The following is a 58,083-nucleotide window of genomic DNA, read 5'->3' on the forward strand; positions in this document are numbered from 1 at the left end:
TCTGAGGCAGAGAATTCCGCAGACTCACCACTCTCTGTGAGAAAAAGTCAATGGATATTTTTAAGGCAGAGATAGATAGATTCTTGATTGGTACGGGTGTCAGGGGTTGTGGGGAGAAGGCAGGAGAATGGGGTCGAGAGGGGAAAGATAGGGCAGCCACGATTGAATGGCGGAGCAGACTTGATGGGCCGAAGGGTCTAATTCTGCTCCTATCAGTTTTGAACTTTTGAACCTATGAATAATGGGGACTGCAGTTAAGCAGTTCTCGATTGCTTGTAACTTTATGGAAGGTCGTGGATGAATCCTAGATGTCTCTTTATGTGCAACAGTGCGGTTGCCAGTGGTGGATCTGCGGTTGTCCCGGCCTGACCTTCAGAAGTCCGCACTCTCCAGAAACGAGTAATTTGAGAGGATCTGGGAGCGCGTTCCCTCTCCGTATCCAAGTGAGGGGCAGCCAAGAGTAACACTCCGCTCAGCCAACAACACACGCTCCACGCTGGTCCTTCCCATTTGTAAAACCGTTCCTCCCCACACAAAGTCCATTCACCCGTCAAACCGCCAGGACTAATCCCTCAGGTAGACACAAACTGGTGGAGTAACTCCACGGGTCAGGGGGCAGCATCTCTGGAGACAAGGAATAGGTGACGTTTTTGGGTCGTGACCCTTCTTGGGAGACTTGGGAGTCAGGGGAGAGGGAAACTAGAGGTGTGAAAAAGGGGACAGAAGAAACCAGAGCCGGCAGCGTTGACCTGAGGAAAGGTGGAGCCCACAATGCTCCATTGTTGGCTGCGGAAGAGGTGATAACGAACAGGGATGCGAACAGTGAAACTAGCAGGATGTGTAGGATGAGGGAGGAACAGAGAGAGAGAGGCACGGTGGCGCAGCGGCAGAGTTGCTGCCTTACAGCGCCAGAGACCCGGGTTCGATCCCGACTACGGATTCTGTCAGTGTGGGGTTTGCACGTTCTCCCCGTGACCTGCGTGGGTTTTCACCAGGTGCTCCGGTTTCCCCCCACATTCCAAAGACGTACAGATTTATAGGCCAATTGGCTGGGTAACATTGTCCCTAGTGTGAGTAGGATGGTGTTAGTGTGCGGGGATCGCTGGTCGGCGCGGACTCGGTGGGCCGATGGGCCTGTTTTCCGCGCTGTATCTCTAACCTCGAAAGAGGGAAAGCAAGGGTTGCTTGAAATTGGAGAAACCAATATTCATCCCGCTGGGATGTAAGCGGCCCAGGCAAAATATGAGATGCTGCTCCTCCAATATTGGTCGGGCAGTGGAGGAGGCCCAGGGCAGAAAGGTCAGTTTGGGAATGGGAGGGGGAGTTAAAGTATTTAGCAACTCAGAGATCGTGCAGGTCAAGGCGGGCTGAGCGGAGGTGTTCAGCGATACGATCGCCAGTCTGCGCTTGGTCTCACCAATGTACAGGAGTCCACATCGAGAACAGCGGAGACTGTAGATGAGGTTGGAGGAGGCGCAAGAATGACCCATTCTATTTGTTACAATTCTGAAGAAGACATTGCATTCGGAATATATTCTGTAAGCTTGGCAGACAATATCGTGCGCTTTAAACTTTACTTTCGACTTTCGAGATACAGCTTGAAAACAGGCCCTTCGGCCCACCGAGTCCGTACCGACCAGCGATCACCGCTACACTAGCACAATCCTACACACACAAGGGGCAGTTTACAATTTTACCAAAACCAATTAACCCACAACCCTGCATGTCTTTGCAGTGTGGGAGGAAACCGGAGCACCCGGAGGAAACCCACACAGTCACAGAGAGAACGTACAAACTCCTACACACCAGAGATAATTATTGCAGAATTCAATTAACCTACAAACTCGCACAACTTTGGAATAGAAACATAGAAAATAGGTGCTGGAGGAGGTCATTCGGCCCTTCGAGCCAGCACCGCCATTCATTGTGATCATGGCTGATCGTCCCCAATCAATAACCCGTACCTGCCTTCTCCCCATATCCCTTGATTCCACTAGCCCCCCAGAGCTCTATCTAACTCTCTCTTATTTTGGGAGGAAACCAGAGCACCCGGAGGAAACCCACGCAGTCCCAGGGAGAATGTACAAACTACGTACAGACAGCACCCGTAGTCAGGATTGAACCCTGGTCTCTGGTGCTATGAGGCTGCAACTCTACCGCTGCGCCACCGTGCCACCCAGGAGATTATGACATGCTGGTAATAATGGATTTGGTGTCGATACAAGAACTGCAGATGCTGGTTGATGAAAACGGACACAAGGTGCTGGAGTAACTCAACGGGTCGGGCAGCATCTGCGGAGCAAGAACATGGATTACCAGTGAGTTTGTAAACCAGCATCGACATTTCCCTGTTTCTCCTGTTTATCCATTTCTCCACCTCGTGTGAAATAGTTTAGTTTAGTTTAGAGATACAGCGCGGAAACAGGCCCTTGGGCCCACCCAGTCCGCGCCGACCAGCGATCCCCGCACTATCCCACACACACTAGACTGAGACAATTTACAATTTTTTTAACCTACAAACCTGTACGTCTTTGGAGTGTGGGAGGAAACCGGAGCACAAAGAGAAAATCCAAGCAGGTCACAATCGACAATAGGTGCAGGAGTAGGCCATTCGGCCCTTCGAGCCAGCACCGCCATTCACCGTGATCATGGCTGATCATCCCCAATCAGTACCCCGTTCCTGCCTTCTCCCCATATCCCCTGACTCCGCTATCTTTAAGAGCTCTATCTAACTCTCTCTTGAAAGTATCCAGAGAACCTGCCTCCACCGCCCTCTGTGAGGCAGAGAATTCCACAGACTCACAAATCTCTGTGTGAAAAAGTGTTTCCTCATCTCCGTTCTAAATGGCTTACCCCTTATTCTTAAACTGTGTGGCCCCTTGGTTCTGGACTCCCCCAACATCGGGAACATGTTTCCTGCCTCTAGCGTGTCCAAACCCTTAACAAATCTTACATGTTTCAATGAGATTCTCTCTCATCCTCAAGATTCAAGATTCAAGATTCAAGATTCAATTTATTTGTCATTTGGACCCCTTGAGGTCCAAACGAAATGACGTTTCTGCAGCCATACCTTACAAACAAATAGACCCAAGACACAACAACACAACATAATTTACATAAACATCCATCACATCGCTGTGATGGAAGGCCAAAAAAACTTATCTCCTTCTAAATTACAAACGAGAAAGTACAAACTCCCTACAGGCAGCAGTCACAGTCGTGGCAGGTCGCCGAAAAAACAGCGACTGGACCCCCCCCATCCACCCTACGACAATGTCTAGGACAAGCTATGACAAGTTACCACCTAGTCGAGGTCAAGCTACGGCAAGCTATTGACAACCGATGACCCATTAGGAGGTCCACCTATGACCACACCTACGACCACACAGGCAACAACCTTCCACAACCTACGTCCACCCGTGACAAGCCACGACAAGCAACGACCCTGTTGGCGACAACTAAAGACAATGCTGTCGCCGGTTGACGTAGGTAGTCGCCAATGGAATTCACCAAAGCCAGCACCCGGCGACAACCAACGTCACCTGGCAACAACCTGCGTCATCCTGGTGACCATCTACGACAGCCTCCACGTCAGGAGAAGGCAAGTTGCGTCAAGCCCACAGTGGCCGAAAAGTTTTGAACATTTCAAAATCCAGCGGGGACCAGAAAAACGTTACGACTGTTTAGGCGACTTGAGGAGATAAACTCACGACCACACATGTGTCACCCCGCGACCATGTGGCCTAATCGCCTGTATTGGCCGAAAAAATCGCCTCAGTGGGACAGGGGCTTTGGGAGAGGGTTAACGAAGCTCTGGGCAGCAGTTGTATTCTCGGCGTCATTGCCTTTTAAATCACCAGGAGCATTCACAGTCATAAATCTGCCATATGCGCGCTTCTAAATCAGGAGCTTCTGTCAACCGAAGACACCGGGGATTCATTAAATGGGATGAAATCACAAAGGAGCCTTTGGTTTACAAAGCAGGGGATCCACCCAGAGACATGGCAGTTTAGCGTTGCTGCAGACGCTGGGTACAAACATGTAATAAACCTGCCATTAAACCATTTTAATTAGCATTTTGCAAACCAAATCCAAACTTGCAAATGACAATTTCGTTTGAGCAATTAATAAATCATCCTCTTCCAGAGGTGGCCAAGTTTGGACAGGCAAAGCCTTTACTTTTTGTTTTGGAGATGCAGCGTGGAAACAGGCCCTTCGGCCCTCCGAATCCATGCCGACCAACGATCCCCCTGTATGTACACCAGTTCTATCCTAAACCCACTCGGGACAATTTACAGGAGGCAATTATAACCTACAAACCCGCACCTCTCTGGAGTCTTATGTGGAGAAGGGAGGAGAATGGGGTTAGGAGGGAGAGATGGATCGGCCATGAGTGAATGGTGGAGTAGACTTGATGGGCCGAATGGCCTAATCCTACTCCTATCACAATACAATACAATAACACTCTAATAGCCAAGTATGTTTTGCAACACATACGAAGAATTTCATTTGCCAAGTCAGTCATATTAATAAAAAGCAACAAGACACACAAAATACATTTTAACATAAACATCCACCACAGTGACTCCTCCACATTCCTCACTGTGATGGAAGGGGGAAAAAAGTTCAATCTTTTCCCTTCTTTGCTCTCCTGGGGTTGGGGTCTCGAGCCCTCCGTTGACGGGACGATCTTGACTCCCGTAGCCGGCAGTCAAGCCCTCTGCGTTGGGGTGGTCAAGCTCCTGCATCGGGGGGGAATCTCAGCCCACCCCCCCACGCCGAGCGATCGGACCCCAGGTCGGGGCTGGTCGAACCTCTGCCTCGTTGGAGCTTCCCGACCCGGTCTCTCCCGAGACTGCCAGCCCTTGACTGCCAGTGACCTTATGACTTTATGAGTGTAGGAGAAAACCAGAACACCCGGAGAAAACCCACGAGGTCACAGGGAGAATGTACAAACTCCGTACAGGCAGCACCTGTGGTCAGGATGGAACCCGGGGCTCTGGCGCTGAACGGCACAACACCGTGCCGTAACTTTCTCAACAGATTCTCACCAGGAGGTAGTCCCCCTTTGCGAAAAATGCCTCTTATCAACATGTAGGAAAGAACCACAGGTGCCGGTTTACACTGAAGATAGACCCAAAACGCTGGAGTAATCAGCGAGTCAGGCAGCAGCTCTGGAGAAAAGGAATAGGTGACGTTTTGGGTCTGAAGAAAAGTCTCGACCTGAAACATCGCCTACTCCTTTTCTCCAGAGACGCTGCCTGTGTTACACCAGCACTCCGTAGACACACTACCTTCTAAAGCCAATCTATGAAAGGCTTGGATGGAGTGGGAGGGGAGAGAATGTTTCCACTAGTGGGAGAGTCTGGGACCAGAGGCCATAGCCTCGGAATAATGGACGTACCTTCAGGAAGGAGGCGAGGAGGAATTTCCTCAGTCTGTGAGTGGTGAATCTGTGGAATTCATTGCCACAGATGTCTGTGGAGGCCAAGTCGATGGATATTTTTAAAGCGGAGATTGATAGATTCTTGATTAGTACGGGTGTCAGGGGTTATGGGGAGAAGGCAGGAGAATGGGGTTAGGAGGGAGAGATAGATCAGGCATGATTGAATGGCGGAGTAGACTTGATGGGCCGAATGGCCTAATTCTGCTCCTAGAACTGTCCTGCAGTTCACATCTCTCAGAGGAGAGACGTTTGCTGATGTTGGTCTGAGAGACACATCTGTCAGCGCCCTTTTCCTGCCCCACTTCCCGACTCTGTTGCAGTTCCGACGGGGAAGCAGCTGCAACGTCCGCCTTCACGGACCATCCCCTTCTCAGCCGGGCCGGACGTGGTCGAGTCACACAGGGCTGGCATGGGATCTGGCCCTTCGGCCCATCGAGTCAGTGCCGACCATCCACCGCCCAAGTGTGGAGGTAGGTGTCACGGTGGGGCCAGGTACACCAACGCCATCTTACACCCAGTAGGGGCGATTGTTTGTGACGTTTATACAATTCCACCGTGTGTAACCTTGTGAGGGATCGGGAAAATATTAAAAAATACAGAATAAATATCGGGGGCGCAAAGTCCAGGGCGTATGGTTACGGGGAGAAGGCAGGAGAATGGGGTTGAGAGGGCAGCAGGGTGGTGCAGCGGTAGAATTGCTGCCTCACAGCGCCAGAGACCCGGCTTCGATCCTGACTACGGGTGCTTGTTTGTACATTCTCCCCGTGACCTGCGTGGGTTTTCTCCGGGCGCTCTGGTTTCCTCCCACACCCCAAAGACGTGCAGGTTTGTAGGTTAATTGGCTTCAGTAAAAAAGTTGCCTCGTGTGTATCTGTAAATATATTCTTCTCCGTGGATTGTCACCGTGTCGTGGTGGAGAAGCTTGTGTGGACCTGAGATCCTGAGAGCGATGCCGTCTGGAGCTGTCGATGATCCTGGTAGGGCCACCCATGGCGGTAAGGTCGAGGTGGGGGAGGTCCCTGACAAAGAGCAATCCAACCAAGACCCCAACGGTGGAACAGGTGGAGGACGATGGCTGACGTTAGTGGAGCTAATGTCACAACGGCTGGGAAGGCGGATGAAGGCTGCGGCAGAAAAGGGTCTCCGGTCGTCTTGGACTCCATGCCACTGGATCCTGACCCAGATCTGTCTAGGACCGTGGGGTGGCTGTCTGTGCACCAGTCTCCCCACGTTAAACAAAGTCACGCACAGGCCCCCTCCATGAGAGGCAGTCATACTCGTTTCGAGTGACCACCAATGATGATGGTGTCTCTATAGTAGACATACAACTATCACAGAGGGGGGAGGCAATGAGGGAGGACTGAAGGAGGGTCTCGACCCGAAGCGTCACCTATCCACGTTCTCCAGAGATGCTGCCTGACCCGCAGAGTTACCCCAGCACTTTGCGTCATTTTGTACACTACCCATTCGCACTCATAGAAACATAGAAAATAGGTGCAGGAGTAGGCCATTCGGCCCTTCGAGCCTGCACCGCCATTCAATATGATCATGGCTGATCATCCAACTCAGTATTCCGTACCTGCCTTCTCTCCATACCCCCTGATCCCTTTAGCCACAAGGGCCACATCTAATTCCCTCTTAAATATAGCCAATGAATTGGCCTCAACTACCTTCTGTGGCAGAGAATTCCACAGATTCACCACTCTCTGAGTGAAAAATGTTTTTCTCATCTCAGTCCTAAAAGATTTCCCCTTTATCCTTAAACTGTGACCCCTTGTTCTAACATCCGCCCCATTATTTATAAGTTGCAAAGCAACAATAGTTAATGAGGCACAAAGCTGCTGCCTCACCTCGCCAGAGGCACGGGTTCGATCCTGACCTCGGGTGCTGACTGCGTGGAGTTTGCATGATGTAACCAAGCGGGTATCCTCCGGGTGCCCTGGTTTCCTCTCGCTTCACAGTTTGTAGGCCGATTATTCTCTGCAAATTGACGCTGGCGTGCAGAGAGTGGATACGAACGTGGAACGAGTGTGAACGGGCGATCGATGGTTGCTGTGGACTCACTTGGTTTCATGTTGTGTCTAAAAAATAACGTATCATTAACTCACAAAACCGAGGAACTGAAGTGGGTCAAATGCCCCTTTCAGTCTGTGCAGGAAGGAACTGCAGATGCTGGTTGAAACCGAAGATAGACACAAAATGCTGGAGTAACTCAGCGGGACAGGCAGCATCTCTGGAGGGAAGGAGTGGGCGACGTTTCGGGTCAAGACTGAAGAAGGGTCTCGACCCGAGACGTCACCCATTCCTTCTCTCGTGAGATGCTGCCTGCCCCGCTGAGTTACTCCAGCATTTGCATAGAGTCATAGAGTGATACGGTGTGGAAACAGGCCCTTCGGCCCAACTTGCCCGTACCGGCCAACATGTTCCAGCTACACTCGTCCCACCTGCCTGTGCTTGGTCCATATCCCTCCAAACCTGTCCTATCCATGTACCTGTCTAGCTGTTTCTTAGATAATGGGATAGTCACTGCCTCAACTACCTCCTCTGACAGCTCGTTCCATACACACACCACCCTCTGTGTGAAAAGGTTACCCCTCAGATTCCTATTAAATCTCTTTCCCGTCACCCTGAACCTTGAGGGTAAAGGCGCTCCCATGAGGGCGGCCTGGCTCGAGGGTAACGGCGCTCCCCGGGACTGACTTCCCATCGCCTGGTGGTGTATCGCCTCAGCGCAGAGGGAGAAGAGGAGGGAAGAGACTGCAGCCCTAATGGTAGGTCGGCAAAAATGGTAACCATTTGGTCTGAAGAAGGGTCTCGACCCGAAACGTCGCCTATTTCCTTCGCTCCATAAATGCTGCCTCGCCCGCTGAGTTTCTCCAGCATTTTTGCCGACCTACCAAGATTTAGCCTCCATCACAGTGAGGAGGTGCTTGGTGGACTCACTGTGGTGGATGTTAATTTGTGTTTACTATCTGTTCTGTTGTTTATTATTGTATGTATGGCTGCAGGCAACGACCTTTCGTTCAGACCGTAAGGTCTGAATGACAAATAAAGGATCTAATTCTAATGTCCTCTGGCCCTCGATTCCCCTACTCTGGGCAAGAGACTCTGTGCATCATTTTGTGTCAGTCCCTTTCAGTCTGCCCCACCATTCAACAGGGGATCTTGGTCGGAGAGGGCAGGTTGTAACCTTGGCTCTGATAATGGTAACCATTTGGTCTGAAGAAGGGTCTCGACCCGAAACATCGCCTATTTCCTTCGCTCCATGAATGCTGCCTCGCCCGCTGAGATTCTCCAGCATTTTTGCCGACCTACCATTTTTACATAAGGTACACAAAAATGCTGGAGAAACTCAGTGGGTGCAGCAGCATCTATGGAGCGAAGGAAACGGGTAACGTTTTCCAGCCTCTGCAGTTCATTCTTCAATACCATTTTTACATGGAGCCTTTCTGCCCTCAGGTGGTCTAATGCTGTACTGCAGGCAAATATTTACGCTGCTCCCTCCCCTTTCCTGGTAACAAATTCATTCTTAGTTATAGAGCCATACGAGGGAAGTAATTGTCCCCCAGGTTCAATAGACAATTTGAAGCTCAGGAACTTGAGATCTGGCAACATCCCCTTCCTCAGTTCTTCGTTTAGAGATACAGCACGGAAACAGGCCCTTCGGCCCACCAGGTCCACGCAGACTATCGATCACCCATTCACACTTAGACAATAGACAATACACAATAGGTGCAGGAGTAGGCCATCGGCCCTTCCAGCCAGCACCGCCATTCAATGTGATCATGGCCGATCATCCACAATCAGTACCCCGTTCCTGCCTTCTCCCCATATCCATTGACTCCGCTATCTTTAAGAGCTCTATCTAACTCATTGAAAACATACAGAGAATTGGCCTCCACTGCCTTCCGAGGCAGAGAATTCCACAGACTCACAACTCTGTGTGAAAAAGTGTTTTATCTCCGTTCTAAATGGCTTACCCCTTATTCTTAAACTGTGATCCCTGGTTCTGGACTCCCCCAACATCGGGAACATGTTTCCTGCCTCTAGCGTGTCCAAACCCTTAGTAATCTTACATGTTTCAATAAGATCTCCTCTCATCCTTCTAAACTCCAGAGTGTACAAGCCCAGCCGCTCCATTCTGTCAACATATGACAGTCCCGCCATCCCGGGAATTAACCTCGGGATGACAGGACTCCCTCAATAGCAAAATGCCCTTGAATGTCTCAAATTTGGAGACCAAAACTGCACACAATACTCCAGGTGTGGTCTCACTTGTTCTGTGTTATCCCACTTTCTCACCCACTTCCTCTCCACACTAGGAGGCCAATTTACAGAGGGCCAATTAACCTACACACCCGCACGTCTTTGGGATGTGGAAGGAAACCGGAGCACCTGGAGGAAACCCACACTTTAGGAGGGCAACTCATCCGAGGACGTACACACCACTGAGTATAAATGGGGATCCTGTGGATAGGGTGAGCCGTTTTAAATATCTGGGAGTCCACATCTCTGAGGATATGACATGCACATCACACGCCTCAGCACTCGTGAGTAAGGCAAGGCAGCGCCTTTACCACCTCAGGCAATTGAGGAAATTCAGAGTGTCTCCGAGGATCCTCCAGTGCTTCTACGCAGCGGCTGTGGAAAGCATCTTGTCCGGGAACATTACCATCTGGTTTGGGAACTACTCTGCCCAGGACAAGAAGGCTCTGCAGAGAGTAGTGCGTTCGGCCGAACGCACTATGGGAACTTCACTCACCCCCCTGCAGAAACTATACATCAGGAGGTGTAACACCAGAGCCAATAAAATCATGGGAGACCCCTTCCACCCCAGCAACAGACTGTTCCAGCTGCTACGGTCAGGCAAACGCCTCCGTTGCCATGCTGTGAGAACGGAGAGGTTGAGAAGGAGTTTCTTCCCATAGGCCATTCGGACTGTAAATCTCACCAGGGACTAACTTTACTGAACGTTTTTCCTTTCAATATTTAATATGTAAAAGAATATGTGTGTTATGATTGTGTTTATAGTTTGTTTGGTTGTTTGTTTGTTTGTCTTTTTGCACAAAGTCCGCGAGCATTGCCACTTTCATTTCACTGCACATCTCGTATGTGTATGTGACAAATAAACTTGACTTGACAATCACAGGGAGAACATGCATTCTGCTCCGATCAATAGTGTGGGGCAAATACAAAAAATTACCCAGCCAAGAAGGTATAGGAGTCTGAAAACCATGACCACCAGGTTTAAGAACAGCTTGCGTCTCAAACCTGGTCAGAGGTTATGGTGGAGAAGGCAGGAGAATGGGGTTAGGAGGGAGAGATAGGTCAGCCGTGATTGAATGGCGGAGTAGACTTGATGGGCCGAATGGCCTAATTCTACTCCTATCACTTATGATCATGTGATCTTCTTCCCAACAACCATCGTGCTCTTGAACACTATACAGCTCCTCCAGAACGCTGGGTTTTCATGACAATTAGAATCCCAGAGAGTGCGGCTCCATGCAGTAAACCCGTAAGACTCCTCACAACCTGTTCCAGCCGTAAATGAAGAGAAACATCACCTTAGGGCCCTGTCCCACTTACGCAACTTTCTCGGTGACTGTCGGCACCCGTCATGGGTCGTTGCAGGTTTGCAAAAATTTTCAACATGTTGAAAACCCAGCGGCGACCAGAAAGATGTTACGACTCTTTGGGCGACTGAGGAGACGACTCACGACCGTACAGGCGACATGTCGCGGGGTGAAGCCTGTACGGTCGTCAGTAGTCGCCCAAAGAGTCGTACCTTGTTCTGGTCGCCGCTGGATTTTCAACACGTTGAACATTTTCGGCGACCTGTAACGACCTATGACGGGTGCCGGCAGTCGCCGAAAAAGTCGCGTAAGTAGGACGGGCCCGTTAGGAAGGCAGCAAGTTCTTAAAGGACTGGACCGGCTAGATGCAGGGAAAATGTTCCCAATGTTGGGGGAGCACAGAACCAGGGGTCACAGTTTAAGAATAAGGGGTCGGCCATTTAGGACTGAGATGAGGAAAAACCTTTTCACCCAGAGAGTTGTGAATCTGTGGAATCCTCTGCCACAGAAGGCAGTGGAGGCCAATTCACTGGATGTTTTCAAGAGAGAGTTAAGGGCCTGTTCCACTGTACAAGATAATTCAAAAGTTCTCCCGAGTTCTCTCCTGATTCGAGCTCGTGTAATGTACTCCTACTACATCTCTGAGGATATGACATGGTCATCACACGCCTCAGCACTGGTGAGTAAGGCAAGGCAGCGCCTTTACCACCTCAGGCAATTGAGGAAATTCAGAGTGTCTCCGAGGATCCTCCAGTGCTTCTACGCAGCGGCGGTGGAAAGCATCTTGTCCGGGAACATTACCATCTGGTTCGGGAATTGCTCTGCCAAGGACAAGAAGGGTCTGCAGAGAGTAGTGCGTTCGGCCGAACGCACTATGGGAACTTCACTCACCCCCCTGCAGGAACTATACAACAGGAGGTGCAACTCCAGAGCAAACAAAATCATGAGAGACCTCTTCCACCCCTGCAACGGACTGTTCTAGCCGCTACGGTCAGGCAAACGCCTCCGTTGCCATGCAGTGAGAACGGAGAGGTTGAGAAGGAGTTTCTTCCCAGAGGCAATTCGGACTGTAAACGCCTTTCTCACAAGGGACTAACTCTACAGAACGTTTTTCCTTCTATTATTTATTATGTAAAAGAATATGTGTGTTATGATTGTGTTTATAATTTGTTTGGTTGTTTTGTTGTTTGTCTTTTGCACAAATGTCCGCGAGCATTGCCACTTTCATTTCACTGCACATCTCGTATGTGTATGTGACAAATAAACTTGACTTGACTTGACTTGACTTGACTCCTAGTGGCTACTCCTGCACCCATTGTCAATTGTCTATTAGACCAGAGATAGGCACAAAATGCTCGAGTACGTAACTCAGCGGGACATTCTAAAGAAGGGTCTTGACCCGAAACGTCACCCATTCCTCCTCTCCAACAGACAGTAGACAATAGACAATAGGTGCAGGAGTAGGCCATTCGGCCCTTCGAGCCAGCACCGCCATTCAATGTGATCATGGTTGATCATCCCCAAGCAGTACCCTGTTCCTGCCTTCTCCCCCATATCCCCTGACTCCGCTATCTTGAAGAGCCCTCCAGAGATGATGCCCGTCCCGCTGAGTTACTCCAGCATTTTGTGTCGACTGTATCTCCAGCATCCCTTGTTCCCTCCACAACATGGGGCACCCACAGAGATGGTGGGTGGCGGAGCGCCCACACGCCCCCAATGCCTTCGCCTTTCCTCTGTGGTGGAGGCGGCGTGTGGAGGAGGCGTGAAGTTGGAACGAGTCAACGGAGCCGTGGTCGTCTGTGTTCGCTCCTTCCCCCCCGTCACATCTTCCCCACCAGCTCCTCTCGTTCACATGGAAACGCCGTTCCGCAGACAAACAGGCGACCCATTCCCGATCCAGTGGCAACGCTGATCCCACCAGCTCCAGAGGTTCCTCCCCGCAGCGGTGATCGACACAGATTAATGACAGGGAGTGCACCGCCTGGCACTGAGCAACTTCCACTGATAATCGTGGCTGCAGAGTACAGTCCAACCACACTCATATCCAGGGGGAGAAGATTAAAGTGTGATGTGTGCATGTTTGGTCTGCGGTTCATCTTTCATATTTTGCTTCGACCCATACGTCATTAATTAACTTGGAACTAAATATTAACCCTCTGCTGCTGTAAACAGCTTGCTTGTAACTTTATACACTCCTCTTCTTATCGAGTCCACACATATGATTAGAAGATGTTCAGCCAGAGCTGAGGACACCTCTCGGCATCTGGACACCTGGAGTATTGTGTGCAGTTTTGGTCCCCTAATTTGAGGAAGGACATTCTTGCTATTGAGGGAGTGCAGCGTAGGTTCACAAGGTGAGAAAAAGTGTTTCCTTGTCTCCGTTCTAAATGGCTTACCCCTTATTCTTAAACTGTGGCCCCTGGTTCTGGACTCCCCCAACATCGGGAACATGTTTCCTGCCTCTAGCGCGTCCAGACCCTTAATAATCTTATATGTTTCAATAAGATTCCCTCTCATCCTTCTAAACTCCAGAGTATACAAGCCCAGCCCTTCCATTCTCTCAGCATATGACAGTCCCGCCATCCCGGGAATTAACCTTGTAAACCTACGCTGCACTCTCTCAATAGCAAGAATGTCCTTCCGCAAATTAGAGGACCAAAACTGCACTCAATACTCCAGGTGTGGTCTCACTAGGGCCCTGCACAATTGCAGAAGGACCTCTTTGCTCCTATACTCAACTTGATAGAAACAGGGCTGCAATGTGCTGCTCTTTCCTTGACCCCACTTCATACAGCGATGCAAGTACTCTTCACGAAGTATGGCGTTGAATATCCATAGGATGTGTACATTATAGACAGTTTAGTTTAGAGATCCAGTGCGGAAATAGACCCTTCGGCCCACCGAGTCCGCACCTACCCTACAGCGATCCCCGCACATTTACATTACCCTACACTGCGGGCCGAAGGGCCTGTTTCCGTGCTGTTTTTCTTATCCAAACTAAAACTAATCTGAACTGAACCCTAAATTAAACTAAACTAAAGTCTTTGAACAGCAGGACACAAAATGTTGGAGTAACACTTTTCCACGCTGTTAACAAAAACATCTCACCGTACTTCGGTACCCCTGACATTGACCTCGACTGAGCTGGACCTGTGTGCACCATGGTACACAAAAATGCTGGAGAAACTCAGCGGGTGCAGCAGCATCTATGGAGCGAAGGAAATAGGCAACGTTTCGGGCCGAAACCCTTCTTCAGAAACCCTGTGTGCATCATGCCCCATTGACACACGCACACCTCCTGTTATATTTATGTGTCAACCACAAAGTGGTGTTGGCTTACCTCTTGATTCTGACTGTAATGAGGAGCCCTGCAGTGATGCCTGGTTTCTATGGACACCTGTTCAGCAGAGGGGAAACCGGATAGCCGCGGACTGAACTATCCGCTAGCTCGAGACAGTCATAGTGCCTCCGACAGGCGGCTTCACCAGACAGCGGAGACTATCCGTGCGACTTCCTCTTTGGATCAAGTCATGCGTTGATCCCGACTTGGAATCACCGCCCCTGTACGAAATGTCATCCGTGGAAGTAAGTTAGCAAGGAATAACAAGAACTATGAAAAGTCATCTTTTTGGTCGGTTGTTATGGGGAAAGTTTTGTGTGTTGGCTGTACGTCTCCATCGAACAGACTTTTTAGTTTAAGAAGGAACTGCAGATGCTGGATAATCGAAGGAAGACAAAAATGCTGGAGAAACTCAGCGGGAGAGGCAGCATCTATGGAGCGAAGGAATAGGCAACGTTTCGGGCCCGAAACCCCATCAGTCTGAAGAACGGTTTCGGCCCGAAATGTTGCCTGTTTCCTTCGCTCATAGATGCTGTCTCACCCGCTGAGTTTCTCCAGACTTTTTAGTTTAGTTTATTTAACTTTTCTTTTTTTGGTCACTTGTTCCGAGGCGCAATGAAAAGCCTTCGTTGTGTACCAAGCCGACTCTTCTTGTGATGTTCAGCATCTCGTTGTGTGATTCCCACTTCCGATCTGAAAGGTTAGAGAGAATGGAGCAGCTGGGCTTGTACACTCTGGAGTTTAGAAGGATGAGAGGGTATCTTATTGAAACATGTAAGATTATTAAGGGCTTGGACACGCTAGAGGCAGGAAACATGTTCCCGATGTTGGGAGAGTTCAGAACCAGGGGCTACAGTTTAAGAATAAGGGGTAAGCCATTTAGAACGGAGACGAGGAAACACTTTTTCACACAGAGAGTTGTGAGTCTGTGGAATTCTCTGCCTCAGAGGGCGGTGGAGGCCGGTTCTCTGGATACATTCAAGAGAGAGCTAGATTGGGCTCGTAAAGATAGCGGAGTCAGGGGATATGCGGAGAAGGCAGGAACGGAGTACTGATTGGGGATGATCAGCCATGATCACATTGAATGGCGGTGCTGGCTCGAGGGGCCGAATGGCCTACTCCCGCGCCTATCGTCTATTGTTAACTCTGTTTGGCTATAAGAAGAGGCCGGGGGAGGGCCGGCATGGTGGCGCAGCGGTAGAGTCACGGCTTCAAAGACCCGGGTTCAATCCTGACAACGGGTGCTGTCTGTACGGAATCTGAACGTTGGGTTTTCTCCGGGTGCTCCGGTTTCCTCCCACACTCCAAAGACGTGCAGGTTTGTTGGTTATTTGGCTTGGGAAGAGATGGTAAATTGTCCCTGTTGTGTAGGAAAGTGCTAGTGTTCAGGGATCGCTGGTCAGCGCGGACCCAGTGGGCCGAAGGGCCTGTTTCTACGCCCTATCTCTACACTAAAGTAAACTGCAGATGCTGGCTTATGAAATGGCACAGTGCTGGAGTTATCTCAGCGGGTCAGGCAGCATCACTGGAGGACAAGGATGTCGGGACCCCATCCATGTTCTCCAGGGATTCTGCCTGCCCTGCTGTGTTACTCCAGCACTTTGTGTCTTTTTTTGCACACACTTTGATTCTTTTCTCTGGAGTGCAGGAGTTTGAGGGAGAGACCATCTCATAGATTGGACTTAAAAGAATGAAGAAAAACATATCCATGGAGTTGAGAGGGGAGAGATTTAATATGAACCTGAGGATTTCCACTCATTCGGTGGTGGGTATAGGGAACAAGCTGTTACAGGAGGTTGTTTGGTTTAGTGTAGTTTACAGACACAGTGTGGAAACTGGCCCTTCGGCCCATCGAGTCCATGCTGGCCAGCGACTACCCACGCGCTAATTCTATCCAACGCTCCAGCGAAAATGTAGAGAAGCCAATGAACCAACAAACATGCACGTCTTTAGAGTGTGGGAGGAAACCGGAGCACCCGGAGAAAACCCACGCGGTTCGCAGGGAGAACGTGCAAACTCCGTGCAGGTAGGTAGCACCTTTGGTCAGGATCGAATCGGAGTCTCTGGTACTGTACCAGGGTGCAACCCTGACAACGGGTGCTGTCTGTACAGTGTTTGCAGGTTCTCCCTGTGACCGCGTGGGTTTTCTCCGGATGCTCCGGTTTCCTCCCTCACTCTAAAGACGTGCATGTTTGTTGGTTCATTGGCTTCACGTCAATTGTAAATTGCCTCTGGTGTGCTGGGGGATAATACTAATGTACGGGGTCCTGTATGGGCTCGGTGATCCTGTTTCCGTGCTGTATCTCTCCGAAGGTCTAAGGTACAAAATGCTGGAGTAACTCAGCGGAACAGGCGGCACCTCTGGATAGAAGGAATGGGTGACGTTTTGGGTCGAGACCCTTCTTCAGATTGGAGAAGGGTCTCGACCCGAAACGTGACCCATTCCTTTAATCTGAAGAATCTGAATTGTCTTGAGTATTCAGTTGTCACCGACAGGGTCGTAGCTGGTCAATAGAGAATACACAATAGGTGCAGGAGTAGGCCATTCGCCCCTTCGAGCCAGCCAGCACCGCCATTCAATGTGATCATGGCTGATCATTCCCAATCAATACCCCGTTCCTGCCTTCTCCCCATATCCCCTGACTCCGCTATCTAGCTCTCTCTTGAAAGCATCCAGAGAATCTGCCTCCACCGCCCTCTGAGGCAGGGAATTCCACAAACTCACCACTCTCTGGTGAGAAAAAGTGTTTCCTCATCTCCGTTCTAAATGGCTTACCCCTTATTCTTAAACTGTGTGGCCCCTGGTTCTGGACTCCCCCAACATCGGGAACATGTTTCCTGCCTCTAGCGTGTCCAAGCCCTTAATAATCTTATATGTTTCAATGAGATCGCCTCTCATCCTTCTAAAATCCAGAGTGTACAAGCCCAGCCGCTCCATTCTCTCAGCATATGACAGTCCCGCCATCCCGGGAATTAACCTTGTAAACCAACGCTGCACTCCCTCAACAGCAAGAATGTCCTTCCTCAAATTAGGGGACCAAAACTGCACACAATACCCCAGGTGTGGTCCCACTAGGGCTCTGTACAACTGCAGAAGGACCTCTTTGCTCCTATATTTGATTCCTCTTGTTGTAAAGCGGGTGGGCGTAGGTTGACTTCGGCTGACATAGGTTGTCGTAGACATTGTCGTAGTGGGGGGGGGAAGGGTGTCCAGTCGCCACAGTTTCGGCGGCCTGCTACGACTGCGACAGTCGCCGAAACAATCGCCCAAGTGGGACGGGCCGTAACTACCCTCTGATTGAAAGGTTTAACCTTGCATCTTTGGGTCATTGGTCAAAGTCTCTGATGCTCATCCCCAGACAACCACCACCGCTCCCACACAGTAGAGTTGTGACAACGCCAATGATCAAAAAGGCGCAGCAGCGCCTCTACTTCCTGAGGAGGCTCAAGAAAGCTCACCTGTCCCCCCAGATCCTGACCAACTTTTACCGCTGTACCATCGAAAGCATCCTGACCACCTGCTTCACGGTATGGCACAGCAGTTGCACCGTAGCGGACAGGAAGGCACTACAACGGGTGGTGAAAACCGCTCAGTACATCATCGGTGCCCCGCTCCCTGCCACGGATGCCCTCCACCGAAAACGGTGTCTGAGACGGGCCGGGAAGATCATCAAAGACCCCTCCCACACCAACCATGGACTGTTTGCCCTCCTCCCATCAGGGAGGTGGTAGAGGAACCTCAGGTCTCGTACTAGTAGGATGAGGAACAGCTTCTACAACAACACTATCACATTGCTGAACTCGGAGTCCCGCCAAAAGATTTCTCCAGTCTCTCCGTCCACATTGTTTGCTTATTCTGTATTTTTATTTCTATATTGCACTATTACTACGGACTGACGCTAAACTGCATTTCGTTGTGGGCTGAAATGGGCTGAAAGATGGCAGATGGAGTTTAATGCTGATAAATGTGAGGTGCTACACCTTGGCAGGACAAATCAAAATAGGACGTACATGGTAAATGGTAGGGAATTGAAGAATACAGTTGAACAGAGGGATCTGGGTATAACCGTGCATAGTTCCTTGAAGGTGGAATCTCATATAGATAGGGTGGTAAAGAAAGCTTTTGGTATGCTAGCCTTTATAAATCAGAGCATTGAGTATAGAAGCTGGGATGTAATGTTAAAATTGTACAAGGCATTGGTGAGACCAAATCTGGAGTATGGTGTACAATTTTGGTCGCCAAATTATAGGAAGGATGTCAACAAAATAGAGAGAGTACAGAGGAGATTTACTAGAATGTTGCCTGGGTCTCAACAACTAAGTTACAGAGATAGGTTGAATAAGTTAGGTCTTTATTCTCTGGAGCGCAGAAGGTTAAGGGGGGACCTGATAGAGGTCTTTAAAATTATGACAAGGATAGACGGAGTTGATGTGGACAAGCTTTTCCCTTTGAGAATAGGGAAGATTCAAACAAGAGGACATGACTTCAGAATTAAGGGACAGAAGTTTAGGGGTAATATGAGGGGGAACTTCTTTACTCAGAGAGTGATGGCGGTGTGGAATGAGCTCCCAGTGGAAGTGGTGGAGGCAGGTTCATTGGTATCATTTAAAAATAAATTGGATAGGCATATGGATGAGAAGGGAATGGAGGGTTATGGTATGAGTGCAGGCAGGTGGGACTAAGGGGAAAAAAAAGTTGTTCGGCATGGACTTGTAGGGCCGAGATGGCCTGTTTCCGTGCTGTAATTGTTATATGGTCATATGGTTATATGGTTGTACCCATACTTGTATCTGTGCAATGACAATAAAGTTGAATTGAATTGAATTGTATTGATTTTTTGTTTCCTCTCTCACTGTCAGCAACAATCTGAGCCAACGAGGAACGCAGTGGATGACGCAAAGATCGAAATAGTGTCAGTGACCGAAGAGGAAATTCCCACCATCGCCATTCCCAACGTCACGCAACGGATTCTCAACATCCTCGAAGCTAAAGTATTGCCCGCCGAGGCAGGTAACGTGACTTTCTTTAGTTTAGAAACATAGAAACATAGAAAACAGGTGCAGGAGTAGAGGCCATTCGGCCCTTCGAGCCTGCACTGCCATTCAATATGATCATGGCTGATCATCCAACTCAGTATCCTGTACCTGCCTTCTCTCCATACCCCCTGATCCCTTTAGCCACAAGGGCCGCATCTAACTCCCTCTTAAATATAGCCAATGAACTGGGCCTCAACTACCTTCTGTGGCAATGAATGCCACAGATTCACCACTCTGTGTGTGAAAAATGTTTTTCTCATCTCAGTCCTAAAAGATTTCCCCCTTATCCTTAAACTGTGACTCCTTGTTCTGGACTTCCCCAAAATCGGGAACAATCTTCCTGCATCTAGCTTGTCCAGCCCCTTAAGAATTTTGTAAGTTTCTATAAGATCCCCCCTCAATCTTCTAAATTCTAGCGAGTACAAACCGAGTCTATCCAGTCTTTCTCCATATGAAAGTCCTGACATCCCGGGAATCAGTCTGGTGAACCTTCTCTGCACTCCCTCGATGGCAAGAATGTCTTTTCTCAGATTAGGAGATTCAAAATGATCACGGCTGATCATCCAAAATCAATACCCCGTTCCGGCATTTTCCCCATATCTCTTGATTCCGTTAGCCCTAACAGCTAAATCTGACTCTCTCTTGGAATCTTAGTTTGTTTATAAGGTCATAAGTGATAGGAGCAAATTAGACCATTCGGCCCATCAAGTCTACTCTGCCATTCAATCGTGGCTGATCGATCTCTCTCCTAACCCCATTCTCCCGCCTTCTCCCCATAACCCCTGACACCCGTACTAATCAAGAATCTATCTATCTCTGTCTTAAAAATATCCATTGACTTGGCCTCCGCAGCCGTCTGTGGCAAAGAATTCCACCGATTCTCCATCCTCTGACTAAAGAAATCCCTCCTCATCTCCTTCCGAAAGGAGCGGCCTTTAATTCTGGAAACACCCTCTGCACATCCATTTATATATACATATAAATATTTCCCCATAAAATCTGAGCCTTTCTGTTTGATATAATTTTAGTTTTAGTTTTAGAGATACAGGGTGAAAACCGGCCCTTAGGCCCACTGAGTCCGCGATGACCAGCGATCCTCATATAAGTTCATAAGGTCATCCGTTCTCGCAGCAGAATTAGGCCATTCGGCCCATCAAGTCTACTCTGCCATTCAATCGTGGCTGATCTATCTTCCCTTCTTAACCCCATTCTCCTGCCTTCTCCTCATAACCCCTGACAACCGTACCAATTAGGAATCTATCTATCACTGCCTTTAAAAATATCCATTGACTTGGCCTCCACAGCCTCCTGTGGCAAAGAATTCCAGTGAATGCTAGTTGTACACTACACACTCGGGGCAATATCCAGCTCCCGTTGTCAGGATCGAACCCTGGTCTCTGACATTGTAAGGCAGCAACTCTACCACTGCGCCACTGTGCCGACCTGACTAAAGGATTTTCTCTACCCCAACAACAGGGGAGTCCAGAACCAGGGGTCACAGTTTAAGAATAAGGGGTAGGCCATTTAGAACTGAGATGAGGAATAAAGTTTTCACCCAGAGCGTTGTGAATCTGTGGAATTCTCTGCCACAGAAGGCACAGAGTCTCTTATCCAGAGTAGGAGATTCGAGGACCAGAGGACATAGGTTTAAGGTGAAGGGCAAAAGGTTCAATAGGAGTCTGAGGGGTAACTTTTTCGCACAAAGGGTGGTGGGTGTATGGAACGAACTGCCAGAGGAGGTAGTTGAGGCAGGGACTATCCCAACGTTTAAGAAACATTTGGACAGGTAAATAGATGGGACAGGTTTGGAGGGATATGGGCCAAACGCGGGCAGGTGGGACTAGTGTAGCTGGGACATGTTGGCCGATGTGGGCCGAAGGGCCTGTTTCCACCCTGTATCACTCTATAACTCTATGGCCCTTTATCTTTATTCAGGACAACAAGAGGGAGCCACATCCAAGTGCCACATTATTACATCCAAGAAGTTCCTGCTGTTGGTGGCTGCCGGAGTGGCAGCCAGCATCGTGTTACTTATAATAGTCATCAGTGTGGGTGGTAAGTACACTGTCTATACTCTACTGACCATATCAAATGTGTGCCATTGGGTATGGGCCGTCCATTCATACATGGGTTCAAATCCCTTGGTAAGAATAGCTGCCACGGTGGCACAGCGGTAGAGTTGCTGGCCCACAGCGCCAGAGACCTGGGTTCGATCCTGACTGCGGGCGCTGTCTGTAGGGAGTTTGTACGTTCTCCCCGTGACCTGCATGGGTTTTCTCCGAGAACTTCGGTTCCCCCCCCCCACTCCAAAGAGTTACAAGTGTGTAGGTAAATTGGTGTATGTGTAAAATTGTCCCTAGTGTGTGTAGGATTGCGTTAATGTGCGGGGATCGCTGGTCGGCGCGGACTTGGTGGGTCGAAGGGCCTGTTTCCGCGCTGCACCTCTAAACTCAACTAAACTAAACTCCAAAAACGTAAGGTTTGTAGGTTAATCGGCTTGGTATAAATGTAAGTTGTCCCTGGTGTGTGTGTAGGATAGTGTTAGTGTGCGGGGATCGCTGGTCGGCGCGGACCCGGTGGGCCGAAGGGCCTGTTTCCGCGCTGTATCTCTGAACTAAACTAAACTAAACTTGTGGCAGCACCTGGTGGCCAGTCACTGGCAGAGCGAACCTTCGGCTCTGGAGGGAGGAGTTAGGTGTCTCGGTGTGCGAGGCTCAGGACACGGGGTTGACCATTAGGGGTATTTAAGGTCGGGGCCCATTTGAGGAGTAGGGAGCTGTCTCTGACTGATTGAAACACATTTCAAGGACACAACTTGTGTCCGATTAGTTTTTAGCTGGACTCCTGCAAATCCCCCCCGTAACCTAAACATTCCCAGGTTCCCAGTGCTGGGCGGGGAATGGTGTGGATCAGTCTCAATGGCTCAATAGTGATTTTCAATTATGCTTTTATTGCTTCATGTGCAAAGTGCTAACACAGTGAATTGTTTTCCACATAAAAAAATAGTCCAGTAGAATATGGCCATAGTCTCGATCCTCAATTAGTAAAACGGGTTGGTCCCACAAGGAACTGCAAGTGCTGGTTTATGTTTTTAAAAAAAGGCCACAAAGTGCTGGAGGAACTCAACATGTCAGGCAGCATCTCTGGGGAACACAGTGGTGTAGCGGTAGAGATGATGCCTCATGGCGGGCTCGACCTTGTACGGAGTTAGTACGTTCTCCCCGTGACCGCGTGGGTTTTCTCCAGGTGCCCCGGTTTCTTCCCACATTCCAAAGATGTGCCGGTTTTGTAGGTTTAATTGAAAATGACCCCTAGCGTGTGGGGTAGAACTAGTGTACGGGGTGATCGTCGGTGGACCGAAAGGGCCAGTTTCCACGCTGTAAACTAAATTAAACTAAAAATTGATACATTCGGGATCAGTTCCCGTGGATTGGAGGGTAGCTAATGGTATCCCACTTTTCAAGAAAGGATGGAGAAAGAGAGCAGGGAATTATAGACATCGGTGGTGGGGAAGATGCTGGAGTTAACTATCAATAGACAATAGACAATAGGTGCAGGAGTAGGCCATTCGGCCCTTCGAGCCAGCACCGCCATTCAATGTGATCATGGCTGATCATCCCCAATCAGTACCCCGTTCCAGCCTTCTCCCCATATCCCCTCACCCCAATTTCTTTAAGAGCCCTATCTAGCTCTCTCTTGAAAACATCCAGAGAACCGGCCTCCACCGCCCTCTGAGGCAGAGAATTCCACAGACTCACCACTCTCTGTGAGAAAAAGTGTTTCCTCGTCTCTGTTCTAAATGGCTTACTCCTTATTCATAAATTCTTATCAAAGATGTAATAGCGACACATTTGGATAGCAGCAACAGGATCGGTCCGAGTCAGCATGGATTTACGAAGGGGAAATCATGCTTGACTAATCTTCTGGAATTTTTTGAGGATGTGACAAGTAAAATGGATAAGGGAGAGCCAGTGGGTGTAGTGTACCTGGACTTTCAGAAAGTCTTTGATAAGGTCCCACACAGGAGATTAGTGGGCAAAATTAGAGCACATGGTATTGGCAGTAGAGTGCTGACATGAATAGAAAATTGGTCGGCAGACAGGAAACAAAGAGTAGGGATTAACGGGTCCCTTTCAGAATGGCAGGCAGTGGGGTACCACAAGGCTCGGTGCTGGGACCACTGCTATTTACAATATACATCAATGATTTAGATGAAGGGATTCAAAATAACATTAACAAATTTGCAGATGTCACAAAGCTGAGTGGCAGTGTGAACTGTGAGGAGGATGCTATGAGGATGCAGAGTGGCTTGGACAGGTTGGGTGAGTGGGCAGATGCAGTATAATGTGGATGAATGTGAGGTTATCCACTTTGGAGGCAAGAATGGGAAGGCAGATTATTATCGGAATGGTGTCAGGTTAGGAAAAGGGGAAGTACAACGAGACCTGGGTGTCCTAGTACATCAGTCACTGATGGGCGGGACTGATGTAAGATGAAATAATGGGTCGACTGGACTTGTATTCGCTGGAATTTAGAAGTATGAGAGAGGATCTTATAGAAACATATAACATTCTTTGAGGATTGGACAGGGTAGAAGCAGGAAAAATGTTCCCGATGTTGGGGGAGTCCAGTTTAAGAAGGTAGGCCATTTTAGATACATAGACAATAGGTGCAGGAGTAGGACATTCGACCCTTCGAGACACCACCGCCATTCAATGTGATCATGGCTGATCATCCACTATCAGTACCCCGTTCCTGCCTTCTCCCCGTATCCCCTCACCCCGCTTTCTTTAAGAGCCCTATAGAGGGAGTGCAGAGACGGTTCACCAGACTGATTCCTGGGATGTCAGGACTGTCTTATGAAGAAAGACTGGATAGACTTGGTTTATACTCTCTAGAATTTAGAAGATTGAGAGGGGATCTTATACAAACTTACAAAATTCTTAAGGGGTTGGACAGGCTAGATGCAGGAAGATTGTTCCCGATGTTAGGGAAGTCCAGGACAAGGGGTCACAGCTTAAGGATAAGAGGGAAATCCTTTAAAACCGAGATGAGAAGAACTTTTTTCACACAGAGAGTGGTGAATCTCTGGAACTCTCTGCCACAGAGGGTAGTTGAGGCCAGTTCATTGGCTATATTTAAGAGGAAGTTAGGTGTGGCCCTTGTGGCCAAGGGGATCAGAGGGTATGGAGAGAAGGCAGGTATGGGATACTGAGTTGGATGATCAGCCATGATCATATTGAATGGCGGTGCAGGCTCGAAGGGCCGAATGGCCTACTCCTGCACCTAATTTCTATGTTTCTATGTTTCTATCTCTTGATTCTGCTAGCCCTAAGAGCTCTATCTAACTCTCTTTTGAATGCATCCAGTAAATTGGCCTCCACTGCGCGAAGTCTTGTGCCCCGTCCAACTCATGAACCGATGATCGGCCGTGAGGAGGAGAGGCGGTGGTGGTGGTGTCGACGGTGAGCGAAGGTCCGAAGGTCGGACAGCTGGCCGGGCTGCCGACCGACGGGGCCAAGGGCGAGGCGCTGCTGCTGCACTCCATGGGCTGCACTACGTCGGGACGGGTGAGGCGGGGGCAGGACGCGGCGCTCCGACCCGACAGTCCCCAGCGACCCGAGTAGTAGCGGTCAAATACGGGACAAGGGCGGTCCCGTACGGGACAAACCAATTTAGCCCAAATATACGGGATGCCCCGACTAATACGGGCCAGTTGGCAACTATAAATGGGGCAGATATTTAGGATTAGGTTTAATATTATCACAGTGACAAGTTTCAACCCGAGCAGAGAAGGGAGAAGAGAGAATGAATGGGGATGAAATGTTGTAGGAAGGAACTGCAGATGCTTAAAACCGAAGGTAGGCATAATAAGCTGGAGTAACTCAGGGGGGCAGGCAGCATCTCTGGAGAGATCTCTGGAGCATCTCTGGCGAAAAGGAATGGGCGACGTTTCGGGTCGACCCGAAAAGAGATGCTGCCTCACCCGCTGAGTTACTCCAGCATTTTGTGCCTCCCGTCGCGGAGAGAATGGTCCTTAATTGCTTTCCCGAGCGTGAATTATAGATGGAGACAGTGGAAGGGGGGGTTAGACTGTGTTCGCATTCCCTGTGCAATTTGAGTCAGGTGCTAGAAAGTGTGAGAATATTTAATTGAAGAAATACAAAGCAGATGTTAATCAAGTTTCAAAATGATATTTTTTGCCGGATATTAGGTTGCGTTCACATTGAAAAGCTGAACACGATCTGTTTATCCAACCTTAGGAAGTTCTCATCTAACTGTTCTCTTTAGTATTATTCCGGCTAAAGTCACTTGATCTCATCAGTTCATAAGGTCTTAAGTGTTAGGAGCAGAATTAGGCTATTCGGCCCATCAAGTCTACTCCGCCATTCAATCATGGCTGACCTATCTCTCCCTCCTAACCCCATTCTCCTGCCTTCTCCCCATAACCCCTGACACCCATACTAATCAAGAATCTATCCATCTCTGCCTTAAAAATATCCATTGGCTTGGCCTCCACAGCCGTCTGTGGCAATGAATTGCACAGATTCACCTCCACTTTACATTCTTATATTAACTTACCAGGCTAAGTGGGACCCGTTGGGTCTCATGTTCGCACGGGAGGGCTGGTCCCCCAACGCAATATTCCACCTCTCCACCAATTCCAATCTTGGTGGCCGGTGGGGGGGAAGGCTTTCTGGAGTGCTAATATGGGTGTTGTGGGCCGAAGGGACTGGTTTCCAGAGGGCTAGTATGGACATTTTGGGCCAAATGGATTCTTGGGCCAAACAGCTGATTGCATTTTCACTTAATTTCCATTGCCATTGCAGTTTCAAGCATATGGCAGGCACAAGCCAAACTGCTCATTGCATTTTCACTTAATTTCCATTGCCATTGCAGTTTCAAGCACAGGGCAGGACTCATTTCATTTTCTTTAAGGGCTAACAAATAATTTATTCAAGTACATTGCATACTCACAGTGTTCTGTAGTTTGACAAAAGTGCTAGAGAAACTCAACGGGTGCGGCAGCATCTATGGAGCGAAGAAAAGAGGCAACGTTTCAGGCCAAAACCCTTCTTCTACAGTTTCCCAACTCAGACAGAGAGTCGTGACCTCTCCCTCGCCATCTTGCAGACAGACTGAGCCACGCCCACACTTCCGGATTTTATAGTCCCTCCCCCCTCCTACCGGAAGGGGCGTGGCCTTCATGGCAATGATTGACAGGAGAGATAATGTCAAGATTTTTTAAACACTAATAAGTGTTTTATTTTTAATCGATGGGAAAAATCCTCGGGGCCTGTGCAGCGGAGGAGGACTCTGAGTAAGATGGCCAAAAAATCACAGCCATATGTGGTAGCGTTTTTTCTAAAATCAAAGCACAGTGCAAACAGGAAGTGGTCAAGATGAGACTTATAATTATATAAATATTCACTTTGGACTTTGGGGGTTCTTCTAGAAACATATACAATTATTAAGGGATTGGACAGGCTAGATGCAGACATTTTTTTTCCGAATATTGCGGAGTCCAGAACTAGGGATCACAGTTTAAGAATAAGGGGTGGGCCATTTAGAGCTGAGACGAGGAAAAAATGTTTTCACCCAGTGAGTTGTGAATCTGTGGAATTCTCTGCCACAGAAGTCAGTGGAGGCCAATTCACTGGATGTTTTCCAAGAGAGTTAGATTTAGCTCTTAGGGCTGATGGAATCTTGGGGAGAAAGCAGGAACGGGGTACTGATTCTGGACGATTGGCCGTGATCATATTGAATGGCGGTGCTGGCTCGAGGGGCCAAATGGCCTCTACTCCTGCACCTATTTTCTGTGTTTGTATTTTCTACGTTTCACTTTGTGTTTTTTACTCACGATTCCAGCAACTGCAGTTCCTTGTGTCGCCGTTTGTTGGTTTTTGATCTCTGTAACGGAGCTTAACGTTGAGCCTGACGTTGGATGTTTCACCAGTGTTCATCTTTTCAGTGACGTACAGCTGTATCGGCAAGTTCCGATGTACGAACTCCTCATCGTGTCTCTGGCTCTCCGCTCGCTGTGATGGCGTTAAAGACTGCCCTGCCGGGGAAGATGAGCTGGGCTGTGGTAAAGATCCTTCCTTCTATATCTTCATAAGTTCATAAGTGATAGGAGCAGAATGAGGCCATTCGACCCATCAGATGTACTCCCCCATTCAATCATAGCTGATCTATCTTGCCCTCTCAACCCCATTCTCCTGCCTTCTCTCACAGAGAGAGGTGAATGTGGAATTCTCTGTCTCAGAGGGCGGTGGAGGCCGCTTCTCTGGATGCTTTCAAGAGAGAGCTAGATAGGGCTCTTAAATTTAGCAGAGTCAGGGGATGTGGGGAGGAGCCAGGAACGGGGTACTGATTGGGGATGGGAAGAAACTCCTTCTCATCCTCTCTGTTTTCACAGCATGACAGCGGAGGCGTTTGCCTGCCCGTAGCAGCTGGGGTGGAAGGGGTCCCCCATAATGTTGCTGGCTCTAGATCTGCACCTTCTGATGTACAGTTCTTGCCGAGGGGCGAGTGGAGAAGGCAGAAATGGGGTACTGATTGGGGATGATCAGCCATGATCACATTGAATGGCGGTGCTGGCTCGAAGGGCCGAATGGCCTACTCCTGCACCTATTGACTATTGTCTATTCATAAGTTCTAGGAGGAAAATTAGGCCATTCGGCCCATCAAGTCTACTCCGCCATTCAATCGTGGCTGATCTATCCCTCCTAACCCCATTCTCCTGCCTTCTCTCCATTACCCCTGACGCCCGTACTAATCAAGAATCTATCTATCTCTGCCTTTTAAAAAAAAATAACACATGGACTTGGCCATCACAGCAGTCTGTGGCAATGAATTCCACTTCCAAAATAGTCACGTCATTCTTGGGGGGAAGAAAATATCGTGTGTTTGCAATGTCGCGATAACTTCACAAATTGCCACCAAATTCAACAGAGATGCCGATTAGTTTAGTTTGGAGATATGGTGCAGAAACAGGCCCTTCGGCCCACCGAGTCCGTGCCGACCAGCGATCACCCCGCGCACTAATACTATCCCACACACTACCCCGCACACTAATACTATCCCACAATTTACAATTTTTACCGACGCCAAGTAACCTACAAACCTGTACGTCTTTGGAGTATGAGAGGGAACCATTGCACCTGGAGAAAACCCACGTGGTCACAGGGAGAAGGCACAAACTTACCTTCCGGTAAGCGCTACCGCAGCATGCGGAGCTAAACCACCAGATTCAAAAACAGCTTTTTTCCTCAGGCCATCAGACTACTCAACACACTTAAGAAAATTCCATGAACAGTACCCAAACAAAGACAAACAAACTGTGAAAATAACTTTGGCTCAATGTCTCCAGTACGAAATTTGCACTTTTTCTATATTGCACCTTTCATTGTTGCACCCTTTTTAAAATACCTCAACGTTTTTGCTACATTTTGGCACACTGTGAATATTTTAATATTTTAAATAATGTAATGTCTATTGTCTATTTTTATTGGTATGTTGGCTGTCTGTGTTTTTAATATTACTTGCACATTTGGAGTATGGGGAAACGTAATTTCAATCCTCTGTGTAACTACTGTTGCATAATTGGATTGACAATAAAGTTTACTTTGAACTTTGAAACAGACGGCACCCGTAGCCAGGATTGAACCCGGGTCCCTGCCGATGTAAGGCGGCAACTTTAACCGCTGCTCCACCGTGCCGCCCATATTTACTAAAACACCATGAGCCGGACACCCCATACACAGCTAATTATTTGCTGGTATTCAAGTCAAGTCAAGAGTTTATTGTCATGTGGCCCAGATAGGACAATGAAATTCTTGCTTTGCTTCAGCACAACAGAACATAGTAGGCATGAATACAGAACAGATCAGTGTGTCCATATACCATTATATAAATATATACACACATCAATAAATAAGCAGATAAAGTGCAAATAAAGAGATAATGGTCTATTAATGTTCAGAGATTTGTTTCAGTTGAGTTTAATAGCCTGATGGCTGTGGGGAAGTAGCTATTTCTGAACCTGGACGTTGCAGTCTTCAGGCTCCTGTACCTTCTAGCTGAATGTAGCGGGGAGATGAGTGTGTGGCCAGGATGGTGTGGGTCCTTGATGATGCTGCCAGCCTTTTTGACAGGCAGCGACTACGATAAATCCCCTCGATGGAAGGGAGGTCAGAGCCAATGATGGACTGGGCAGTCTTTACTACTTTTTGTAGTCTTTTCCGCTCCAGGGCGCTCAAGTTGCCTAACCAAGCCACGATGCAACCGGTCAGCATGCTCTCTACTGTGCACCTGTAGAAGTTAGAGAGAGTCCTCCTTGACAAACCGACTCTCCGTAATCTTCTCAGGAAGTAGAGGCGCTGATGTGCTTTCTTTATAATTACATCAGTGTTTGACAACATTAATGATCTGTCTTGTGCAATACAGCGTTGAAACATGTTCTTCATCTCATCAGCCATCGATCACCCGTTCACACTAGTTCTTTGTTTTCCCAATTTCCCACCCATTCCCTACACACAAGTGGCAATTTACAGAGGGCCAATTAACTAGCAAAACCACACTCTCTTTTCCACAGCAGGGAATCAAAATCAGCTGGACAAATGTTTAAGGGGAGAGGGGAACGTTCTTCACACAGAGGGCGGTGGGTCTATGGAACAAATTGCCAGAGGAGGTAGTTGAGGCAAGTATTATAACAGCATTTAAAAGGCACTTGGACAGATACATGGTTTAGAGGGATATGGGCCAAATGCAGGTAAATGGGACTGGTTTAGATGGGGCATCTTGGTCAGCATAGACGAGTTGGACAATAGACAATAGGTGCAGGAGTAGGCCATTCGGCCCTTTGAGCCGGCACCGCCATTCAATGTGATTATGGCTGATCACCCCCAATCAGTACCCCATTCCTGCCTTCATCCCATGTCCCCTTACTCCGCTATCTTTAAGAGCCCTATCTAGCTCTCTCTTGAATGTATTCAGAGAACCGGCCCCCACCGCCTTCAATAGACAATAGGTGAGGCAGAGAATTCCACAGACTCACAACTCTCTGTGTGAAAAAGTGTTTCCTCGTCTCCGTTCTAAATGGCTTACCCCTTATTCTTAAACTGTGTGTGGCCCCTGGTTCTGGACCCCCCCAACATCGGGAACATGTTTCCTGCCTCTAGAAACATAGAAACATAGAAATTAGGTGCAGGAGTAGGCCATTCGGCCCTTCGAGCCTGCACCGCCATTCAATATGATCATGGCTGATCATCCAACTCAGTATCCCGTACCTGCCTTCTCTCCATACACCCTGATCCCCTTAGCCACAAGGGCCACATCTAACTCCCTCTTAAATATAGCCAATGAACTGGCCTCAACTACCCTCTGTGGCAGAGAGTTCCAGAGATTCACCACTCTCTGTGTGAAAAAAGTTCTTCTCATCTCGGTTTTAAAGGATTTCCCCCCTTATCCTTAAGCTGTGACCCCCTTGTCCTGGACTTCCCCAACATCGGGAACAATCTTCCTGCATCTAACCTGTCCAACCCCTTAAGAATTTTGTAAGTTTCTATAAGATCCCCTCTCAATCTCCTAATCTACCGTGTCCAAACCCTTAATAATCTTAGATGTTTTAATAAAATCCCCTCGTCCTTCTGAACTCCAGAGTGTACAAGCCCAGCCGCTCCATTCTCTCAACATATGACAGTCCCGCCATCCCGGGAATTATCCATGTAATCCTACGCTGCACAGTGTAGCGTGTGTGGGATGGTGCCAGTGTAGGGGGCGATCGCTGGTCGGCGCGGACTCGGTGAGATCTTGGTTGGACCCCTCCGCCTCGGCCTTACCGCCATACCAGGAGCACAGCTCCAGACTGCATCGCTCTCAGGATCTCAGGTCCACACAAGCTTCTCCACCACGACAAGGTGACGATCCCCTGACGCTCAGTCTGAAGAAGGGTCGAGACCCGAAACGTCGCCCATTCCTTCTCTCCAGAGATGCTGCCTCACCTGCTGAGTTACTCCAGCATTTGCTGTCCACCCTAAATCTCCCCATCCTTATTGAGGATGCATACAACCCCCCCGCGGTGCCCAGCGGTCCCGGAAATCCCCCAGGGCGCCCGCGGACAGAGCGTAGTCCCTCGCTAGCACCACCTGGGCGCAGACGTGATCCTGGCGCCATGACTCGCGGATGGCCAACTTGGCCAGGCCCAGGAACAGCAACCCAATTGGGACATCTTAAGGGGTTGGACAGGCTAGATGCAGGAAGATTGTTCCCGATGTTGGGGAAGTCCAGGACAAGCGGTCACAGCTTAAGGATAAGGGGGAAATCCTTTAAAACCGAGATGAGAAGAACTTTTTTCACACAGAGAGTGGTGAATCTCTGGAACTCTCTGCCACAGAGGGTAGTTGAGGCCACAGTTCATTGGCTATATTTAAGAGGGAGTTAGATGTGGCCCTTGTGGCTAAGGGGATCGGGGGGTATGGAGAGAAGGCAGGTACGGGATACTGAGTTGGATGATCAGCCATGATCATATCGAAGGGCCGAATGGCCTACTCCTGCACCTAATTTCTATTTTTCTATGTTTCTATCCTCATCCCTCTACCGTCTCCCCCCCCCACCCTTACACGTGCGGGTAACGCTCCCCCTAGTGGTGGTGTTGTTGTCTCCCACAGTGCGAGTCAGCGGGAAGAGCTCGGTGGTGCAGATCTACAGCGGAGGGGCGTGGAGGACCGTGTGCTGGGATGGCTGGAACGCCGCGCACGGCACCGCGGCTTGCGCGCAACTGGGATACGGCAGGTGGGCGCACTTCCTGCACGACATTCTCCGAGCATGTCGCCAGCACTCGAGGGGCCCGAGCTACAGGGGGAGGTTCGGGGGGCAGGCTGGGACTCTATTCCGCGGAGCGCAGGAGAATGACGGGGCGATCTTAAAGAGGTTTGCAAAATCATGAGAGGAATAGATCGGGCAGATGCACAGAGTCTCTTGCCCAGAGTAGTGGAATCAGAAACCAGAGCTACATAGGTTTAAGGTGAGGGGGAAAAGATTTAAGGTAGACAAAAATGCTGGAGAAACTCAGCGGGTGAGGCAACATCGAAGTAACAGGTGACGTTTCGGGTCGAGACCCTTCTTCAGTCTGATGTGGAGATGGGGGGGGAGGGGCGGGAAGAAGAAAGGAAGAGGTGGAGACAGTGGGCGGTGGGGGAGCTGTGAAGGGGAGGGGAAGGAGGGTGAAAGCAGGGACTACCTGAAATTGGAGAAGTCAATGTTAAGAACCCAAGGGATAATTTTTTTATGGTGTGTGTATGGAACGAGCTACCAGAGGAGGAAGTTAAGGCAGGCACAATGATTCTATTCAAGAGACATTTGGACAGGTACATGGATAGGACAGGTTTAGACAATAGCCAATAGACAATAGACAATAGGTGCAGAAGTAGGCCATTCGGCCCTTTGAGCCAGCATTGACATTCAATGTGATCATGGCTGATCATCCCCAATCATTACCCAGTTCCTGCCTTCTCCCCATTTCCCTTGACTCAGCTATCTTTTAGAGCTCTATCCAGCTCTCTCTTGAAGGCATCCAGAGAACCGGCCTCCACCACCCTCTGAGGCAGAGAATCCCACAGACTCACAACTCTCTGTGTGAAAAAGTGTTTCCTCATCTCCGTTCTAAATAGCTTATCCCTTATTCTTAAACTGTGGCCCCTGTTTCTGACTCTCCCAACATCGGGAACATGTTTCCTGCCTCTAGTGTGTCCAAACCCTTAATAATCTTATATGTTTCAATAAGATCCGCTCTTATCCTTCTAAGTTCCAGAGTGTACAAGCCCAGCCGCTCCAATCTATCAACATATGACAGTCCCGCCATCCCGGGAATTAACCTTGTAAACCCACTCTGCATTCGCTCAATAGCAAGGATGCCCTTCCTCAAGTTTCGAGACCAAAACTGCCCACAAACCTCCAGGCGTGGTCTCACTAGGGCCCTGTTCCTCCGAGAGCAGGGAATTTGGGGTAGGTGATCTTATAGAGGTGTGCAAAATCATGAGAGGAATAGATCGGGTAGACGGACAGAGTCTCTTACTCAGAGTAGGAGGAATTAGGAATCAGAGGACTTAGGTTTAAGGTGAGGGGGAAAAGATTTAATAGGAACCCGAGGGGTAACTTTTTTGTACAAAGGGTGGTGGGTGTATGGAACGAGCTGCCGGAGGAGGTAGTTGAGGCAGGTACAACGATAATATTCAAGAGACATTTGGACAGGTACATGGATAGGACAGGTTTAGAGGGATGTGGGCTATGCGGGGGCAGGTGGGACTAGTGTGGATGGGACATGTTGGCCGGTATGGGCCGAAGGGCCTGTTTCCACGCTGTATCACTCTATGACTGTTAGAACAACAATGGATCCTTGGCATACAAAAACAAGGAACTGCAGATGCTAGTTTCCATAAGAAGACTCAAAGTGCTGGAGTGACTCAGCGGGTCAGGCAGCAACTCTGGAGAACATGGATAGATAGATAGGTGGTGTTTCAGGTCGAGTCAATTTAGCTTTTCAATTCAGCTGGCCTGAGTTTGAGTTTGATGTTTAGTTTATTGTCACGTGTACCGAGGTACAGTGAAAAGCTTTTGTTACGCCCAAACTGGCCCGTGGAAAGACAATACACGATTACAATCGAGCCGTCCACAGTGGACGTGTACACCATAGAGGCAATAACGTACACAATGATTAGTGCAAGATAAAGTCCAGTAGAGACTGATCAAAGATAGTCTGTGGGTCTCCAATAGAAACATAGAAGAAATTAGGTGCAGGAGTAGGCCATTCGGCCCTTCGAGCCTGCACCGCCATTCAATATGATCATGGCTGATCATCCAACTCAGTATCCCGTACCTGCCTTCTCTCCATACCCTCTGATCCCCTTAGCCACAAGGGCCACATCTAACTCCCTCTTAAATATAGCCAATGAACTGTGGCCTCGACTACCCTCTGCGGCAGAGAGTTCCAGAGATTCACCACTCTCTGTGTGAAAAAAGTTCTTCTCATCTCGGTTTTAAAGGATTTCCCCCTTATCCTTAAGCTGTGACCCCTTGTCCTGGACTTCCCCAACATCGGGAGCAATCTTCCTGCATCTAGCCTGTCCAACCCCTTAAGAATTTTGTAAGTTTCTATAAGATCCCCTCTCAATCTCCTAAATTCTAGAGAGCATAAACCAAGTCTATCCAGTCTTTCTTCATAAGACAGTCATGACATCCCCGGAATCAGTCTGGTGAACCTTCTCTGCACTCCCTCTATGGCAATAATGTCCTTCCTCAGATTTGGAGACCAAAACTGTACGCAATACTCCAGGTGTGGTCTCACCAAGACCCTGTACAACTGCAGTAGAACCTCCCTGCTCCTATACTCAAATCCTTTTGCTATGAAAGCTAACATACCATTCGCGAATGAGGTAGACAATAGCTCAGGACCGCTCTGTAGTTGGTGGTAGGATGGTTCAGTTGCCTGATTGAAGGAGATAGTTACTATTATCGGTTGCCGTCATATTTTAGCTTTCCTGTGGTAAAAATGCAATTGCTATTGCATTGTGGGATACTTGGCCAAATATCATGGCAAGGTTTTTTTTAAAGAAGTAAATCGTTTAATCAGATAAGAAGGGACCAGGGGTACATTACTAGTGCCATTGGAATGCCTGGCTTCTGGCAAAGGGTGAAAAACAACTCCATATTTGGAGGTGGCTGGTGTTTCCTGGGACATTACCTCATGTAATTTGATACTGAGTCTGGGAGGTATATTAACCCCCATTTTCTGGTATTTCTGTGTGTGTTGCTGGAGAACTCAGACGTACACTGTTGCCTCTGGGTCTCGAGAACCACACCCGTCGGACGTTAAAATTAAAGCTATGAATGGTCTTAACTATGTGGCTTTGTCTGTTACTAAGTGAACTTATTCATGGTAGCAGCTGTGAAGAAACTGTCCCTGAAACTGGAGGTGTGCGTTTTCACACACGTCTGTACCTCTTCAGGCCCCCGAAGGGCCTGTATCTGTGCTGCACCACTCTTTTTGTGTCTTCTTCCGTTGAGATGGAGTTGTTGTTTCATTCTTTCCGGGTGCGATGCTGACCAGGGGGTGCTGTCTGTACGGAGTTTGCACGTTCTCCCCGTGACCTGCGTGGGTTTTCTCCGGGTGATTTGGTTTCCTCCCGCGCTCCGAAGACGAGCAGGTTCGTAAGCTGATTGGCTTGACGTGATTGTGAATTCTCACCGGTGTAGCGTTGGTCCGCAGGGATCGCTGGTCGGCGCGGAATCGATGGGCCGAAGGAATTTTTTTTCCGCGCTGTATCTCTAAAGTAAACTTCATTCTTTCCTCCCCTCCCCCTCAGCTACATCAGCTCCACGCAGCTTCCCGTCACGTCCATCGAGGAGACGTTGAGGAACAACTTTGTGGAAGTCGACGTCAGCCTCCGTGTTAACCGAGTGCAAATGGCCGCCACACTCAGGTACGCCGGGACCTGTGACATTAGCGCTGCCGCATGTTGTGATTATGATCTTCTCCTCATCTCGCTGCGGCATGTTGGCGCAGCGGCAGAGTTGCTGCCTCACAGCGCCAGATACCCGGGTTCGATCCTGACCAGACGGAGTTTGAACGTTCTCCCAGTGACCGCGTGGGTTTTCTCCGGGTGCCCTGGTTTCCCCCCTACAGTCCAAAGACGAACAGGGTTTGTCGGTCAATTGGCAGAGCAATAGTCCTGACCCAAAATGTTACCTTCTCATGTTCTCCAGTGATGCTGCCTGACCCACTGAGTAAAGGGGCTGCCCCCTTGGGCAACCTAATTGGCGAGTTTAGAAGAGTTTAGGAGAGTTTGAAAAAGTGTCATGTTGAAAACCTCCTTCGACTATGTTGAAGACGAGCTACAACTACCTTCGACTACCTTCGATTACCTACTACTAACATGCCGACCTACTACGACCTACTGCGAATAAACCTACGAGTAAAAAAAGTATCGATTTTTTCTATGGCGACCAAGCTGAGGCCTCGAGTACGCGGGGACCACTCTCGAGCATGAAGGAGAGTTACAAAGACCTCCTAGGACCTCGTGTCGACCGTGCTGCGAGTATGAGTCGAGGGCAAACGCGCCAGAACTCGCGGATTAGGTCACCCAAGTGGGACAGACCCTTTACTCCAGCACTTTGTGTCTGTCATCTACCACGGATGCCCTGAATGATGTAAGGACAATGTTGCAAAAGCCTTCATTCAACACCCTGTCCACCAGTCATATCATTTTCAGGGAACTATGTAAGTGTAGTTCAGAGATGCTGTGCGGAAACAGGCCCTTCGGCCCACTGAGTCCGTACTGACCAGTGATCCTCGCACACTAATACTATCCTATTTTACCTTCATGACAAGCCAATTAACCTACAAACCTGTACGTCTTTGGAGTGTGGGAGGAAACCGAAGATCATGGAGAAAGCCCACGCAGGTCACTGGGAGAACGTGCAAACTCCGTACAGACAGCACCCGTAGTCGGGATCAAACCCGGGTCCTTGGCGCTGAAAGGCAACCGCTGCGCCACCTTGCCGCCCACGGTACTCCAGGGCCTCTCTGTTCCACATGTCCCTCTGTCCTTTACTGCTCCACATCTCCCCACTCCTCACGGTGAAGGTCTTGCCCATGTTGGACTTCAATGAGGAGCCAGAGATAAGCCACACAGGATGTCCGGTCCCACTTGTAAAGGGCCTGCACCACTTGGGCGCCATTTGCACGCCACGCAGATGGCGTGCAAAGATTTTGTACGTACCAAAAACCTGGGGCACCGCGCACGACCGCGCATCGCTGCCAACGTCACCATGCACCATGCGCGCGTAATGCGTTGTGATGCATAAATGATGTCACGTAAATGACACGCAAATGACACCCAAGTGGGACAGGCCCTTAACTCTCACATCATGGATTAGATTTGGCAGTGTATTGCTGGCCTGGAATGATGGTAGAACTCTTCAATGTTCTTCTCCTTTGGAATGATTAAAACCAGAGAATGTTCATTATTGCCCAGGTATTCACTGCCACAGAAGGCTGTGGAGGCCAAGCCATCGAGTGATACAGTGTGGAAACAGGCCCTTCGGCCCAACTCACCCACACCGGCCAACATGTCCCAGCTACACTAGTCCCACTTGCCTACGTTTGGTCCATAACCCTCCAAACCTGTCCTATCCTTGTACCTGTCCAACTGTTTCTTAAACGATGGGATAGTCCCTGCCTCAACTACCCATTGGTGCAGGAGTAGGCCATTAGGCCCTTCGAGTCTGCACCGCCATTCAATATGATCATGGCTGATCATCCAACTCAGTATCCCATCCCTGCCCTCTCTCCATACCCCCTGATCCCTTTAGCCACAAGGGCCACATCTAACTCACTCTAAAATATAGCCAATGAACTGGCCTCAACTACCTTCTGTGGCAGAGAGTTCCAGAGATTCACCATTTTCTGTGTGAAAAATGTTTTTCTCATCTCGGTCTTAAAGGATTTCCCCCTTATCCTTAAGCTGTGACCCCTTGTCCTGGACTTCCCCAACATCGGGAACAATCTTCCTACATCTAGCCTGTCCAACCCCTTAAGATTTTGTAAGTTTCTATAAGATCCCCCCTCAATCTCCTAAATTCTAGCGAGTACAAGCCGAGTCTATCCAGTCTTTCTTCATATGAAAGTCCTGACTCCTCTGGCAGCTTGGTCCATACACCCACTGTGTGAAAAAGTTACCCTTCAGATTCCTATTAAATCTTTTCCCCTTCACCTTGAACGTATGTCCTCTGCTCCTCGATTCCTCTACTCTGGGTAAGAGACTCTGTGCGTCTACCCGATCTATTCCCCTCATGATTTTGTACACCTTTATAAGATCTCCCTTCATCCTCCTGCGCTCCATGGAATAGAGACCCAGCCTACTCAACCTCTCCCAATAGCTCACACCCTCTAGTCCTGGCAACATCCAATATCAATGGGCATTTTTAAGGCAGAGGTTGAAAGATTGAATGAATGAATGAATGATTGAATGAATGAATGCATGAATGATAGAATGAATGAATGGATGTATGCATGAATGAATGTATGATGATTGAATGAATGAATGAATGATTGAATGACTGAATGAATGAATGAACGAATGAACGAATGAACGAACGAATGAATGCATGAATGAATGAATGATGAATGAATGAATGATAAATGCATGAATGAATGAATGAATGGATGAATGAATGGATGAATGATGATGAATGAATGAATGAATGGATGAATGGATGTATGAATGAATGAATGATTGAATGAATGAATGATGAATTAATTAATATTTTATTGTTACATGTAACGGGCCACAGTGAGATTCTTTACATGCGTACACAAGGTATGCAAATAGACACTACATAAAGGGCGGCCACATAAAGTATCCCATACCAGGTCCTCCTTTATTCTCCCCCTCCCCCCCCCCTCACGGTGATCCTCGCCCCCCCCCCTCCCCCTCCCCCGCCGGCGATGATGTCCTCACTTCCACCTGTCCGTCCTTTACCCCCGGCGCCCTCATCGACCACCGCACTGACCTCTCCGCAAACACCACCATGTCCCCTCCGGAAGCTTCCACGGCACCGACCTAGACCCCTCGAGGCTCGTGCTCCGTCTCCGACTTATATCGTGCACAGAAAATAGGTGCCGGAGTCGGCCATTCGGCCCTTCTTGACCAGTGTGTGTGTCAGGGGTTATGGGGAGAAGGCAGGAGAGGGAAAGATAGATCAGCCATGATTGAAGGGCGGAGTAGACTTGATGGGCCGAATGGTCTAATTCTGCTCCTATCACTTATGACCTTATTATGGACGTATGATGTGGCTTCAGCCTGATCTGTTGCATCTGCTCCCAATATTAGTCTGAAGAAGGGTTTTGGCCCGAAGCGTTGCCTATTTCCTTCGTTCCATAGATGCTGCCTCACCCGCTGAGTTCCTCCAGCACTTTTGTCTACCTTCGATTTTCCAGCATCTGCAGTTCCTTCTTAAACATTAGGCTTTCAATTCTAGTTCTCCTGCTCCCAAGACCTCCAGTCTACAGAGTAGACTTGATGGGCCGAATGGCCTAATTCTGTTCCTATCACTTGTGACCTTTTATTCCAAATCTTGATGGTCAAATATAAATGTGTTTTTGTTATTCTCTCCCCCAGTGAGTGTAGTTCGGGAAGAGTGACCTCGCTCAAGTGTTTGGGTAAGTCTAATTTGTTTTGTTCGAAGTTCTATCATCGAGCAGATAAATGCCCCCACCCTAGCTCTGAATAGTCAGAGGGCCACAGGTACGGAGGCAAAGAAAGCAACGAAGACAAAGAAAATAGGGTGAGGGGGGACCTCATTGAAACTTTCCTCAAGGTGGAAGTTCTGGCTGCAGTACCGTTCACTGACTATCGGGGGCACCTTTGAGACCTTTGACATTGGTGGAACGCCACTGCCACCTGCTGGAAGATGCTTTGAACTGACGGTACACAAAAATGCTGGAGAAACTCAGCGGGTGCAGCAGCATCTATGGAGCGAAGGAAATAGGCAACGTTTGGGGCCGAAACCCTTCTTCAGACTCCAGACAGCAGGTTCAACATTTACACAAGAATCCAAGGCAGGGTCTCGACCCCAAACATCAACTATTCCTTCTCTCCAGAGATGCTGCCTGACCCGCTGAGTTACTCCAGCTTTTTGTGTCTCTCTAAGGAAGTCAGCGGGTCAGGCAGCACCTGGGGAGGGAAAGGACGGATGATGTTTTGGTTCAGACAGGACACCATTTGACCCGTCAGCTTCATACTGCCCCCTCCCCACACATATCCATAGGGGAGGCACGGTGGCGCAGCGGTAGAGTTGCTGCCCCACAGCGCCAGAGACCCGAGTAAGATCCTGACTACGGGTGCTGTCTGTACGGAGTTTGTACGTTCTACCCGGTGCATGGTTCCTTGAAGGTCGAGTCGCAGGTAGATGAGGTGGTCAAAAAGGCTTTTTGCCATAGGTGCAGAGAGTAGGCCATTCGGCCCTTCGAGCCTGAATAGATAATTGATAGCTAGGAGATGCTGACAATGAAGCAAACAAACTAAACTCCAGAGTGTACAAGCCCACAGCCGCTCCATTCTCTCAGCATAGGACAGTCCCGCCATCCCGGGAATTAACCTTGTAGACCTACGCTGCACTCCCTCAATAGCGAGAATTCCTCCAGCGTTCTGGCGCCTGTCTTCGATCTGGACTCTGAACCTCGCCCTGACTCACACGCCTGGCTTTCCTTATGCAGAGTGCGGCTCCAGGCCCAGGTTCCTGCCTCGGATTGTCGGAGGGAATCTCTCGGCCGGCGGGCATTGGCCGTGGCAGGTCAGTCTGCACCTGGACGGGCACCACTTGTGTGGAGGATCTATCATCGCCCCGCTCTGGATAGCAACTGCTGCACACTGCGTCGTCCAGTAAGTCTTCCATTCACGTCTCACTGCTTGCCGCGCCACCCTGACTCCATGCATGTGTGGCGACATTTTTCGAGAAATGTAATCAATTATTAAAAATAATATTTACAATACAATACAACAAAAACAGAACCTTCGGCCCTCTGCCCTCTCCCCTACGCACAGGGTGTCCAAAGATGAGGATGGTGGGTGGGAAATGCAGCCAGAAGGCAAGGGGCAGCCCCTTTAGATAATGGAACAGGGGATGTGTGTGGCAGCCTAAGGCTTTTCCCAGAATCGAGAGAGAGGTTAGTTTAGTTTAGTCTAGTTTATTGTCACGTGTACTGATGCATTTGTTGTGTGTACAGGTTTTTTTTATTTATTTATTTATTTATTTATTTTTATTTATTACAACAAAATTTATTCAATTATTAAAAATAATTTTACACTACAATAAAACAAGCCAGAACCCACCACCATAAATACAATACAAACATATATCCATAATAAACTGATATACAATTATGATACAATCCTTATTGAGGATACATTCAACACCCTGCAGAGCCCAGCGGTCCCGGAACTCCCTCAGGGTGCCCACAGACAGGGCGTATTCCCTTTCTAATCCCACCCGGGCACGGACGTAACCCCGGAAAAGGGGCAGGCAGCTGGCTCGGGTAGAGCCCTCCGCCGCCTGGCGCCGTGACTCGCGGATGGCCAGCTTGGCCAGGCCCAGGAGCAACCCAACCAGGACATCTTCAGCCCTACCCTCTCCCCTACGCACAGGGTGTTCAAAGATGAGGATGGTGGGTGAAAAATGCAGCCAGAAGGCAAGGAGCAGCCCCTTTAGATAATGGAACAGGGGATGTGTGTGGCAGCCTAAGGCTTTCCCCAGAATCGAGAGAGAGGTTTGTTTAGTTTAGTTTAGTCTAGTTTATTGTCGCGTGTACCGATGCATTTGTTGTGTGTACAGGTTGGCAGTTTTAGTTTTTAGTTTTAGTTTTTAGTTTTAGATTTTAGAGATACAGCCCGGACGGAAACAGGCCCTTCGGCCCACCGGGTCCGCGCCGACCAGCGATCCCCGCACACTAACACTATCCTACACCCACTAGCGACAATTGTTATTTTACATTTACCGAGCCGATTATCCTACAAACCTGCGCGTCCGTCTTTGGAGTGTGGGAGGAAACCGAAGATCTCGGGGAAAACCCACGCAGGTCACGGGGAGAACGTACAAACTCGGTACAGACAGCGGCCGTAGTCGGGATCGAACCCGGGTCTCCGGCGCTGCATTCGATGTGAGGCGGCGACTCTACCGCTGCGCCACCGTGGCCGCCCGGTAGGTTACGATTGTAAATTGTCCCTAGTGCGTGTGCAGAGATCGCTGGTCGGCGCGGGCTCGGTGGGCCCAGGGGCCCCGTTTGCGCGCTGTATCTCTGAGATGAACCAAACCAAATTAACAACCCAAGTAATGACTTGTGTGGAGGAAGGAACTGCAGGTGCTGGTTTAAACCGAAGATATGTTGGAGTAACTCAGCGGGACGGGCAGCGTCTCTGCGGAGAAGGAATGGGGTGACATAGAAACATAGAAATTAGGTGCAGGAGTAGAGGCCATTCGGCCCTTCGAGCCTGCACCGCCATTCAATATGATCATGGCTGATCATCCAACTCAGTATCCCGTACCTGCCTTCTCTCCATACCCGCTGATCCCCTTGGCCACAAGGGCCACATCTAACTCCCTCTTAAATATAGCCAATGAACTGGCCTCGACTACCCTCTGTGGCAGAGAGTTCCAGAGATTCACCACTCTCTGTGTGAAAAAAGTTCTCCTCATCTCGGTTTTAAAGGATTTCCCCCTTATCCTTAAGCTGTGACCCCTTGTCCTGGACTTCCCCAACATCGGGAACATCTTCCTGCATCTAGCCTGTCCAACCCCTTAAGACGTTTCGCGTCGAGACCCTCGATCATCTGGAGAGAAGGAATGGGTGAAGTAGTGATTTGGTTTTTTTGCTTCTACCCCCTGGTGTTTAGGTTCATATTTCTCTCCTCGTGGAGGGTGTATGCTGGCATCGTGGAGCAGCCTCTGACCGAAAGCTCTTCCCACCTGGTCAAGAAGATCATACACCACCAGAAATTTAGAAGCCAGACGTACGATTATGACCTGGCCCTCATAAAGCTGGAACGGCCACTGGCGTTCAACGGTAACTCCACCTCTCTTTCCTTTCGGGGAAACTTATGACATCGTACCTCTGAACTCTGCCGGAGGAAGTAGAGAATTGGTTCCAATAGACAATAGACTTACTATTCAAGAGACATTTGGTCAGGTACATGGATAGGACAGGTTTAGACAATAGGCAGTAAACAATAGGTGCAGGAGTAGGCCATTCAGCTCTTCGAGTCAGCACCGCCATTCAATGTGATCATGGCTGATCATCCCCAATCAGTGCCCCGTTCCTGCCTTCTCCCCATATCCCCTGATTCCGCTATTTTTAAGAGCCCTAGGTAGACAAAAGTGCTGGAGAAACTCAGCGGGTGCAGCAGCATCTAAGGAGCAAAGGAAATAGGCAACGTTTCGGGCCGAAACCCTTCTTTAGAGCCCAATCTAGCTCTCTCTTGAAAGTATCCAGAGAACCCGCCTCCACCACCCTCTGAGGCAGAGAATTCCACAGACTCACAACTCTCTGTGTAAAAAAAGTGTTTCCTCATCTCCGTTCTAAATGGCTTACCCCTTATTCTTAAACTGTGGCCCCTGATTCTGGACTCCCCCAACATCGGGAACATGTTTCCTGCCTCTAGCGTGTCCAAACCCTTAATAATCTTATATGTTTCAATAAGATCCCCTCTCATACTTCTAAACTCCAGAGTGTACAAGCCCAGCCGCTCCTTTCTCTCAGCATATGACAGTCCCGCCAACCCGGGAATTAACCTTGTAAACCTACGCTGCACTCCCTCAATAGCAAGAATGTCCTTCCTCAAATTTGGGGACCAAAACTGCACACAATACTCCAGGTGTGGTCTCACTAGGGCCCTGTACAACTGCAGAAGGACCCCTTTGATCCTATCAATCTCTGCTTTAAAAATACCCAATGCCTTGGCCTCCACAACCATCTGTGCCAATGGATTCCACAGATTCACCACCTAGAAAGGAATGAGCAGAAGGATGATGGGGCACCTCATTGAAATGTACAGAATAGTGAAAGGCCTGGATAGAGTGGATGTGGAGAGGATGTTTCCACTAGTGGGAGAGTCTAGGACTAGAGGTCACAGCCTCAGAATTAAAGGAACTTCTTTTAGGAAGTAGATGAGGAGGAAATTCTTTAGTCAGAGGGTGGTGAATCTGTGGAATTTTTTGCCACAGAAGGATGTGGAGGCCAAGTCAGTGGATATTTTAAGGCAGAGATAGATAAATTCTTTATTAGTACGGGTGTCAGAGGTTACGGGGAGAAGGCAGGAGAATGGGGTTAGAAGGGAGAGATAGATCTGCCATGATTGAATGACAGGGTAGGTTCGATGGGCCGAATGGCCCAATTCTACTCCTAGCACATGACCTTATGACCTCTGCCTCTCTATCGCACTGTGCCTTGAAATTCCATTTTTGGAGCACACTCTCAGGAAGTGATCGCCATGTCTCATTTCAAATGTAGATTGGATCCAGCCCATCTGCCTACCGAACTCGGGACAAGAATTTCCGAATGGCAAATCCTGCTGGATCTCAGGCTGGGGGCTGACGAGTGAAGAAGGTGAGGCGAGTCTTGTAAATGGTTTTGTGGTTTCCAAACTCCACCCCCCGCACGGTGGCACAGCGGGTAGAGCCGCTGCCTCGCAGCGCCAGAGACCTCGGTTCGATCCTGACCACGGGCGCTGTCTGTACGGAGTTTGCACGTTCTTCCTGTGACCGCGTGGGTATTCTCTGGGTGCTCTGGTTTCCTCCTGAAGTGCAGGTTTGTGGGTGAATTGGCTTCTGTAAATTGCCCCTAGTGTGTAGCGTAGAACTGGTGTCAGACCAACCGTGAGTTCGATCCTGACCACGGGTGCTGTCTGTACGGAGTTTGCACGTTCTCCCCGTGACCTATGTGGGTTTTCTCCGGGTCCTCCGGTTTAGTTTAGTTTAGAGATACAGCATGGAAACAGGCCCTTCGGCCCACCGGGTCCGTGCCGACCCACGATCCCCACACATTAATACTATCCTAAACCCACTAGGGACAATTTTTACATTTACCAATCCAATTAACCTACAAACCTGCGCGTCTTTGGAGTGTGGGAGGAAACCGAAGATCTCTGAGATTGAATGAATGAAATACCTCTATAAGGGGAGGCCAATTAAGACTGAAGTGAGAATAAACCTTTTCACCCAGAGAGTTGTGAATTTGTGGAATTCCCTGCCACAGAGGGCAGTGGAGGCCAAATCACTGGATGAATTTAAGACAGTTAGATAGAGCTCTAGGGGCTAGTGGAGTCGAGGGATATGGGGAGAAGGCAGGCACGGGATTATTGATCAGCCATGATCACAATGAATGGCGGTGCTGGCTCGAAGGGCCGAATGGCTTCCTCCTGCACCTATTTTCTATGTTTATATATTTCTATCTGCCCTCATCCTCCTACGCTCCATGGAATAGAATTAGGGGGAAGGGCCTGTTTGCACGCTGTATCTCCAATACTAAATTCCACCCTCTCCCTTGAGCCTCACATCCTCCATGTCATTAAAACCTCCTTCTTTCATCTCCACAACATCGCCAAACTCAGACCCTCTCTCACACCGCCCGCTGCTGAAAGACTCATCCATGCCTTCATCTCCTCCCGACTGGACTACTGCAACTCACTTCTCCTTGGCATCAGCTCCACCTACATCAACCGACTCCAACTGGTCCAGAACGCAGCCGCCCGACTCATCACCCACACCAAATCCTGGCATCACATCACTCCAGTCCTCCACCTATCTCCCACCGGATACATCCTGATCCTCACCTACAAAGCCCTCCACCATCTGGCCCTCCCATATCTCACTGACCTCCTCTCCCCCTACCAACCCTCACGGTCCCTCAGATCCACATCAGCCGGTCTCCTCTCCATCCACAAGTCCAACCTCCGCAATTTTGGGGACAGAGCCTTCTCCAGGGCGGCTCCCAGGCTCTGGAACTCCCTCCCCAACTGATCCGCAATTCCGTGTCCCTCACCATCTTCCAGTCCCGCCTCAAGACCCATCTCTTCACCTCTGCCTATCCTTAGCCCCACGTGCCCTCCCTTTTCATCTGTGCATTAATTGCCTCATATTGTGTCTTGTATTGAATTCTGTCTTTACTTTGTGTACTAGTCATGTCTCTACTATTTATTTCATTCCCCTTACATGTTTTTCCTCTACCTGCTAAATTTTTGTAAGGTTTCCTTGAGACTCTTGAAAGGCGCCCATAAATAAAATTTATTATTATTATTATTATTATTAAACTGAAACTGCTTTTACGATGCAGCGGATGAAATCTCACTTGATCTGCGTGAAGCGGAGGTCCCGCTGATTGCCAACAACATTTGCCGCCGTCCCGATGTTTACCACAAGAGGATCAGTTCCAGGATGATCTGCGCTGGCTACCTGCAGGGAGGTGTGGACACCTGTCAGGTAAGGGCTGAAACCTGGCGAAAAGATTCCATCATCCCCACCACAACCGGAGAGCGGTCCTGAGCGACTCTCCACCTCACCGGAGACACTCGGACTATCCTTGTTTAGGAAGATTCAAGATTCAAGAAAGTTTATTGTCATGTGTTCCTGACAATGAAATTCTTGCTTTGCTTCAGCACAACAGAACATAGTAGGCATGAATACAGAACAGATCAGTGTGTCCATATATGCCCATTATATAAATATATACACATATAGAAACATAGAAAATAGGTGCAGGAGGAGGCCATTCGGCCCTTCCAGCCATTGCGATCATGGCTGATCGTCGCCTATCAATAACCCATGCCTGCCTTCTCCCCATATCCCTTGACTCCACTAGTCCCTAGAGCTCTATCTAACTCTCTCTTAAATCCATCCAGTGACTTGGCCTCCACTGCCCTCTGTGGCAGGGAATTCCATAAATTCACAACTCTCTGGGTGAAAAAAAAAATTCTCACCTCAGTCTTAAATGACCTCCCCTTTATTCTAAGACTGTGGACCCTGGTTCTGGAATGAATAAGTAAACTGATAAATTGCAAATAAACAGAATAAACTATGTTCAGAGTTTTGTCCGAGCCAGGTTTAATAGCCTGATGGCTGTGGGGAAGCAGCTATTCCTGAACCTGGTCATTGCAGTCTTCAGGCTCCTGTACCTTCTACCTGAAGGTAGCGGGGAGATGAGTGTGTGGCCAGGATGGTGTGGGTCCTTTGATGATACTGCCAGCCTTTTTGAGGCAGCGACTGCGATAGATCCCCTCGATGGAAGGAAGGTCAGAGCCGATGATGGACTGGGCAGTGTTTACTACTTTTTGTAGTCTTTTCCGCTCCAGGGCGCTCAAGTTGCCGAACCAAGCCACGATGCAACCGGTCAGCATGCTCTCTACTGTGCACCCGTAGAGGTTAGAGAGAGTCCTCCTTGACAAACCGACTCTCCGTAATCTTCTCAGGAAGTAGAGGCTCCGATGTGCTTTCTTAATAATTGCATCAGTGTTCTCGGACCAGGAAAGATCTTCAGGGATGTGCAGATGCTGGAAAAATCGAAGGTAGACAAAAATGCTGGAGAAACTCAGCGGATGAGGCAGCATCATAGATGCTGCCTCAACCGCTGAGTTTCTCCAGCATTTTTGTCTACCTCGGACTATTCTTGATCGGACGTTGCTGGCTTTACCTTGCACTCAACGTTTTTCCTTTCTCATGTATCTATACACCGTGGACGGCTCGATTGTAATCACAATCACGTATTGTCTTTCCGCTGACTGGTTAGCACGCAACATAAGCTTTTCACTGTACCTCGGTACACGGGACAATAAACTGAACCGTCTATTCTATTGAGCGGCACGGTGGTGCAGCGGTAGATTTGCTGCCTGTCTGCGCCGAAGATCCAGGTTCGATCCCGACTGCAGAGTTTGCACGTTCTCCCCGTGACCCGCGTGGGTTTTCTCCGCGATCTTCGGTTTCCTCCCACTTTCCAAAGGCGCACATGTTTGCCCGCTAATTGGCTTGGTGTAAATGTAAATTGTCCCTAGTGTGTGTAGTTTTCTCTATGTGTTCCGGTTTCCTCCCACAAGAACAGGTTTGTAAGTTCATCGGCCTCTGAAAAACTGTAAGTTGTCCCTAGTATGTGTTTCGGATATGGGGAGAAGGCAGGAACGGGGTACTGGCTGTGGACGATCAGCCATGATCACATTGAATGGCGGTGCTGGCTCAAAGGGCCGAATGGCCTACTCCTACATCTTTTACCTATTGTCTATAGGATGGTTTCAGTGTATGGGGATCGCTGGGCGGCATGAACTCGGTGGCTTGAAAGGCCTGTTTCCATACTAACTTCCACACACTGGCAGCCCGTTCCATACACCCACCATGCTCTGAGTGAAAACGTTGCCCCTCGGGTTCCTATTAAATCTTTCCCCTCTCACCTTCACCCGATGCCCTTTGGCCCTCATTATCCCTACACTCTAAAGTTCAAAGTAAAGTCTATTCGAGCCTAATCCTGCACCTTTTATCATCTTATATACTTCCGTCAGGTCTCCTCTTAGCCTCCGACCAGCATCTTGTAAAGTTCCCAATCCGTGGGTTTTCCGTTTACTTTGGATCTGAGTGGTCACGGTGGCGCAGCAGTAGAGTATTGCATTCACATGTTTAATCAAAAATGTTTTATTATTAATGTTTAATGTCCTATGTGTCATTCCTAATTGTCACTGTGTGTCATGTTGTCACTTGCGGGCGGAGCACCAAGGCAAATGCCTTGAATGTGAATACTTGGACAATAAACGTATTAATTCATTCACGGAGACCCGGGTTCGATCCCGACCACGGGCGCTTGTCTGCGCGGAGTTCCTGCGCTCTCCCCCGTGACCCGCGTGGGGGTTTACTCCGAGATCTCCGGGTTCCTCCCACACTCCAAAGGCGTACCGCTACGTAGGTCAATTGGCTTGGTGTAAGTGTAATATCCGTTTGAATACACACAGGGGGACAGTGGTGGACCGCTGGCCTGCAGAGAAGAGAGCGGATGGAGGTTGGTGGGGATTACCAGCTGGGGAGCTGGCTGTGCAAACCAGAACAAACCTGGCGTCTACGCCAGGGTCACCGAATACCTCGAGTGGATCCACCAGCAAATGGAGGTAATGGCACGGACATGGCCCAGCCTACGTTTCATCGTTTAGTCTAGTTGTAATTGTAGTCGCAGTTGCAGTTTTGTTGTAGTTTCATTGTAGTTTCAATGTAGCCTTAGTTTAATTTCAGTTTCGTTGTTTAAATTAGTTGTACTTTAATTTTAGTTCAGTTTCAGTTTTGACATTTTAATTTAGTTTGTTTACAGTTTAGTCTTCATTTCTATTGAAGGGCCTGTCCCACTCGGGTGTTATTTGCGTGTCATTTACGCGATATCATTTATAACCATATAACCATATAACAATTACAACACGGAAACAGGCCATCTTGGCCCATCTAGTCCGTGCCGAACACTTACTCTCACCTCGTCCCATCTACCTGTACTCGGACCATAACCCTCCATTCCTTTCCCGTCCATATACCTATCTTCCACTGGAAGCTCATTCCACACCGCTATCACTCTCTGAGTAAAGAAGTTCCCCCTCATGTTACCCCTAAACCTTTGTCCCTTAATTCTCAAGTCATGTCCTCTTGTTTGAATCTTCCCTACTCTCAATGGGAAAAGCTTATCCACATCAACTCTGTCTATCCCTCTCATCATTTTAAAGACCTCTATCAAGTCCCCCCCCTTAAGCTTCTGCGCTCCAAAGAATAAAGACCTAACTTGTTCAACCTTTCTCTGTAACTTAGGTGCTGAAACCCAGGCAACATTCCAGTAAATCTCCTCTGTACTCTCTCTATTTTGTTGACATCTTTCCGTAAATGACATCATTTACACGTCACAATGCACGCGGTGACATCATTTACGTCTCACGCGCGCATCATGACGCACACATAGCGTGCATTACGCGCGCATGGCACCTGGTGGGTCGCAGTGGCGCGCGGCGCACCTGGATTTTGGGCTTTCACAAAATCTTCGCGCGCCACCTGCAAATGACTCCCAAGTGGGACAGGCCCTTTAGTTTTACATTTAGTTTCAGTTTTACTTTTCCTTTAGTTGTAGTTTTCGTTTCATTTAGAGATACAGCATGGAAACAGGCCCGTCCATCGCCCGTTCACACTAGTGCTCCCAGTGTGTAGGGAGTGGACGCGATAAATGGGATAACATGGAAGTTGTGTCATTGGGGGATGGATGGTCGGCATGAACTCGATGGGCCGAAGGGCTTGTTTCATGAAGGATCTCCAAACTAAACTAAACCAAGGGACAATAAGGTTCATCCTTACATAAGGAAACACAGAAACATAGAAAATAGGTGCAGGAGGAGGCCATTTGGCCCTTTGAACCCAGCACTGCTATTCATTGTGATCATGGCTGATCATCCCCAATCAATAACCTGTGCCTGCCTTCTCCCCATACCCCTTGACTCCACTAGCCCCAAGAGCTCTATCTAACTCTCTTTTAAATTCATCCAGTGAATTAGCCTCCACTGCCCTCTGTGGCAGAGAAAATTCCACAAATTCACAACTCTCTGGGTGAAAAAGTTTTTTCTCATCACAGTTTTAAATGACCTCCCCTTTATTCTTAGACTGTGGCCCCTGGTTCTGGACTCCCCCATCATTGGAAACATTTTTCCTGCATCTTGCTTGCCCAGTCCTTTTATAATTTGATATGTTTCTATATGATCCCCCTCTCATTCTTGCAAATTCCAGTGAATACAAGTCTAGTCTTTTCAATCTTTCCTCATATGACAGTCCCGCCATCCCGGGGATTAACCTCGTGAACTGAAAACGGACACTAAACTCCAGATAAGGTCTCAACGTCCTTAAAAAGAGCGGCCCTGAGCTACTATCTTCCTCACTGGAGACCCTCGGAGTATCTTTAATCAGACTTTGCTGGATTTTATCTTGCACTAATCATTATTGCCTTCATACTGTATCTGTACACTGTGGATGGTTCAATTGTAATCAATGTATAGTGTTTCCGCTGACTGGATAGCACGCAACAAAATAAGCCTTTCACTGTACCTCGGTACACGTGACAATAAACTAAATGATATAACTGAAATGTAACCCCCCCCCACACACACATTTGATATTCATTTTCCCTTAACATGGGGGAGGAAAAAAAAGCATATTGAGTATAGGAGCAAAGAGGTCCTTCTGCAATTGTACACCAGAGCCCTAGTGAGACCACACCCGGAGTATTGTGTGCAGTTTTGGTCCCCTGATTTGAGGAAGGACATTCTTGCTATTGAGGGACTGCAGTGTAGGTTAACAAGGTTAATTCCCGGGATGGCGGGGCTGTCATATGCTGAGAGAATGGAGCGGCTGGGCTTGTACACTCTGGAGTTTAGAAGGATGAGAGGAGATCTCATTGAAACATATAAGATTGTTAAAGGCTTGGACACGCTAGAGGCAAGAAACATGTTTCCGATGTTGTGGGAGTCCAGAACCAGGGGCCACAGTTTAAGATTAAGGGGTAAGCCATTTAGAATGGAGTTGAGGAAACACTTTTTCACACAGAGAGTGGTGAGTCTGGGGAACTCTCTGCCTCAGAAGCCGGTGGAGGCCGGTTCTCTGGATACTTTCAAGAGAGAGTCAGATAGGGCCCTTGAAGATAACGGAGTCAGGGGATATGGGGAGAAGGCAGGAACGGGGTACTGATTGGGGATGATCAGCCATGATCACATTGAATGGCGGTGCTGGCTCGAAGGGCCGAATGGCCTACTCCTGCACCTATTGTCTATTAATGATATTACTTCAGTTAATCATGCTTTTAATCTACTTTCATTTCACAGAAGGAAGAGTCAAATGGCTGAAGAGAACCAAAAGTGAAGCGTTTGAATAAAACCACGTCTAAGTTTTGTCCTAATTACACAATGAGTCATGTCTCAATATGAACATTGCAATCTTAGCATATGTTACATGCCCAGTGGGGAAGGGTGAGAATTAGTTACATATTCACAAGCTGCTAGACTTCCACCGGGTGGCGCAGCGGTAGAGTTGCTGCCTTACAGCAAATTCAGCGCCAGAGACCCGGGTTCGATCCCGACTACGGGTGCTCTCTGTAAGGAGTTTGCACGTTCTCCCCGTGACCTGCGTGGGTTTTCTCTGGGAGCTCCGGTCAAAATTGAAATTCCTGACTACCATGTGATTTCAATTTGCATTCTTTGTGGTATTAGTTTAGATTACTCGTCATCTAATCCAAATCTCACAGGTCTTGAGGCCAATCAGCCCTTTGCAACTATCCCAGATCCTTGAAGCAATCAGATTAGTCCCAGTTCCCCGATCTCCCGGTACAACATGGTGTTTCCATTTCTTTTTTGCCACCTGTGTGGTTTACAGTGGTATCTGCTTCCATCACATGACATGGAGCACCTGTGGCACAGCGGTAGAGTTGCTGCCTTACAGCGCTTGAGACACCGGTTCGATCCCGACTACAGGTGCTTGTCTTTTTATTAGAAGTAAGTACAATAAAATGGTATCATAGATACCTAGTATATATTGACATGTTGTGGTTCATGTACAGCTTCTTATTTTTTTTTAAATTTTAACAGTAAAAAAAGGGCTAGAATGAGAATAGAAAAGGAATAGAGAGGCGTGTGATATCGGAAAGTGAGAAGAAGAAAAATGGAGAAGAAAGAAAATAGAGAGAAAAGAAGAAAAGGTAAAAGGAGGAGCAGAAGAATAAAGAGGAGATAGCTATTTATTATTCTTGACCACCATTCACCCAATCCTGAAACAGACAATTTCTATGTTTGTGTTGCTCCATATGCTTGTAAGAGTTCAAGTTCAAGTGAGTTTATTGTATTGTATTGTATTCAAATTTATTGTCATTGTCTCAATTTGAGACAACAAAATGAATTTCCCTTACAGGCAGTATCATTAAAAAAAAAATCATAAAAAAATAAATAAATAATAAATAAATAATAAAATCTAAATAATAATCTACATATATCTAATAAAATTGAAATTCTATCTAAAAAAAAAAAAAAAAAAGCATCTACATCAGATATCCATCGATCAATACATAAAATCAGTCCGCATCAGTACGGAGGATGGCACCATTCGTCCAGCCAGCTGCTCCTTCCTCCGTGTTCATCCGTGGTCAAAGTTGTCCCTGTATAGGAACAATGAAATTTTTGCTTTGCTTCAGCACACAGAACATAGTCAATGGCATTTTTTAAAGAGAACAGATCAGTGCTGTCCACTATACCATAATTCAGTAATATGGATATACCCATGCATGTGGAATATTGGGTTGGGGGATCAACCATTGTGGGGCAGACCCAACGGAAAATGGGTTATTATATAAAAACTCAAAGTTTTGCAGTACGGATCCTTCCTGTTTGATAGCCTGACGGCTGCTCCTTACTATCAGCTTCCAACACACTGGAGACCAAATTGCTTAGGAACACTGAACTAGTTGCTGTTAGGAGGCATCTCCTTTCTTCAAGATGTAAAGTTTCCAACGTGTCTGAAATCCACATTTTAAACGTTGGTGTTGATGTGTTTTTCCCAAACGTCAGTACAAGTGTTTTTGCCGTCATTAAACCATAATTCAGGAAAGACTTTTGAAACATATTCAATTAAAATTCTGATCTTCCATTAAAAAAAAAAAAAGCACAAACACAGAAGGTCCACGACACAACATAACATAAATGGCACCAAGGTGAGGAAGGCACCATAGTCCAGCCAGCCTCCCCTCCGTGTTCATCCGTGGTCATGTGTCCCTGTATAGGACAATGAAATTCGTGCTTTGCTTCAGCACACAGAACATAGTAGGCATTTACTACAGTTTGTTGGTTAAGTAGTGTCCATGTAAATGTAAACTATGTCCCCAATGAATAAATAATAGATAAAGTGCAAATACAGAAAATGGGTCGCTTAATAATCAGAGTTTTGTAGGGCCAAGGTTTGATTCTGCCTGATGGCTGTGGGGACAAAGTCGAACAAAATGGAGACCAAATCCTTAGGAATTGGTCTAGTTTGTCTGTTAGGAGGAATCGCCTTTCTTCAAGATGTAAAGTTTCCAACGTGTCTGAAATCCACATTTTAAACGTTGGTGTCGATGTATTTTTCCCAAACGTCAGTATAAGTGTTTTTGCCGTCATTAAACCATAATTCAGGAAAGACTTTTGAAACATATTCAATTTATTCTCATCTTCCAGTAATCCGAATATAAGCAATTCAGTGTTAGGACCAAGTTTTATCTTCCGGGTACGGGTGCTCGTCTGTATGGAGTTTGTACGTTCTCCCCGTGACCTGCGTTGGTTTTCTCCGAGATCTTTGCTTTCCTCCCACACTCCAAAGACGTGCATGTTTGTAGGTTAATTAACTTGGTGTAAATGTAAAATTGTCCCTAGTGTGTGTAGGATAGTGTTAATGTACGGGGTGATCGCTGGTTGGCGCTGACTCGGCGAGCCGAAGGGCCTGTTTCCGCGCTGTATCTGTAAATTCTAAAGTAAAACACTGCAACCACAAAATTGTCTTGTGAAGTGAATAATTGGACATAATTTTACAGATAACACCTCCGTCTTTTGTTTTAAGTGTTTATCATTAATCTGTGTTTGAGTCATCTGAAGGATAATGAATGTTTTGAATTAGTTGACCTTCTTTGATTCGCACCATATCTGTGCGACACAGTGGCGCAGCGGTAGAGTTGCGGCCTTACAGCGCCAGAGACCCCGGTTCGATCCCGACTACGGGTGCTGTCTGTATGGAGTTTGTACGTTCTCTCTGTGACCAGGTGGATTTTCCCTGAGATCGTTAATTTCCTCCCACACAAAGACGCATAGGTTTGTAGGTTAATTGGCTTAGTATGAATGTAAAATTGTCCCTAGTGTGTGTGTGTGTGTGTGTGTGTGTGTGTGTGTGTGTTAATGTTATTGTGCGGGGATCGGTGGTCGGTGCGGACTGGCCAAGGTCCTGTTTCCACGCTGTATCTCTAAAACTAAACAGACTCGAAGGGCCCAATGGCCTCCCCCTGCACCTATTTTCTATTTTCTAAACTAAGCAGCGAGCTGTCTCATTGGCAATTCTTTTGTCACGAAGATGAAACGCGCTTTAATTGGGTGCTTTTGAGGAAACCTTCACCTTTTTAAAATGTGTTAATTGTTTTGCTTTTTGCATTTTTTTTCCTGGAATTGTGTCTCTCACCCTCCAGTCTAAGATGGGGAGTTGTCATGGCAACAAAACATGCTGACAAACATCTCTGCATTGATTCATTGCACCTTTGATCCAACCATCTGTTAGCGTTCCGTTTAGAGATTTTGAGCGTAGGCAGACAGGCCCTACTGCAGCCCACAGAGCCCGTGCCGACCATTGGATCATTGCTTATCCCATTTTGGTCTCCTAAATCTGACCCTACACATTAGTGCCATAGAGTTACAGAGGCCGGTTAACCAACAAGACTGATTCCTTTGGCATGTCAGGACTTGTCTTATGGAGCAAGACTGGATAGACTTGGTTTATACTCTCTAGAATTTAGGGAGATTGAGAGGGGATCTCCGTACTTACAAAACCCGTAAGGGGTTCGACAGGCCGGATGCAGGGTGATTGTAATGTTAGGGAAGTCTACCAGGGTGCCAGCTTAAGGATGAAAGGGGATCGCAGAACCGAGATGGGAAGACATGGCTGGCAGACAGAGAGTGGTGAATCTCTGGAACCACCAAGTCCACACCGACCACTGATCGCCTGTTCACACTAGTTCTATGTTATCCCAGTTTTGCTTCCTACACACTAGGGGCCAAACAACCCGCGTACAGAGAAGGCAGGTACAAAATACTGGAGTTCTCAGTGATCAGGCATGCATCATATTGAATGGCGGTGAAGTCTCGAAGTAGGACGGCAATTGCCTCTACTCCTGGTTTAAAATTTCTAAGAGACTATGTTTTCTATGCTGTACAAAAGCGAAGAGACACACAAAATGCTGGAGTAACTCAGCGGGACAGGCAGCATCTCTGGAGAGAAGGAATGGGGTGTGACGTTTCGGGTCGTGACCCAATATAGAGCATCGTCAAGGACTGCTCACCAAAGATCCTATAGCAGCTATAGGATCTTTGTTGCTCACACCCCAGCCACAGACTGTCTACCCTCCAACCCATCCGGGAGGCGCTACAGATCTCTCCGTTGACGGAGCAGCAGGTTCAGGAACAGCTTCTTCCCTGCGGCTGTTTCATTACTTAACTCTGCACCTTGGTGATTGCCAGTCACCCCCCCCCCGGACACTCGTCCCCCCCCCCCCCCCCTCCTCCCCCCAGACAATTTGCACTACTACTACTACTGTTTGTACATATATATATATATATGTTACTGCTCGTTATTCTGTGTTCGCTCCTCTGGGTGAGATGCTAACTGCATTTCGTTGCCTCTGCACTGTACACTGCACAATGGCAATAAAGATTGAATCTGATCTGAGATAGGTAACATTTCAGGTCGGGACCCTTCCTCAGGCTGATTGTAACCGACTGATCATTGCTGAAATCAGTCTGATGAAGGATCCCGACCTGAAACGTCGCCTAGCCATTTCCTCCAGAGATGCTGCCTGGCCTGCTGAGTTACTCCAGCTTTTTGCATCTATTTTTTGGTTAAAAACCAGCATCTGCCGATCCTCTTTATTGCAACTTGCACGCCGGTGGCATGTGGGAGGAAGCCCGGAGCGCCCGGAGGAAACCCACGCGGTCAGAACGTGCAAACTCCACGCAGCCAGCACCCGCAGCTAGGATTGAACCCGGGTCTCTGGCAGAGGCACACAGTACCACCGTGCTACATGGAAAATGAATTTCTCCCCCCCCCCCCTCAGTCACGTGACAAAGATGCAGCAATGTGGAAAGATGAAGGACAAATGAAAAAGCAGACAAGCTTTTTAAAAATAGTATTTTATTTAACGGATCCTATTATAAGCAGACAAAATAGGACTGATCACGTCAGCACATTTATCCATTCCCTGCAGCCTGCTCTGATATTAAAACGTTCGACATCTCAATGAGCATTAAATATATTTATTGTACGGAAATTCTGGCTAAAAATAAGGACTATTTTGTAACCGGGTCCAGTCCCAGTTCCTTGGTGAAACAATACAAATTTTTAAACAATTTTAAATATCAAGAACTTTCTTAAGATTCCAGTTGAGAAGGAGCCAACATTCATTACATGAAGCAGACAGCTCATAGTATTGTCCATGTGGCCCTGTGTTCATACTGTGGACAGATTCAGTGCAAGGCCCATGAACGTGGAAGGTGGTTCAGCAGCCAAATATAGGTAAACATTTTTTATTTATGTGGCAATTAATGTTGTCGTGTGTCATCTCGTTCCGTATCGTCCTCTCTGCTCCCATTGGGCAGGAGGTACCGTACAGAAGTATTAGTTCCCACACCATCAGGTTTAAGAACAGCTACTAGGGTCGCCAACAGTCCCGTATTAGCCGGGACATCCTGTGTATTGGGCAATGTTGGTTTGCCCCTTACAGGACCGCGCTTGTCCCGTATTTGACCGCCACTACTCGGGTCGAGGTCGGAGCACCGGGTCCGGCCCCGCCTCACCCGTCCCGTCCCGTGCACCCCAAAGATCCTATAACGAGCAAGATAGATCACCCGACGAAAAAGACGTGGTACGGTCATGGGTAATTTTCGGCCCCATTTCCGTAACCGACTTCCGTCTCCGCACCAAAGATCCCGTAGGATACTAGTGCGGAGACGGAAACATCCTCGTAAAATCAAAGTTAATTGGGAAAAATCTTCTCCTCATTTTCAAAATTATAATTTATTAACGCAAACTGTTCCCCTGCAACGCTGATTCCAGTCGGGTCGGGTTGGGTCTGGTTACGGAAATGGATGAAAAAAAGGCCCACGTTCCGCTCCGTTGCGTACTACACGTCAGCCCATTGCATTTAGCAGGAGTGGTCTATCTTGCTCCGCTATAGGATCTTTGGTGCAGGCCATGGAGTGCAGCCCATGGAGTGCAGCAGCAGCACCTCGCCCATGATCCCGTCGGTCTGTGAAAAGGAACAAGACACACCACCTCATCCCACATTATCTTATTTAGTTTAGTTTAGAGACACAGCGCAG

At 48.3% G+C, this 58,083-nt stretch overlaps 1 protein-coding gene across 2 annotated transcripts; it reads left to right on the forward strand.

The window, feature by feature from the left end:
- The first annotated feature begins 14,012 nt into the window (after positions 1-14,012).
- LOC129703052 (transmembrane protease serine 3-like) lies at positions 14,013-52,692 on the forward strand. Of its 2 annotated transcripts, XM_055645240.1 has the most exons (13): positions 14,032-14,604; positions 19,220-19,370; positions 21,332-21,451; positions 27,369-27,485; positions 32,068-32,191; positions 35,761-35,877; positions 39,577-39,617; positions 40,674-40,839; positions 42,847-43,016; positions 44,460-44,555; positions 46,281-46,426; positions 48,934-49,086; positions 51,814-52,691. In XM_055645240.1, exons 1-13 carry the CDS (start codon positions 14,590-14,592, stop codon positions 51,832-51,834), a joined length of 1,437 nt encoding a protein of 478 aa, XP_055501215.1. In that variant the 5' UTR covers positions 14,032-14,589; the 3' UTR covers positions 51,835-52,691. The 2 variants fall into 2 exon arrangements, with proteins under 2 accessions (XP_055501216.1, XP_055501215.1); XM_055645241.1 differs by lacking the exon at positions 44,460-44,555 and having other exon boundaries at positions 14,013-14,604; positions 51,814-52,692.
- Positions 52,693-58,083: the final 5,391 nt, after the last annotated feature.

The sequence above is a fragment of the Leucoraja erinacea genome, chromosome 13, assembly GCF_028641065.1.
Source record: "Leucoraja erinacea ecotype New England chromosome 13, Leri_hhj_1, whole genome shotgun sequence".
Lineage (NCBI taxonomy): Eukaryota > Metazoa > Chordata > Chondrichthyes > Rajiformes > Rajidae > Leucoraja > Leucoraja erinaceus.

Excerpts from the sequence above, each read along its gene's own strand:
- LOC129703052 (XM_055645240.1), top strand. Across the intron at positions 35,878-39,576 it reads CAAATGGCCGCCACACTCAG|TGAGTGTAGTTCGGGAAGAG; the intron begins GTACGCCGGGAC and ends TCTCTCCCCCAG. Across the intron at positions 40,840-42,846 it reads GCTGCACACTGCGTCGTCCA|GTTCATATTTCTCTCCTCGT; the intron begins GTAAGTCTTCCA and ends CCTGGTGTTTAG.